We start from the raw sequence: 68,196 nt of genomic DNA on the forward strand, positions 1-68,196 counted from the left end.
TTGTGGTTGGGTCTGCCTTTTTACAGGTCCCATTCCGATTCATTCCTTGAACCATGAGTCAAATACTATCTTACAGTTCTACATTTCCAAATGTTTGGTGATTGTTTCTTTGTCCTGTTTTCAGTGCATGTGGTCAGAGAACATGATCAATGTAATATAGATTCTCGGATATCCCACTGAGATTTGGTTTGGTGGCTTTGCAGTGTGTCCCTTGCTGGTAAACATCCCACGTGTGCTTGAAAATTAGGAATTCTTCACTTTGGGTGTGCAGGGTTTTATGTCTACTGAATCTCGCTTGTAATTGTGTTGAGTTTTTGTGACCTTCATAATTCTAGGCCTGGCTTGTCTGTCATGAGAGATGTGCATCTCGGCCTCCTTCCGACTGCGGGGCTGATCGTTTGTTCTTGGACTTCTGCCAGTAGAGTCTGCGTTATAGACTTCCAGGCTGTGTGTTTGGTACGTGTAAGGGCAGTGTTATTAAAGCTCCCTGGCAAGTGGTCTCCCGATCTGCGGGGGCCCCTCTCCTCCCACCCATGCCGTTGGTCTTACGATGTCTTTCATCTGTGTCAAGGACGTCATCACAGCCCCCTGCTGGGGACCAGTTACTTCACACATCTCTTTCCTTACTGCTTCACTGAGGACACAGCTACAGTTCGTGTTCTCCATCCAATTTGATAAGGGATTTTTAAAAAAACTGGATGGTTTAATCTGTTGAACTTTATTATGATTGGGGTCCTGTTTGAGTTCTCCCCCATTTTATGTTTTCCCTTTACCAGACTTCGCTTTGCCTTTTTATCCCCTTTCTTGACTCCTGCGAGATCCACTTCGGACTCGGAAGCTCTCTGTGTCGTGTCAGTGGCTGACTTCCCTTTGTAAACCCAGTACTTGACTTAAGAGCAAAGGTGGAGGCCGCAGCGCCGGCCTCCTCTCAAACAACAAGGGTCTGGTGCTGCTTGGCTTTCCTGCACCTTACCCTCAGTACCTCAGCTCCACTGCTTCGTGCCTCACACGGCTAGGGCACTGTTCATAGTCTCAGTTACTTCTTGCCACACACCCTCCCCCTCCGTCGCACTCACCTCCCCCTGAAGCTCTAGGAGAGCCTTCGCACAGACGCGGGCTGGTGAACTCTGAGTCGCGTGCATTTGAAGGTGGCGTTGTTTCAGGCCTCACTGGATGGTGGTCTGACTGTGGGCTTGGGCACGCTGCCCGGCCCGCCTCCTTGTGCGAGCCCCCGGCACCCGCAGGGGAGCTGGACCGATGCCTGCCCCATAGCCAGTAGGACACGCAAAGCCGTTTCACATCCATGATCGGGTTAGAGATGATTGCGCCTTCCGTCTTGCTAGCAGACTCCCTGTTGCCTTCCTGGCCATCGGCCATCTGGGGGAGGCGCACAAGGCCAGGAGGTGAGGCGCCTCCACCTGACAGCCAGGGGGATGGAGACCACTGGGTGAGCCTGGAAGCGGGTGTCCCCAGCCGTGCCCTCGGATGACGCCACAGCCCCCGCCAGCGCCGGGACCGCAGCCATGGGAGAACCTGTCAGGCAGAGGACCCAGCTAAGCCACGGCGGGTTCTGACCCGCAGAAGCTGTGAGGTGCTGGACAGGTTTTGTTCTGAACTGGGCAGTTTTGCGGTAAATTTTTACACCACAATGGATGATGATGGTGTGTGTAATGTCTTACGTGAACAGTTCTTTCATCTTGAGACTTTGGAAGAACAGGGATACAATTATTGTTAGACTTGTATCATCATCACTGATCAGTCTGCTGTCATCACTACTTCTGAGGTAATCAGAGGGTCTTTTTCCTCTTAAATATGTGTCTTGTATTCTGTGGTTTCATTCTCAAACATAGGAGGTAGATTCGGGTTTTTTTCTGGCTCAAGACTCATAGTATTCCTGAATGTAAGTGTTCAAATCTTGCACGTGTGGGAAGTCCTCCGTCATTATATCTCACGATCTTTCTGAACGGAGCCGCTATGCTCTGCGCCTTCTATTCTGTCCCCTCATCCACACGCCGCACTGTGTCCTGGACGTTGCGAGCACGTCGGGCAAGTGCAGCAATCGGCTGCATCCACACCGCATTCGAACCCACGTATTGAGTCATTTTGGCCACCGCCACTCCCTTCTCCAAACACCCCAAATCCGCCCATTCTTCCCTTCCCTTGGAATCCCACCCTGTTCGTTCGCCTCTCCTCTCGTTCCTCCAGTCCTCTCACCATGTTAACCATGTGAACCGTGTTGACCACGGGGATTCACGGTCTCTTATCCCATGTTCTTTGCTGGGGGTCCTGCTGTTTGCATGTCTGCCGCTCCCCGTGGTGGCTCTTTCTTGGTGAGTTTTTACTTTCTGGTTGTGAGCTCATCTCTTCCTGGCAGGGATCATATGGGGCTGGACCAAGAGCTTCTCCCCACGGCAACTATATGTTTCTTCTGTCCTGGGCCCCATGGGCATCACTGGCTGGGGCCCAGGTTTGTATGCTAATTTGTCTGCTGCAGGGGTGAAAGGGCCTGGACCGTGGCAGCTCTAGAATTCAGGACCGACACTCTGTGAGGCTGCAGGCCCTGGTTACGGGTTCTCCACTGAGACATGTCCCAGCAGGCCGGGCACACAAGCAACCCTGTTGCCCCCATTCCGGCGGTCAAGGTCTCCTGCTCGTCCAGCCCTTGCCTGGTGTGGGCCCCAGAGGCCTCTCTCCTCCCTCATGAGGGTGCTGGAAGTCTCTGGGGCCTCTGCCCTCTGTGGTCCTCATGATAGTCCTGACTTCCTTGGGAGCTCAGCTGTAGCAGAAAAGGTTGCTGTTTCCATCCTGTACTTGCAAGTTCTGCAGGGACAGGGTCCGGACTTCTACCATCACAGGGGACAGCATCATGGAAGGCTGCGTCTGCTTTCCTTCTGGGATCATGTTCTGGTCCTGTTCCCAGAGTGTGTACCGTTCCCCTCGCTGTCAGTCTTCTGTGGCTACCATAACAAGCTGGGGGCACATTAGAGCAGAAGCTCCTGTCTCTCGGTTCTTGATGCCAGAAGTCCAAGATCGAGCTGTTGGCAAGGTGCTTCCATCTGAGGGCACCGTGAAGAATCTGTTCCCTGCCTCTCCCCTCACATCTGGGGCTTTGCTGGTGATCTTTGGTGCCTTTGGCTTGTTGATACGTCGATCTACACGTGACATTGTCTGTGTCTCTGTCCCAGTCTTTGAAGTAGGGCCCACCCAAATGACCTCATTTTAACCTGATCGTGTACAAAGACCCTCTTTCTAAATCAGGTCACATTCTAAGATACTGGGGCTCCAACATGTGAGTTTCAGGGGGACACAATTCAACCCATAACATCCTCTCTTACCCGAAGCTCCGGGAACAGCTCGTAAGCACCACGTCTTTGCTAACTCAGCAGTGTGACCCCTCTCGGGAGCAGATCTGGAGTGGCTGGGACCCTTTTCCCCTGAATATCTGAGGTCAGTATCATGCTTGCCAGGGGTGGGCCTGGGTCGGAGGAGCTTGTTGTGGGCAGGACCTCCATGCCTTCCTCAGCCCAACACGCTGGGGAAACAAGCAGCCCCCGTTGCTGTGACTTGTCCCATTGAGACGTAGCAAGCCTTCCAGACAGGTGACTTTGCGTTCTCGCTTGATGAAGGAGGAAGCCCGGGCTTGGAGTGGTAAAGCAGCAAGGCCTCGGGCACCTGCAGCCCTCCCTAACGCTGGGCAGGGGGGCTCGTGTCCTCTCCGTGTCCGGGCAGAAAACCCGCGCCTTGCAGGACTTAGGTCTGTGTGGAGCAGTTTCCATCTCTGTGGGCCAGATGCTGCAGGGATCTGTCCGCTGTTTCCAGAGCAGCCGGTGGCGGTTCTCTTACCCCACGGTTCCCTCCCGCGCACTGCATCGTCACATCAGCAGACTTTCCAGGCGGCTTTGCGGTGTGTTTGTACACGGGAGATAACGCTCAGGCTTTGGCAGTGGATGAGCACAAAGCCTTGGGTTGCACACCAGGGCCTGGGTGAGACGTGGCTGCCCCCCAGGCTCCTTGCCACCATGAGAAGTGCTGGCGAGAGGAGTAGATGCCCCCCTCTTCCCAGTTACAACTGGTGTGAATGCCTTGAATGGGCTTCTGCCTCCACACATGGCCACAGAGACACACAGATACTTACATGGAATTCAAGGCCATGAACACGGAGTACCATGAAGAATCATCCACATGTTAGTGGCTCTTTGTGGACGTGGTTTCCCCTAATACCAGACTGTCCCACGAGTCTGAGGCTGGTGCTACCAGATCAGAGCCCTGGGCCCTGGCTTCCCACCAAAGGGCTCCTCAACAGCTCCGGGGACAAACGTGTCCTTTGCAGGACAACAGGCACTGGGTACCTGCCATGTGCAGGCCCAGGACAGTCCTGGGCACAGCAGCAGGCAAGAAGGCCCAGACGCTTGTGCCCAGAAGGGGCGGGTGCAGAGGTGGAGGGAAGAGAGTCAGGCAGGGCCTGCACAAAGCTGGGCTACCTCTCTTCTGGGTGGGAATCATTGCAGATCTAGTAACAGTAACAGAAGGTAGCATGTGGGGACAGTGGGTTGGGGGCTGAGGCCACATAGAAGCCATGATAAGACTCTGACAAGGCCTGCACAGGGAGGCTGCGGAGAGTGGTGCTAGGGGAGGTACCAGAACTCTGGGCCACCTTCCTCTCTCTCACTTTCAGATGCACCTATGAACCCCCTGGCATTCTGCTTCAGCTACAAAAAGAAATTATGGGTGACCTGGACCAGAAAAACCTTTAATTCTGGCCTGGGATTGCCTGCTTCTAGGAATCCCCACCTGCAGGAGTCCAAAGTCCCACTCAAAGTTTGCTGGACAGCCCAATCCCGCTCAGCAAGTCCAAGCTGGAGCTGCGGAGGTCTCCCTGGCCGACCCATTTGCCCTCACGGTCCCTGTCGAGACTGCAGCCCCGCCCCAGCTGTGGAGGGTGCTGGGATCAGGACCACCAGTGCCCCAGACCCACATCACCCCTTCCACAGTCAGCAATAGAACCCCAGCCTCCGACCCTCTACCCACGGCAGGACTTTGAGTGTGCTGCTCCTTTTCTGAAATGTTCTTCTCCCAGATCTCTGCAGGGCTGCCCTTTCTGCCCTCAGGGCTCCACCCCTGCCCCCTGCACGACTCCACTCACCTGACACTCCCAGGTCTCCTCTCTTGCAGCCCCAAGACACAGAGCAGCCAGAGACCCTCAGGTGCACCGCGGCCATGGCCTCGTTGGTGGTGGAAGTGGAAAGCCAGCTTGCGTGCCTTCATGTCTGGAGAACCGTCAGAATCACCAGAAGCTGGGTCCCGAGGCCTCCTCCTCTCAATGCCTGTAAGAGAAACAGGGCTCCGGGGGGCCCCCAACGTGCCCTCATGAACCGCTAGTGACCCCCGAGTGAGTTTCCCGCTGCAGCTGATGGGATTTGGAGGCTTTGCTTCATGTCCACACGGACCATTGTTGTATAAATCATGCAGCTATCTGTGCAATGTTTCAGAGTACTTGGAATAACTCAAAGACAAAGGATCTTTTATTGTTTGTGGAGAGAAAAGTAAAATATTAAGTTCTGGCATTAGGGATATTCTGAAACTCCTTAAGAAAAGCAGCACGACTGCAAGGCAACCTGTCCGGTGGCCTGGCGGGGCGGGCCTGGCCTCTTTGCCGAAGGAGAAGCACATGCTGGTGGTCTCGGCTCGGGGCTATCTCCTGCAGTTAGCAAAGTTGGTTTGCTTCAACAGAAGGCGGAACTGAGTTACGAGGGCGTGGTTTGGATGCAAGCCCAGGTCTTGCTGGGGAGCAAAGGGGTGGGGTCCTTCCAGGTGGTGAGTTTTCCGGGGAGAGGGCAGCTTCACTTGGCAGGGACAGTTTCCTGGGCCAGGCAAGGTGGGCAGCATACTGTCCTAAATGTCAGGGTCCACCTGTGGGCTGTGGTGGAGACGGCCAGGGCAGAAATGAGCTTCCCTTGGGGCTTCTCATCTGCCCACCTCAGGCCCTTGTGTGCACGCCAGTCCTCTGATGGTAATTCAGGGTCTTCAGGGTCATGTGCAAAGGTGGGGAGGGAGTGGTGACAGGGAGTGGAGGACATCAGGGTGGCAGGCTCCCAGAGGCAGAAGCCTTTGGCCTTGGTGCCTTGGGCCAGTCCTGAGGAGTACACCAATTCTTCTCACATCTCCATTGAGCAAGTTCCCATCTCAAATACATGGTGGTAGGGGAGCAGAAACCCCTGCCTCCAGGGAGCTGGCAGTATGGCAGGGAGAAGAAAAGGTAACTTCTATACCAGGCATGAGAGTAAGGAGGGAAGAGCAGGGGAAGGCAGCAGAAATAGCATATGCAAAGTTCCTGTGGCCAGTGGGAAGAAGGGCCATGTGGTTAGAACCTGGTAGGCAGGGAGGGACTCCTGGCTGGAGGACGGAAGGGAGGTTAGAGGAAGGTTAGGTGGCCCAGACCTGGGGCTCTCTGTAATAAGAAGTTGGATTTCCTCTTTGGTTCATGAGAAGCCACAGAGGGATTTGAGCAGGGGATGACAGCATCTGGTTTACATTCTAGGGCCCCTTTCAGGGAAGAAGCCATGCCCGGTGGCCCTGGTCTGGGTGAGAGTGAGGCGGACGGGGTAGGCATCAAGGGGCACCACGGGTCTAAGCGCTGGAGGCGCCGTGACAGGAAGGGGGCGCCAGAGGAGCTGGTCCAGACCACGTCGGGGGCTCTGGTCCCCGACACTGTCAAATGAGGAACTGCTGCCTGAGAAATTGAGGGGGGTGTGGGTGAGACATGAGCCCAGGTCTGGGGTTTCGATCTTTTCGTTGTGACTCATGTTGTGCCTCTGTTTATAAACGTTCTCTGAAGCATTTGCTAAACGTGCACTTGCACCTTGTTTTCTCATCCCCCCCCCCACGTTCTAATTAATCCAGTTTGGGAGGCATTGTCTTGGGTGAGTATAAGTAAGAGTTTAAAAGCATTTGTTTTGCAAATAGATACCCAGCTCCCTGTCACCCTTGATTGAATCCACCCACACTTCCTCATTGATTATGAACTTTAAAAACGATAGCAGGATTGATAACAGGATTTCAGGGTTGTCCACTGTGTCCAGTGAGTTGTACCGATAGTTCAGTCCTAGCTACGCGGCTGTTGTGCGTGACTGATGTTTTTTCACCTAAAAGGACAGTTATGTTGCCTATCCTCACTGCCACCTGAGAACATTCCAGCTCCCAGGAACAGGGTCTCCCAGGGCTGGCCTCAGTCCCTTTTCCATCACCCCATCATGTCACCCTTGGGGCCTGGCTAGCCCCCACCCTAGGGGAACCCTCATGACCCTCCTGCGGGTGACTCTGGAACTAAACATAGGTTGCTTACGGGGAGGGGGGGGGTGGCGCTGGGAATCCCGCTTTAGCCACATCCGACCACCTCTGAGGGACCACCGGGCTCAGGGAAGTCCCTGCCAAGGCTTCTTGATGCTGACTTCTGGCCCCTGTGCTCTCTGCAGGATCAGGGGCCTTCCATCCAGGGCTGCACCTCCTCCTGGTCCCAGGAACCCAAGCATAAGGCCAGGTTTGCACAGAGAAACCCTCTGGGATCCCGGCCGCGGCCTCCTGAGACCCTGTGTGGGCCCAGAGCCCAAAGGCCGGCAGTTGTGCACCTGTAGTGCCTCCCCTTGCAGTGGCCCAGAAACATTTAAATGACCCCTGCCTGGGAGCTCTTGGAGGTGTGGGGTAGGTGTAAGTCACACACCGCTCCAGGGATGTGGGTGTGGGGCAGGTGCGGCCTCGCAGTTATGGCCCAGTGGGTGTGGAGCAGATGGGGCCTGGTGAATGCATGTGCATGGAAAGTGTGTAGATGGGTGCTTGTGTGGGTGTGCTGGTGTGAGGCAGGCACATGTGTAGAACAGGTGTGTGTGTGTGTATGTCTGAGCGCGGGCGGGGGGGGGGCAGGTCAGGTGGGGCCTGGTGGTTATAGGGCAGGTGCGTGGCAGGTGCGGGGGCAGGGCAGGTGAGTGTGCGTGGCAGGTGCATGTGCGGGTGCAGGGCAGGTGCGTGTGTGTCTCTCTGTGTGTGCAGGGCAGGTGCGTGTGTGTGTATGTGCACGCGGGTGCGGGCCAGGGGGGCCTGGTGTGTGCGGGGCACGATCGTGTGCGGACTCAGGCAGGTGTGGGCAGGCGCGGCAGGCGGGAGAGCCTCGCTGCCCGGGCGGGGCGGGCGGGCGCGGCCTGCAGCCGCCCGCGTCGTGCTGCGCGGCGCTCGCGCCTGGAAACAGGAGACTGCTGGGCCGGAAGCCCCGCCCGCGCGCGCGCCGCCTGTACCCGCCCGGTGGAGCGGCTGCTGGCGCGGCGCGGCGCGGCTCGGCACGGCGGCGCCCGGGCGCAGGCGAGCGGGCGGAGCAGCGGACGGCGCCCAGGCCGCCCCACGCGCCGGGCTCGCGGCGGAGCGCGCCGGACTCGTCGGGGCCCGCAGCCGCCCGCGCCTTTCAATGGGCAGCTCGCACTTGCTCAACAAGGGCCTGCCGCTCGGTAAGGCCGCGCGCGCGCATTTCCGGCCGCGGGGGCGGGGCGGCGGGCGGGGCGGGCGGGCGCGCGCGGGCCCCCGGCTTTGTGTGCGAGTGCGCGTGCGCGCCGGCATCCGCGCGCCGCCGGGGGCGGGGCCGGGGCGGGGCCGCGGGGCGCCGTGCGCGTGCGCGAGCCGCAGCGTGCAAGTGCGCGTGCGCCGGCGCCGCCGTCACGCCCGCCCCGCCCGCCCGCCGCCGCCGCCGCCGCCGCCGCCCGCGCAGGTGACACAAAGGGGCGCCGCACTCGGCCCCCTGACCCCCAGTCCAGGCCCCGCCACACCCGCGGCGCGCCCCGGCGTCCAGACCCGGCGGACCCGCGGCTCCCTCCCGGGCCCAGCGCCCTGCTTCCCGGCCCGCGTGCACCCTGCGGGGGCCGGGCCGGCCTCCCGGCGGTCGCGTGGGCTCGCCCCGCCTGGGCCTCGGGGCCCTTTGCCGGCGTCCCCGCTCCCCCGGGCCTCGGCGCGCCGGCATGCGGAGCCGCCGTGGGGGCCCGGCGTGGGCCGGGAGGACGCGGGCTGCGTGCGGGCCCGAGCCCCGCGTGCACGCCGGGCGCCTCCCGCACCGCTGCGCGTCGGACGGCCCCGCCCCGCCGCCTGCATCGCCCGTGTCTCCAGCATGTGTTCACTTAGCACGGCCGGCCGGTGGGGGGGGCCGCCGCGGCCGGCAGCCTGGGGCACACGCATCCGCAGCTTGGCCACCTGCGCGCTCCCTGAGCTCGCCCGTGGCCCCCGGTCTGCTGCTCACAGGGCCGCTGTCCCCCCGTGTTCTGAAGGTTGTCGGAAAGCAGGACCCTGGCTGCCAGGACCACACGGGAGCCTGCGGCCGTGGGGCAGCAGGCCAGCGGGGGCACTCCAGGGTGGGTGCTGGCCTGCTGGCCGGCTCCGAGCTCCGGTGTCGGGGGCCATCTTGCAGTTCCTGGTCCACGTCCAGCCGCCCGGGGTGCGGCAGGGGAGGGGCCAGCCTGGGTGGGCCCCCGGGCCGCTGCCCCTCTCCCCCCGCCCCCCCCCCCCCCGTGCCATCCTAGCCTGGGGGCCTGGGCTCCCTGAGGCCCGTGCCAGCGAGAAGCTTGCAGCCACACCTGAGCCTACGAGTTGGAGGCTAGATCTTTCTCTGGCTGGGTGCCCTGCCCAGCCCTCTGCCCGCTGATGAGAAATGAGGGCACCACCTCTGGGCATGCCCGGGAGGACAGCCTTTAGGCTGGCAGCATCTTGGAGAAGCCCGGAACCTGGCCAGCAGCCAGACCCCATTGTAGTGATCATTTTCCCCATGATCGTTTAGGACAGATTAACCTTCTGGTTGGGGGAGAGGGAAACAGTTTGCCATCCAGAGTGGGACGGGATCGGCTTGCTTCCGGTTGGTCTGAATCAAGTACTCAGCCCTGAAACCCTCACCAGCTCCCACCTCTTGAGGTGGCTGGAGACTCAGGGTTTAAATGGGGAGGTGTTCACATCCCCTGTCCCACCTTTATTCCCTTTTCCAGGACCCCCCCCCCCCCTTCAAGAGCAGCGACTTCATTTGTGTAAAAACATACACAGCAGTCAGAGTGCTCAACAGCGGCTGGCCTCCAGCAGTGTGGGCACCTGGAGCCGTGCACACCCACCTGGGGGTCATCGCAGGCCATCTGTCTTGAGTGGGGCGGCACCCCCAAGGTTCTTAGAGGACTGATCAAAGAGGGCCAAAACACAGACCCAAGCCCATCCCTGGGGTATCCCAGCCAAGCCCCTGACTAGGGTCTGTCAGGTGCAGATGGCAGTGTGAGGCCATGTGGGATCATGAGTGAGCATCTGACAAGTGTTGGGGACAAGACTAGGAGATGGGACTGGGGACAGGGCCGGGGCGGGGACAGGACTGGGGACAGGGCGGGGATGGGACTGGGGACAGGGTAAGGGGCCAGTGCTTTCTGGCTGTGTGCGTGCTCACCATCATTGTCCTGCTCTCCCTGGACGTCAGTCTGGCCATGCCTGCTCTCTGGGGTTTGCCTTCTCTCTGCCCTCCAGGGCTTTGCCAAAGCTGGCCATGGGGGTCATCTCTGGACCCGGGCTTTAGTCTCTTGCCCCTCCTTGCAGCCCCCAGTGGTGCCTGCCTTTCTTCTCACTTGGGTTTTGTCACTATCTTTGAGCACGTGGTTCAGTTTGGGCATCTCTACGGGGTCTTGTGAGGGACACGCACTTGGGGCTTCATCTGTGTGCCCTGTGCAAGCGGGTCCTGTCCAGCCTCCTTGGGGGTGTTTGGGCAGTTCCAGCCTCTTCTGGCTGGACGGGTTGCTGTCCCTGCTCCATCTGAGAAATGGACTCGTGGCTGGAGTGACCTGTCTAGCCCTGGACCCTCCTCTCCTGGCTGCGTTTGGGGTTTCCCTTCTAGCCTCTTTGCTTCAGCTTGAGGACACATGGGGTGGGGGCCTGGGGGCACAGAGCTGCTGAGGTCCTGCTAAGTGTTCTGTGACGGCCCCTTTCTTGGGGCTCAGCCCTGAGAGCCCCATGCATTGGGAGGCTGGAGCCACCCCTGTCTGTACATCTGTATATGGGGTTTGGCTGTGGGGTGAGCTGTCAGATGTTTACCGGGGGAACCCCAGGGCAGAGATGAACACCTCTCTGTAGGAGAAGGGCCCATGGGGTTCAGAGGTGAGTCTGGCATTGGTGCCCCACCAGCCCGGTGCAAGCTGAGATTGGTGGGGGCTTCCTTTGGGCCAGCAGGCCACGAGCAGATGGCTGGGCCCATGACATGGCCTTTCTCTGCCACCAGCCTCTCACCTGCCCCCAGAGCATCCTGTGCCCTTGGTGTGGCCCAGTCTAAGTGGCTGGAGCGCAGCTTGCTGCCGGCCGCCCACGGCTCCTGGGCGTGGGGGACCCAGTCAGAGGCTTTTTATTCTGTGCCAACTGCCCTTCTAGAAGACTCCTGGTTTCCCTGCACTGGTGGCAGGAAGGAGGACCCATGGCAAGCTCTGGGGGAGGGGGTTGTGTCTGGCCTTGGCACCGCCACCTGATGGGTACAGGGCAGTCCACGACACACTTGCCTCCAGTTCCCAAACGGGACTTCACATCCCACGTCACTACTGTGTCCAGAAGCTTAGCTGTGGATTGGCCCCCGGGCCTTGCATGGGCATGGGGCCCTCGCTTGCCGAGCCCCAGGATGTCCTAAGGGGGTGCGCCTCTGTTCTCCCGAGCCAGAGATCTCATGGACGTCTCGTCACGTGCCAGTGCCAGGGGGATGCTCTTCACACTGAGTTGTTTCTGCCTGTGTCACCCGCAGGGTGGGGGGAGGGTCCTTTCTGTCCCTGCAGCCTGGCTGTAGACTGGGGCTGGGAGGATGGTGACGCCCTGAGAGGACTGGAACTAGAAGAAATCCCAGTGGGTCTGGCGGGCGGGGATGCTTTCTGGACCCTCCCGCGGCGTGGGCTCTGGCCTGTCAGGAGGCCTGCTCGGTGCCCCCAGTGCCCTGGCCAGGCCGCCTGTCTTAGGCTGCGGTGCTGTGCGCTGGTCTTCCTGAGTCTGTGGCGTCTGTGTAGTGTAGTGAGGCCTGGCCTCAGAGGACGCGTCCCCACGTGGGGTCTGCCCACGGCAGCTGTTGAATGTCACACGCAGAAGGGCAGGAAGGTGACTTTCCTTCAGCCACAGGTTCTCGTGCGTGGGATTCTGATGCATCGCAGAGCTAGCAGGACACGTGTGCACGCATGTAACAGCACGAGAGGAGCGTGGGGGAGTCTCAGTGACAGCAGTCTTATTCACGTGTGGGGGAGCGAGCGCCTTTCTGGTTCACAATGAGTTCAGGGGACAGCACGGTGCGTGCTGCTGACGGGATCAGTCCTGCTGGAGTCGATGTGGCCACGGTGCCCACAGCTGTGTACCATCCGATGGAGCACCGGGCCTTCTCTGTGCAGCCTCAGCTCCCGCCAGGCCCAGGCCCTCAGCCAGCAGACCGTGCCCTGGGCGGCGTGGCCGGCCCCGTCTGGCACCTCCGGACCAGGGCAGACCGATGCCTTCCTGCCCCCCAGCTGACCGTGCTGGGGGCCGGGCCAGAGGAGGACACGGGGCGGGGCGGTGAGGTGCTCTCCAGGTGGTCAGCAGCCCCTTCTTGGGAGGAGGTGTTCGGGAGGGTGTGACCGAAGGTGGTAAGCCGAAGCACCGCAAGGGGCCGGGTGTGCCCTGCCTGTGGGAAGCCTGTTGTGGCTGAGGGCCTGGCTTCACGGAGGCCAAGGGAAAGGCTGGCAGGGGACAGCCAGCCATGCTGAGGGTCTCAAGGGGGTGACAGGCCCTGGGTCTTGTTTCTGAAGCCCCTGGCTGTGGTGGGGAGGGGCGCGCTGTCCTGCTGGGAGCACATAGGACTGTGGGGGCTGCTCTGATGTTTGGGAGGCTCCGGGCCATGGCTACTGAGTCTGGGGCATGAGCAGGTGGGAGATGGCCTAGTTTCTGAGTCTGGAGAAGCAGCACGGAGCACTTTGGGAACGAATTCTGGGTGTTGAGTGTGGGATGCTTGTCAGAGTTGTAAGGGGAGGCGTGACCAGCCAGGGACGCGGAATCCCGAGGTCAGGCATGGCTGGGTTCTCGGGCACCCCCTCCACCAGGGTTCCCGCTGGCCTAGGTGCCAGGGAGCTGCTATGATTGGTCTGGGGAGGGCTGAGTGCCTCGGGTGTCCCTGGAGTGTGCCAGCTGCACCCCCAATCCCTCCCAGGACTGGGGCGGGGGGTAGAACAGGAGGGACGGCCTCCTGGTTAGCTGGGTGGGGCTGGACCCAGGAGAGCTCTGCCCAGACCCCCGTAGGTGGGGCCCTGGGGGCTGCGGTCCCTTCCCTTGCTGCACTGTCTTTAAGATGAACTTTCAGACCAGCTTTAGACTCACGGAAAGTGGTGAAGGCAGCACAGAGGTGTCTGCGTGTGCGCGTCCCCTGCAGGCAGCTCCGCCGTGGTGGACAGCGCAGCTTAAGTCCTGCTGCCTCCTCCAGCTGCCACCTGACCGGCACCCGTCCGTCCGACCTGGAGCTGTGCACACACGTTTGGGACAGCAGCCCGTGCTGGCGTTCGTCCACGCCTTTGCGAGGGGCCCATGTATGTGGCGGCCAGCAGAGGTGTCTCCTGCAGCCCAGTGGGTCCTGCTGCTGCCCCGCACCCCCAGCTCCTGGCGAGGGCCTCCGGTGTCAGTAGCCGTGCTGACCACTGGGTCCCCTCCACCTTGCTGAGCTGCAGGGATGCAGGTGTGTGTGCTTGGTCACCACCCACGGCGGGCACCCAGCCCCCCCAGGGCCACCGCCTCCTGGCGCACAGCTCCTCATATGGGGAATGACGCGGATGTGTGTGTCGAGGTGGTCGTCAGAATCCACTCCCTCCCTCCATGCTTGCGGGGTCCCAAAGCCACGTGCCCCACGCCTGCGAGGTGTGGACGTGGCTGCCCACAAGCCTCTCGTCTGGTGACGCTGTTAACAGCTCACATGTCCGTCCAGAGTGGGACATCAGAGTAGGGCGGGAAGTGCCAGGGAGGAACCCAAGGGAGCCTGGGAGTGTTGAGTACCGCGGAGGGCGGGCAGCAGCAGCCTGCAGCCAGTGTGGGGTGTCCACCCCGTGTCCCACCCTCCCAGACCCCCGGCCAGTTTCTGAGCCCCTGCCCTGACGCTCAGCCCCATCCCTGCCTGAGGGGCTCTCGTACCTGCTGTCTGAGAGCAGGTGGCTCCCAGGAGCCTCGTGTTGGTCATCGTGGGCGGGCACCAGGGGGATATGGGGTGGAGCAGAGGGACAGGCGCCCCCGGGATGTGTTGGACAGGATCCTGCACGCCTCCCTGGGGTCCGCCCTTCAGCTGTGCCCCTGTAAATGTGGGGCCATGCCCCTGAGGGCAGAGGGCGAGCAGAAGCCCTGGCCTCGCGTAGGTGCCCAGCAGGCATGTTTGGGGAGCTTAGGGCAGTGCTGGTGGTTTCGTTTCTCTGGGGGCAGAGCGCCCCTCCTGATGGTCTCGCCGCGGTGGGCCTCTGAGCTGCCACGGCCGTGGTTCCGGCGGCCTGTGACAGTGCCTGCAGCACAGCGCGGCTTGGGGGCTCGTGAGCCCGCAGCCCGGTGCCTCGTGCAGCACCTGCCGCTCCCCGGCGGGAGGAGGGGCCGAACACAGCCGGCTCTTTGCTGGGACCACCCAGACCTCCTTCTACAGTTGAGACGTGGTCAGATAATATGCGTTTTGCAGGAACGTCTTTTTAGTTTTGCTTTTTTCAGTTTTTATTACGTTCTTTGTAATGAACGTCTTACTTTTTGTGATTTTATCTTTTATGGCAAAATTGTCTTACAGATAATTAGGCATGCGGTGCAAACGCTTGAGAAAAGATGCTTGCGGTGACAGAGGGCATGCGGCAGCTTACAGGTGGCCTGGTGGCCCTGGGACCCCCGACCCGCAGCCCTGTCCTCACCGCCCACCCTGCCTGCAGGAGCCTCCGTGTCTGCGTAGTGGCCGCCCCGTGTGTTCCCATCGTCCTTCGCCTGTGTCCGTGGGGCTCTCTGTGGTCATTCTGCGCCGTGAGGTCAGCTGAGGGGGCTTCTGTTTGGCATTTTCCAGGAACAAGGTGGAGTTTGGTGTTTGCACACTGTGGACGTCCCCCAGCACTAGCCCAGAAGCTGCTTGCAGTCACACGGTCTCATTCTGTCAAGCACAGTCGGGTGGGCGGTGGACTCCGTGTGTCACACCCTGCTCCTGGGCCTGGCTCAGCCTCCCCGGCCCTGGTAGATGCCGTCATGCTGTCTGTGGGGCCCCGGGCCAGGACGGACAAGAGACGGGTTCGTCTTTGTGTGTGTACAGCCTGGGCCTGAAGTCGCCATGTGTTTGCATGCTGGGTCCTGGGACCCTTGGCCTGACCCAGTCTGGTCTTTGACCCCCACGCCTGCTGGTGCTCCCCTGGGGGGCACACATCACTGCCCTGGTAAGGGAGCCTGGGACGCACCCTGGCCCTTTAGGCTGCTCGCGGGCTTCTGAACCTCGGTCAGCTGTTGGCAAAGCAAAGCTTCCTTTTGAAATCATTTCACAGAAAAGGTGAGCCGGGGGCACAGTGGAGCGCAGGGTGAGAGGCTCCGTGTGCCCGAGGGGTCTGGTTCTCCTTACTTCGGCTGCACAGAGCCCCGGGCCCTTGGCGTGGAGCGAGTGTGCAGAGAAAAAGAAGGCTGCCATCTGCACACCCACCACTAGCCTGTGCCTTCTGCCGAGGGCCACGCCAGCCACGGAGGGCCCAGCTGGGCACTCTGGCTGCTTTCAGGCACGCATGGTGCTTCCTTCTCTGGGTTGTAGAAGAAAAGAAAGCCTCATGACCGCGTGGTTGGCGTGACCCCTTCCTAACTCCCCGTCACCTGCACACACTGAGTATGATTCCGTGGGGCCCTCCAGGCGGGAGGGCAGATGGGCTCACTGCCCTCGGCTCCGTGGAGGTGACCACTGTGGTCTTGCCCAGCATGCTGCCGCTGCCGTTTGTGGCTGTGCTCGGAGTAAGTGTGGGGCCAGCGGTGGGAAGTAGAGGAGCCTGGAGACGCGGCGGGGTAATTGGATTTGGGTTGCAGTTCTTGCGGTTCTGTGGCGCTCCCTCCCGCCTCCGCCTCATCACAGCCACGGTGTACGAGTCCGCCTGCAGCTGGAGCCCCCTCCCTCCCTCGCCGTCTGCAGGCGCCCGGCACCATGGGTTCCTCTGGGTGCTCGCCGCTCGGCGGGTGCAGGAAGCCTGAGGAGGCCGGGCCAGCCGGACCCGAGGGCTTTATCCAGCTGCCGTTGGTAGACACCTGACCTGAGGCCTGCGTCCTTGGGGTGGCCTGCGTCCTTGGCGGCCAGCTTGCTGCCCCTGGCCCAGACGCCTCACGCCCGGTGCTGGCTCCGTGCTCATTTGTGAAGGTCAAGGTCGAGGGTGAGGCTTGTCTCCTGGCGGGGAGAGTGTCGGGCCAGCACAGCTGCGCCTCTGGCCTTCCGGGCCTTACCTGCCACCACCCTCTACACCTGTAGAGGCCGGCGGATAGTCACTGAGGGTCCCTGAAGGTTCTCTGGGGCGTCACCCTGTCACAGAGCAGCCCCTCCCTCTTTATGAGGTGTGAGCGACTTCTCGTTTCCTGATTCATCCGGTATGTTCTTTATGGAACAAAGTTAAATCAAAGGTGGGTCTGTGATCTGCAGTTTCCCACGTTTTGTATTTTCTTGAGCTGTGTGTTGTGAAGCTACACGTTTGTGATGAAGAGAAGTTCACGTGTGTCAGGAAAGTTCAGGCCCTGGGCCTCGAGCCCCTTCCTGGCGGCCGTGCTTGACCTCAGAGCAGCACTGGGGTGGACCTGGTTGGGGGGGGGGGTCTGACCTGGGTGGAGATGTCACGCTGCCGGGGGCCCACCAACCACCGCCCGTCTGCCCGTGAAGGACTCTTAGCTATGACTGGAGGGACAGGGAGAGAAGGGGCTCTGGTGCCCTCCACTGAGGGAGGGTCCACCCCCCCATGGAAGGGGCAGCTCAGCCCCCAGTGGCACAGGACGGTGCCAGTTTGGCCAGGCCCGAGCTGGCCGGCAGTCACTGGCCAGCAACCGGCTATGGTGAGCTGCGGCTGGGGGTGGGGAGCCGGACCCTGTCATGGGCCGTTTGGCCCAGCCCGGGCAAGGGCCTCAGGGCACAGGGTCTCACGGAACTAAGGAGGAGCCACGGCTCTGTGCGGACCCCAGGCCATCTGCCAGGCTCTGGTCCTTGGGACCCCTTCCTCCCACAGTGTGGCTTCAGCGCCCTCTGACCAGGGGCCCGGTGTGGAACCCACCATGGGGACGGGAGCCTGTGAGCCATCCACTTCCTGGCAGAGAGCCAGTCATGAGGGCCCAGTGTGGGTGCTTGAAACCCGCAGAGGGAATCGGGAGAAGCAGTCAGACTGTTCCCGGCATGGGCCTGAGACTCCCAGCATGCACAGCTGCCCTCCTGCACCCCTTTCACTGCACGTCCTGTCACGGGCCAGTCTGGGTCCTGCGTGGTTGAGCCCAGTCATCAAGGACTCAGCTGCCCGCGGGCTGGGTTCTAAAGCACATCCACACTCGGGTGGGGACAGAGGAGATCAGAAATCACGCCTGCAGAAACTGAAGTTGAGCACGGCCGTCTGACCTGGCCCAGGCTCACAGGTCAGGACAGCGGGACGCCTGCCCTTGGTGTGGACGTGGTGGTTGCAGCAGGGGTCTGCCCAGGTTCTGTGGGATGCGGGCCCGTCCTTGCTGGGACTCGTCTGCCCAGTTTCCCTGTGGCGGCAGTGGGGGCGGGGGGAGCGGGTGCATCCAGCCCCTACAGCCGTGCAGCTGCCCACCCATGTGGCTCTCCTGCTCAGTGCGGGGCCTCCTGAGGTGCACGCCACTGGCATTGTGGGTCAAGGTCAGTGTGATGCCTAGCCACGCCTCGGGGGCCAGCCCCAGTGTGGTGTCCTCATGCTGAGAGCAGGGTCAGGTGCTCAGGGTGGGCTCCTGAAATGCCCTCATCCTGTCGCTGACAGGTGTGTGTGACCCGTGCGCGTGCGTGTCCTCCGTGTCTCGTCAGGGGAGCTGTGCCTGAGTCGAGTGCCTCCCTGGGGTGTAGCCTGCAGGGACTGGCGGGGGCCTGTGTGTGGGTGTGGGAAAGTGGCATCTGTGTCCCATTCTGAATCCCCCCCCCCCGGTGGCTTCATCAGAAGTCCACTCAGCCTGTGCTGTTGGCAGCGTGAGATACAAGTTTGCAGAACTGGCCACGGACCAGCACCCGGGGCCCCGGCCTCACACTTTGTGGACACTGGAGGCACCCGGGTGGGGTTCCCGAGTACCTGGAGGGACGTTGGGGCCGGACCTTCAGAGGAAGCCTCCCACTGCATCTGCACCCCGGCCATGCCCCGCCATCCGCTGCTCTGCTGGGGTTGGCCCCTGCTGGCCGGCAGCTCCCAGCCTGGCCGCTGCAGGCGTGGGGTCAGGGATGCAGGGAGAAGCTTCGCCTTTGTGCCCCTTCTGGCGTCTGTGAGTTCTAGTTGGCCCTGGATGGTATTTTAACGTGTCTCTTGTGTTTAATTTTTAGTCAGACTTTGACCCCGGCGCAGGCTTCAGTGGTCGCCCAGGATCAGGAACCTAGGAGCTTTGGTTCGAGACAATTAAAGACGTGGGATGAGGATCCAGTGACAGGACGCGGTTCTGCCTGGAGATTCTGAAGATAAAACGCTTTGAAAAATCGAATTCATGGTCGTGGAAGCCGAGCCCATATTAAGAAATGTCAGGTTGGTAGGGGCTCTTGGAGTGTGAAGCAGCTCGAAGCCGGGCCCTCCGCGACTGCCCAGAAGAGCCGCGCCTGCTCCCACGCGGCGGTCCTTCCGTTCAGTCCAGGCAGCCGTGCACCGGGAAGGGGCCGGCAGACTCCCGGGTCTTCCCACGGCATGTGCGGCGGGTCAGGACGGGGACGCTCCCCGCGGTGCGCCGGCCTCGGTGAGGCCCGCCAGGCAGCGGAGCACGGGGCCTCCTTGGGGGTCCCGCGTGGAGACCTGAGGTCGCAGGTGGGCCAGGCCACAGGTCGATGCTGGGTCTGCTCTGGTCGTCCTCCCATGAACTCTGTGCTGGGCTAGGGTGTTACCACGGAAACCCCAGGCCTGATCCGGCGCCGGCTGTGTGGTCGGGAGGCCAGTGCATCCCTGGGGCAAGGGGGTCCTGGCGCCGCATCTCCCTGTGTGCTGCTCAACGGCTCACGGTGCGCTCTAGCGGGAGGTGCCCTCGCGCCTGGCGGGAGCTCCGGGCTACATGCTGGCTACATGCTACAACCTGCCTCACGGCCTTGGAAGCTGCGGAGGGCGGAGAGCTCCGCTCACGGGCGTCACATCAGTCTGTGGTTGTTGGGAACTAAAGCTGCGGGATGCCGAAAGTAGGCGTTTTCCAGTTCACTTGAACGTAACGACATTAGCGCATTCCGTGCAAGCAAATAACACTTTTGCATGAAATATCGCCATTCTCCAAGTAAAGTTGGAGACAGGAGGCGCTGTCCACACGCGTGCGCAGGAGACAGCGCGTGTCTGCCTGGCAGCGGATCACCCGTCACCCCGCAGGGGCGGGAAACACGCTGCTCGCCAAGGGACTGAGGGAAGCGACGGAGAAGGGGCTTTGGCCTCGCAGACCCCGCACCGAGCCGCCGGCTGGGGCTGCCGGGTCTTTACCGCTCACGTGGCAGTGGGTGCGCCCGTGGGGTGGCTACTAGTAGGCTCTGGGCCACAGGCAGCCAGTTGTCCCCACCCCGGTTCTCACCCTGTGCCAGAGTGCTGCCCACACGCTGGTCGGGTGGGTCTTTGTGAGGCTGTGGGTCTGGGTGGCGTGGACGCGGCCATGGGCGGCTCAGCAGCTGCCACTCTTGTCACCTGGGAGGCTGTCGTGTGTCCTCTTGGCCCAGGATGAGGCATAGTTAACCTTCCGTGTGGAAGGAGCTTTCAGTAATTCTTCATCTTCTCGTCCCGGGAAGGTCAGGGGTTCTGGCTCTGTCTGGTGTTTGAACCCTTCCCTGCCTCTGCACTGTTTCTTCCCTGCAAACCTTCGAATGAGAGGGTGCTGGGCACTGGAGGACGGTCCCGTCAGGGTTTCTGGGTGGCCACGCTGCAGCCATGGGCAGAAAAGGAATAGCGGGTGTTGTGGGTGTGTCGTGAAGCCAGTGACCACGGCCCCTCCGCGCGTGTCTGCAGCCCTGAGTCCTGTGGGGGTGATGCCGGTCGCCTGGGGTCCCGGTTCGCTCGGGGGTCGGTGAGCTGTAGCAAACACCACTTTGCTTTTCGCAGAGGTTTTTTTGCTCAGGTTTGACAAAATCCAGACGCGTGGACACTGAGGGTTCTCAGGGCCTGCCTGCATCAGGCCGGAGGTGGTGGGGGGTCAGGTGTAATGAGGTCTCCGCTCGGACCACCGCCGGAGTTGAGCATCCGCTCCTGTCTCTGCAGGCGTCCGACCCCCGATCATGAACGGGCCCATGCATCCCAGGCCCCTGGTGGCGCTGCTCGACGGCCGGGACTGTACGGTGGAGATGCCCATCCTGAAGGACGTGGCTACCGTGGCCTTCTGTGACGCGCAGTCCACACAGGAGATCCACGAGAAGGTAACTGGGGGGTGCTCGAGGGAGTGAGGAGGGCAGGCAGGTCTCTCAGGTGTGTGCCTCCGTGGCTCCCACGCCACCAAGACCTGCGGTATTGTCACCCCCCCGCCGGACGTGGACACAGGGCTATTCCGTGGCTGCTTGAGCCACTGCCATTGTAACCCAGTGTTCCCAGAACCTGGAGCCAGGGGCCGTGGATGTGGCTGACAGCAGTGGGGGCCGATGAGCTACACGATCCTGGTCCCACGTCGGTCACCCAGGTCGTCCCGGGCTGGTGGTCAAGCACTTAGGCCTGGGGCATCTGCTGTTCTGGAACGGTGCTGACCGGCCCTGGGTCTGGGTCTGGGTCCTGGCGACAGGATGCAGCTGTGCCCTCACTCTGCCCACCGTCCATCCTGTTAACTACCGCGTCAGGCCTTGAACGGGGATGCCTGTGACCCTGTGCCACTGTAGCCATGGGTGCCTGGCAGGAGCAACGGACGGTCCTACGGAGGGGAAGGTCCTGTCGGCCGAGCCTCAGGTCATCCCCAGCACTCGTTTCCTGCTGCGTGTCCATCACAGGACCGAGTCCATGGGCAGAGAGAGAAGACTGAGCTCGCGGCCTCACGAAGAGCTGAACTACGGGAGCGGCTTCGGGGAAAGTCTAGAAGACCCAGAGGGTCCCGACGCCGCGGGACAGGATGGGTCAGGAGGGTGGGGGTCCGGGGCTGCAACCGAGGGCCGGGTGCTGCTCACAGAAACCTCAGGACCCGGTGGGGTGGGGTGGGGGGGGCGCGGGAACACCGTGACGAGGTGTCGCAAGCCAGCAGGCGCCCCTCCTGGAGGAGGCACGTGCCATGACACACCCGCCAGTGGCACTCCTGGTGTTGTGCCAGAGAGGTGAAGCCCACGTGTCCGCCGAATCCTGCCGTTGAGCGTGGAGCAGCCGCGCTCCTGCTATGGGAAGCGGGAAGAACCTGGCGGCCTTTGGCGGTGGTAAGGGGGTGCCCAGGGTCTCCTGGGCCGTGGAAAGGGGCGACGGCCGCGTTGACGTGTGCAGCACGTGGCTAGCGCTCGGGGGCACGGTGCTGGGTGCGCTGGCTCATCTCTGCAGCGCGCTGTGCGCTTGGGCTCCTCTCGGTCACGAGGTCACGGGACGGAGACCGAGTTGCCGGGGTTCCACGGGAAGCGCGAGGCAAGGGGCTGCTCGAGGTGGCTCGGCTAGAGCCACCGCTGTGTGCACGGCACACGTGCAGGAATGGTGGACAGACTGGCTGCAGAGCTGGGGAGGGCAGCTCTTGCAACTTTCTGTGAATTTTAAAATTTTAGTTTCAAACTAAAAAGATATTTGAAAAAACCAACATGGAGCATGAAAGAGACGTACAGGTAGAAATGTCAAAAAATCATGAACGATATTGAAACAAGTTCTGTCAATAAATTTGAAAACTAAGATAAAACGGATGTTTTCCTTTAAGATTGTAACTTATCAAAACGTTCTCAAGTTAGCATGCAACCCAGATAAGCGAGTCAGACCCGCGGGGAGGGGCCGGGACAGCCTCAGCGCGGGCGACTCTGCCCCACGCCAGTGCCCGGACGGCGCCCTCGGGCCTCCACGGGAAGCCGCGGCCTCGCCTGTAGGGAGAATGGGTGAGTGCGTGGAAAAGCTGCTCTGAGTGTTGCTCTGGAGGGAGAGACAGCGTGAGGATGCGGCCAGTTAGAGCTCTCGCGAGACCTGATGGAGCATCACGTCGTGAGCCGGCGGCACGGAAAGGTGCCGTTCGAGAACTTGAAGGCGCTCCTGGAAATTAAACATGCGGGTGGAACATTTAAATTTTAATAGAAAACGTGGAAGACACAGTCAAGGGGAACCTGGGAGAAAGATGGAAGTGAGGAGAGCCTTGTGCACCCAGCAGCTCCACGCCTGGCGCGTCTGTGCAGCCGCGGGCCTCAGGGAGCACCCATGTCCTGGGGCAAACGCACTTCCTTTCCCAGGCCTTGCTGCCAGTGTGGCCAAGTGACTGAGTCCGACCAGGAAGAGCCAACAGGCTTTGTGCGCAGAGCCACCTTCTGTCTTTCTGCGGGAAACCAAACGTGATGGCTGGAGCCTGTGCAGCCACCTGGAATATAAGGGGAACTGTTTGGGAATGGCCGAGCAACAAGACTCTGGAGCCTGCTGGAGCTGACACAGGGCCCCGGGCCACCTATCTGCAGACTTCGGCGTGGAGGGAAACGACACATCAGCGTGGATCAGGGATTTCTGCCTCTTTGTAACTAGCGGTGCCGCAGGTGCTCAGTGTTAAAGAGGACAGACCGAGCCGTTCTCAGCACAGCGTGATGATGAAACCTTCCAGAGCTCCGCGGAGACTCTCGCTCTCCCAGCGTGAAGCCAGGACAAGTGTCAGGGCCACAGGACACTCTGCTGTGGAAGGAGCACATTCCCCCAGTGCGGGGGTGGGGGTTGTTACCTACAGAGACAAGGATCAGACCAGTCCCTTGCCAGCTGCTTGAAAGCTTCTGGGGAAAACAGCTTCCAACCGGCGCTGCGTGTCCGACCAAACGCAGGGGAAGGCGTGTGCTCTCTACTCTCCTAGAAGGCTCCCGGAAGACCGACAGCCACAAAGGAAGGGGCACTCATGAGAAGGGGCCCATGGGGCGGGAGGGTGCTGTCTGCTGGCCTGGAGCAGGGGGTCCCCTGGGGGCCCGTCTGGGAAAGCGGGACACCTGTAGCCGTGGGACAGTAAGGCAGCACTCTGGGGACACGCCAGGGAAGACCACAAGGAGACAGGAAAAGCATCCGTGAGGTGCCCAGTCCTGGGAGGGAGGTGCTCGAGCTGTGAGAAGTGAGGGGAGCGTCCAGGCAAGTGCAGAAACAGGCTTGGAAGCAAGCGAAGGGTGGTGGAGGGCAGCAAGAGGGCCACAGCGACTCTGGACAGAGAGTCAGGCTGTTCCAGTGCCCATGAGTGGATGGGACAGACGCCCCGGGGAAGGGGAGAGGATGTGGAAGTGAGCCCTGGCCCGGCCGCACGAGCACACGCGTCGCAGCAGAAGCATTGGGGGAGTTTGTGGAGGGGACGTGCTTCCTGCCTGAGGTCAGGACAGAAGTGAGGCACGTGGGCAGAAAACGGTGGTCTGATGAGGAGGCAATCAGAAACAAGTGGCAAAAGAAAGCACACGTGAGAGGTGGGTGGACGTTGGCGGTACCTGCAGCAGTCGGAGGCTTGATGGCGGATACTCAGACTTCCATTAACGGGAGACAGATCTCAGCAGAAGGTGGGTGACGTGCTTGGGCAAAATCAGAGTGACCACTGGGAAGCATAACACTGTCCCCCCCGAGGGGCTCCCGCACCCCAGGCCGCAGCCTGGCCCCTGCCGCACTGGGGGCTTGAGATGCCGCTCCTGCGCCGCGGTGGACATGGCCACGCTGCTTCGTTGGTGCTTTGGCATCCTCCGGCCTACACGGGTTGTTTGTCATGGGAAACGTCTGGGACCACAGAGAAGCGTGTTGGAGGCACCATGCCACACTTTCTGAGCTGAAGCCAACAAAATGACCCAGGAAGCAAGTAAAGTCTGCAGAAGTCACAGAAAGCTTGTGAATCGTGCCTCTGTCTGTGAGGGATGCGAGCACGGCCCCCACCTCTGGCACGGGGTGGTGGGCCTGGCTAGGGCCCACCAGCATGCGCTCTTCTGGCTTTCCTCTGCGTGCTGCCTGATGAGTTCCCCTCAGGCCTGCTGCCATGGGGAGCACCCAGGGGCCTGCGCTCTGAGTTCATTCTGCAAGGTGGGCCCCACGGGACCCTGTGCCGGGGTTAAGGACACAGGTCACAAGCCTGGTCACACAGCTGGTGGAGGGCGATGTGAGTGGGCTCTGCTGGTTTCCAGCTCTCAGAGACAGACTGGGCCCTGGGGATTCCTGCTGACTTCCTCCCTGGGAGGGCCGTGTGATACCTGGGGGTATTCCAGCCACTTGGCCGTCATGACCGGGAACGTGAGGAACCTGCAGGGAGAGTGGGCCTAGGGCCTGGATGGAGCAGTGCAGTGGGGTTTCCCCCTGCAGCTGAGCGGGGCCCCCCCCGGCCCAGGGTCAGCGGTGGGCGGCCTCGGAGCGGGCTGCGGTCCCTCTCTGAGAAGTCTTCTCTAGGTACCACATAATTAAAAATAGCTCAGCAGAAAAAGGACTAGGACATGGAAAAGTAATTTATCAAGAAATGTGTGTGGTGGGCAAGTCACCCTCAGAAACTCAAATTAAGGTGAAAATCACAGATGCCAGTTTGTGTCCATCACAGGTAGCGTTCTAAACTCTGGACTGCCCGGCCTTGTGCAGCTGGTGCTGGCGAGTAGTCCTACCGCCAGGGTGCAGTGGCGGTGGTTCCCAGAGCCTTACGGAGGGTTCTCCAACTGACCCGCTAGTTTCCACCCTAAGGACTCATCTCAAGGAGAGCATGGATTTTTACCGCGGCACAGCCAACAGCGGAAGCAGCCCAGACGCCCCAGCGGTAGGCAATGTCCAGACAAGTCGTGGATGGTCCGTGTTGGGGTGTGGCAGGGGACAGTGAAAGTCAGGGTTCGGACTTGTTTCCTGCTGTGGTTCAGCGCTCAAGATGTAAAGAAGGCTGCCGCCTGCTCACGTACCACCAGCCTGCGCTGGGAGGCTCCCCCTCCCTGCCTGGCCACAGCTGAGCCGCCTCTGCATCGTCATCTCAGGAAGAGGCCCGCACGTGTCCAGCTGCCCAGGCCAGAGACGCAGGCTCCCCTCCGGAGCTCTCCCCTCCACAGTCCCCCTATCCTTGAGTCCAGGGCTGCTGCTCCCAACGCTGCTTGGATGCGCCTTTCTGTTCCCAGTGCATGGCTATGTCTGCCCACTCTCCCCACACTGCTGTGGCCACCCGCCTCTCCAGTCCATGCAGCTCGGCACAGGGTGGCCAGAGGGCTCCTCCTGGGGTCTTGTCAGCCAAGGTCTGCGCTCTCCCCTCCATCCCAGGACCTGCCCTCCCCCCCATGCACTCTGGGTCCTCACCCCACCCACACCAGGTCCAGTCCAGTACCAGGAGTCCAGGGACTGAGATTCCTAGGATCTTCAGTGCAGGAACTGGAGCAGGGGCCAACAGCACCCGGCCATTCCCTTAATGTCCAGGCCCACCAGCACTCCCAGGACGAGGGACCCAGGCCCCTTCTGCCCTGCTATTCAGCTGTCTCTCCCTTGGCCCATTTTGTGTGGTCCCCTAAGGGTACATGCTCCTGGCCACATTGGCCATTGGAAGGGGAACGGAGGTCACGCCACCTCAGGGGGAGCTGTCCGTATTTTGGGTTGCCATCTGTCCGTAGAGACTCGGCTCTCGTAGAGAAGGGGATGAGAGGGGCAGCGAGCAGCCTCACTGTAGGCCCTGCGCCCCCCACGAGACACCTGTTCCAGGCCACCCACCACGTCAGCCGGGGGGAGGGTGTAGTCCCCGTCAGCTCACGCAGGGTGCCTGTGGGCCAGCACCCTGCACGCAGCCCGTCGGAGGCCTCCCTCGCCATCCAGCGACCCGGAGTCCGCACAGGAAGCTCAGTATGGAAGAGGTGGCAGACCCCGCCTTACAGGCTCCCCGTGGCCAGAGTACGTCTCCGAAGGGGGCGTGTGCTTGACCGTAAGGCCCGCTGTTGTGTCCTGCTAGGAAAGAATGAGGCCGGTCCCTGAACTAGGACAAGTCACGCATGACATCCTGGGCCCCCTGCCCTTGGGCGGGGAGACTGAACACTGCAGGACCTCGGCCAGTGCCTGGCTGTTGTCAGAGGTGTCCTGGGAGGATCATGGCAGCCCTTTAAGGCAGCGCTCTCGGCCCTGGGGTGCGGGCCTGCTTGACCTCCTGGACCTGGGACAAGACCCCCAGAAGCCAGGCGCACCCCCTTGCAGAACCAGGCATTCCCCCCCCCCCCCCAGCCTGGCTGTGAGACATACCTGGGGGCTTCGGTGGTCAGGAGACGCCAAGGTGGGGGTGCCGTGCATGCTAGGACCAATGCTGCTGCAGCAGCGTGGGGCGTGGTCTGCACGGGCCTCGCCCTGCGTGGGGTTTGGCGTGGTCTGCAACACCCCCCCCCCTCCGCTCCCGCCTGCGTGGGGCGTGGTTTACACCCGCCTGGCCCGGTGTTGGGCGTGGGGCATGGTCTGCACACACACACACACACACACACACCCACCCACACACACACACACACTCCTCCCCCAGCCCTGCGTGGGGCTTGGCGTGGTCAGCACGCAGCTGACCCGGCGTGGGGCGTGGTCTGCGTGGGTCCCGCCCGGGCCATCCTCTAAAGGGCTTGTCCTCAGCATGTACCCGCCCCACTGGTGGAGAGCTCCCGCTCCGGGTCCTGTGGGGCGGGGCCGTGGGTGGAGCCCCAACTTTGGGGAGGGTCGTTCCCGTGGGCGGTTTTGCAAACAGAGTAGCGCCTCAGCGCGTTCATCCAAACCCTGGGGGGGACAGGACACCGATCTGCTCATGGGGCTTCACGCACGACGACCCAGGCCACACAGAGACGCGTGGACACCGTCAGGGCAGGCGTCCAGGGCTGTCGTGGAGGGCGCGCCCGCGTGTGGGAGCCGCAGGGGAGCACGTGGGGAGGGGACCCGAGGCCGGCCCTTTCCGCGGCGCGTCGCCCTCGCGGGACGCCGTGTGCGCTTGAACTGGGGCTGTCACTGTCGGCAGCGTGTGTCCGCGTGGCCCTCGCGGGGTTGCGGGTCTGGGATGCCCTGCGTCTGTTTTACTGTCTGGTGCTCACAGGGAAGATGAGCCCACGACCTACCCCCCTGGGCGTTCCCTCCGGGGCGGGACCCCTCGGCTGCTGGGGGAGTCGGAGCCCAGAGCCGGCAGGGTCCCCCTGCAGTCAGGCCCGATGTCACAGCAGGCGCCCCGCCCTGGGAAGGCCACTGCCGCGCACGCGGGGGAGGAGTTCCGTCACCCCCGCCCCGGCTTGGGCGTCTGGGCCGGTTTGGGGCAGCAGGCGGCGGGCAGGCAGCCAGGCTCAGGGCCCCGCGGGGCTGGCCTCTGACCGGATGTGCCCTCTCCCCGGGCAGGTGCTGAATGAGGCGGTGGGGGCGCTGATGTACCACACCATCACGCTGACCAGGGAGGACCTGGAGAAGTTCAAAGCCCTCCGCATCATCGTGAGGATCGGCAGCGGTTTCGACAACATCGACATCAAGTCGGCTGGGGACTTAGGTAGGGCGCGCGGTTCTTCCCTTGGCGCCTCTGTCTTTGCTGGGCCCTGTCTCATCGCGTTGGGTCTCGGAGGTGGGTTTTGCTTTCACCAGGAGTTCCCTCGTAGCCCTTGCTCGGTGGGAGGTGACTTGTAAGCCCACTTCCGGGTGCGGGGCCCCCGCCAGTTCCCTGGTCAACGTGGCTCCCCCAGAAAGCCTTGCAGGAGCCGAGGCCTGGTGAGGCGAGCGCGTGGCCAGCGGGGCCCACAGCTGCGGGTGGTGCCCGCGGTGCCTGGTTTTGCCCGTCCTTTGCCCCAGGATGCAGCTGAAGGACCCGAGTCAGAACGGCCTGGCGTTTGTGCCTACCGGACACTCAGTCTGGTCTGCTGTGTGTGCGCCCACCTGCCCACCACCAGCTCACGTGGCGGAGCCCTCGGTCCTGCTCTCAGCCGTCCCTGGGCGGCATCCCCAGTAAGGCGCCTGCCCCAGTGTGGGACCACGGCCTGCGTGCTTTCTGCCCCCGGGGCTCCTGGGGGCCTTTGTCCCCGTGCACCAAGTCTGCCCTGTTTTGTGATGTCACAGGCTGGGGCTGTTTTCCTCCACCAGGGACAGACCTGGGCAGGTGGGGACTCAGAAGTCCCAGGACCTGGTCTGCCCTCTCCGCCAGCAGTTTTGTCCGAAAATCCAGGGGACGATGTAGCCTTGTCCTCCTGCTTCCCGCCTGCTCTTGTGGTGGGCTGAGTTTTTCTGGAGGGGAGTAGAGGATCCGCCCTGGGCCCTCTCATGGAGCCCTGTTGGTGTGTTGGGCATTGTCCTGGCATTTGGAATAGCTCAAGGAGCCACACGGCCGCGTCTGGCCAGCAGGTGCCCCCCACTTCAGCAGGGAGGTGACCAGTCCCCAGGCAGAGCAAAGAGATGGCAGGGCAGGACAGGACAGAACGAGGGTGGAAGGGCCAGGCTTGGGAGAGGCGCGTAGAAATGCAGAAGGTCTGTGTCCGCCTCTGGGCCACGAGGCCCTGGAGAGGCGTTGGCTCCCAGTGCTAACCAGCCCGTGTGTGCACAGGACTGGCCACCAAAGCTCAGCATAGAGGAGAAGCCTGGACCAGCTCATTCTCCAGGGCTGCTAAGGGGTTGTTGGGGCCACGGGAGCTGGGAGGACAGGGGGCCACCCTGTCCAAAGCCAGGTCCCAACTGGCCTGGGAGCCAAGGAAGGCAGGAGTGGGGGGGGCCTGTGTGGGTGTGAGTGGCTGTGGAGCGGCTCCGAATGCTGACCTGCACGTGTTCCTGGGGCAGACAGGGGTCAGCCCAGCCTGTGCAGAACCTCTCAGCCCCACGCAGGCCCTGGGTGGGGGGGACCCATCCAGCAGCACAGCCAAGCCCCGGCCTCACGGTCAGTGACCCCTTCCTGGAAGATCAGGTGGCCAGCGGTCCAGGAAGGGCAGACCAGGTATTAGCATTTGCCCAGGTAACCTCTCCTGCGTCCTGTCATGTCTACTTGCTGGACCTACAGGCTTCTCCTCCACGTGGCCTGGGGCGTTAGCTGCGTGTGTGTCGTGGGTCCAGCCTTTCATGGGGGTCACGCCGGGACTGGACTTGGTGACCACCCCGTGTGTCTTGCGTTTCCCAGGCATTGCTGTCTGCAACGTGCCGGCGGCGTCTGTCGAGGAGACCGCCGACTCCACCATGTGCCACATCCTCAACCTGTACCGCAGGACCACGTGGCTGCACCAGGCGCTGCGGGAGGGCACGCGGGTCCAGAGCGTCGAGCAGATCCGGGAAGTAGCATCCGGAGCCGCCAGGATCCGTGGGGAGACCTTGGGCATCATAGGGCTGGGTGAGTTCAGCTCTGTCCTCCCCCTCTCAGGGGCTCAGCAGACCATGAGGCCGGGGCTGGGCCGTGCTGCCGGACGGGTCCCCCCACCCAGGGCTGCATGGGGCTGAGGGCTCCGCACAGGCTGGGCTGACCCCTGTCTGCCCAGGAATGCTGGGTGTGCGTCACACACAGACGTGAGACCGGTGCCCCCGGTCCCGTGCCTCTGCGCACAGCCGTCCACGCTCACGGCACTCAGACACGCTCACCCTGCCTCCCCCCGCCCCCACCCCATGGCTGAGGGGACATGGCCTTCGGGTGAGGGCCCGGTGGCCCTTAGCCCTCACCGGCTATGTGGGCACTGTCCTGGGTCGGTCACATCCCCCTTTTCTGCCTTGTTTGTGGCCCATCTCTGTCTCTGAACCTGGGCTCCATCCACCTGCTTGGCCCGGGCTGGCCGGGGCGGGAGCTCCCTGCCGGCCCCCTTGTCATGCTGCTTCCCAAACTTCCCTTCGGTTAGGCCCTGTGCCCGCCCCTCCCCTAGGGGCTCCGCCGCAGAGGCAGCGCTTGGGCCGCGTGAGGGAGACCTGACGGGCACGCCTGCGTTAGTGTGAGACCCCTCTGGCCTCCACCCTCCGAGGTGCAGGGGCCTCTGCTCTGACATGGCAGCCCACACCCCTGCACTCCCTGGGGAGCGCCTCCAGCCCCCGCTCTCCTCTCTGAGTCCCTGTCCACCGCACAGCCGGGCGGGCGTCCTCGGGCCGACAGGGCTTCATGCCCCACGGTGTCATCCCTGGGCACACGAGGACGCCGGCCGTGCGGGGGCCGCTCGGTCCGTGGCCATGGTGACGCCGAGTCTCGCCCCGCCAGGTCGCGTGGGGCAGGCGGTGGCGCTCCGGGCCAAGGCCTTCGGTTTCAACGTGCTCTTCTATGACCCGTACCTGTCAGACGGCACCGAGCGGGCGCTGGGGCTGCAGCGGGTCAGCACTCTGCAGGACCTGCTGTTCCACAGCGACTGCGTGACGCTGCACTGCGGCCTCAACGAGCACAACCACCACCTCATCAACGACTTCACCGTCAAGCAGGTGCGCCCCTGGGCGGGGCCTGGGCCGGGGCGATGGGCGGGGCCTGGGGGTCCGGGGGGCCCGACTGGCCTGCCCCCACCTCCCGGGCTCAGCGGCTGGGGAGCCGTCCGCACGGACGGGCCCATGTTCTGAGTCGTGCGGAGGGTCCTGGCATCCCCACGACCACGGCAGACGCCGTGCCCCGGGTCTCAGGTTTCGCCATGTCGCCCCGGCTTCCGGGGGAGTGCTGACCGCTGCCGGGAGCATGGCACAGCCGCTGTGGGGCACCGCCCTGGGTCAGGCGCCAGGCCTTCGGATGGGTGTGTGTGGGCGTGCCCGGGTGCACACGCGCGGGCGTGGGTACGTGTGTGTGCATGGACTTACGGGTTGGGGTGTGCTTGCATACTGTCCGCCCCAGGGCCCTGCCGTCCCGTGGCGGACGAGGCACCCGGGGCTCCTCTCTGTCTGCCGTCTGGGTTTGGGCTGGGTTTGGGCTGGGTTTGGGGTGGGCACAGGTGTGGCCCCGGGGTGCTGGCCCCAAGACCAGGTGTGGACGGGAGAGCTGACCAAGGAGGAGCTGCCCTGAGCACAGCCGGCCGCCTGAGCCCCGCGGCGGGGCGACTGAGTTGGTCTCTAGGCATCTGTCACCTCAGTGCAGGCGGGAGCCCCTGTGACCACGAAGCCTGGAGGGGGGCGCCTTCAGGGCAGCTCTGAGGGCATTTAGCAAAAGGAAACGAAGCTCACGGGGCTCTCTGGCAGGGCCGCGGCACCAAAGACCCTGTCTCAGGGGCTTGTGTCTGTCTGTCACTGTGGGCCACACCATGCCCTAGACGCGCCGTATCCGTTCCAGGCACCCCCATGCGTTCTGGGGGCCGGCCAGGAGACCCCACGACCCAGCCTGCACCTCACTGCCAGGAGTGGGAGGAGGCAGGCTGTGTGTTGGCGCGTTCGCTCCGGCCAGGGGTCCTCAGGGTGGGGTGGGGTCGGAGCACACACACCCCCGAGCCCTTGTCCCACCTGGGTGGGGAGAGGCCAAGGACAGCGTCCCGCCGCTGCAGGCCCCTGTCTGCTCTGCGTCCCTGCTGGGCTTGGCCCCTGGGTGTCAGGGGCGGCAGATGAAGAGGTCACTGTGTTGACGCCCTCTCGGCACTGTGTTTGTGTCCCCCCAGATGCGACAAGGCGCCTTCCTGGTGAACACGGCCCGGGGCGGCTTGGTGGACGAGAAGGCCCTGGCCCAGGCCCTGAAGGAGGGGCGGATCCGGGGCGCTGCCCTCGACGTGCACGAGTCGGAGCCCTTCAGGTGCCTCCTGGCAGCGCCCTGGGTGATTCCTGGGCGCCGCCTCTCCCACACCGGGCCGTGCCCTCAGCTCACACCCCACATTGACCCCTAGCAGGCATGGGGCCGGGCCCGATGCCCACTGGCAGTGTCCAGGCCCCATCCCTGGGCTTCGTGTCCAGCCTGAGATCCTGCTCAGGCAGGCCTGCCCCCAGGGCCCAGCCAGGTCTCCGTGGGCAGGGGGTAGGGGGCTCGGACCTGCGCTTCATGTGGAGTGCCTATGTGGTCACATCTGTAGAGACCCTACATCCGAGAAGCCCATCTGGGGCAGCAGCCAGCCCCTGACGGTACGTCAGCCCTGTTGTCTGTGAGCCTGTCGCTGTGGGGACTAGCGCCCTCACCTGCAGGGAGGGCTGGGGCCGCGTACCGCCAGCTGAGACTCCTCCCTGCTGCTGTCAGGAGCCCAGGGCCAGGTTTGACCAGCCTAGGGTCTCCTGGTCTGGCGCGGGGGTGGGGTGTGGTTCCAGGCAGGGTCAGACACCCTCCACCCTACCCTGACCTGCTCTGTGCCATCTGTAGCTTTAGCCAGGGCCCGCTGAAGGACGCACCCAACCTGATCTGCACCCCCCACGCGGCCTGGTACAGCGAGCAGGCGTCCATCGAGATGCGGGAGGAGGCAGCCCGGGAAATCCGGAGAGCCATCACAGGTGAGGGTGGCTGGCGGGACCTGAGCCTCCTCCCGAGGCCGCGCTGCCGGGCGGCCAAGCTGGCGGGGGCCACACCGAGCCATCCCCCTGATGTGGAGGTCAGCCCCCGGCTCCCGCAGTGCTGCTCCCCACTTGGCCCTTGGTCCCGCTCGTGCGTCGCGCTCAGGATGCCTGCTGACGGTCACCTGTGGGGATTCACATGTGTGCTTCCTCACCCCACGTTTAAAAGCCTGGCTGTGCTTGTACACTGGGCTGGGCCTTTGCTGCTCCCCGAAATCCATCGGCCTGGCAGATGTGGGGGCCACTAGGGAGCTGAGGGCACTGCTCGGGCCTGGGGGGGGGGGTCTCTGAGCTGCAAGGTGACCACGTCCACACATAAGGGGAGGAGAGCAAGAGGGAGGGAGGCCCAGCTGCGGGGACCCCGCAGCTCGTGCCCGCCGCTGCTGTGCCCCACTGGGTTCCTGGGCGCAGCCGCGTGACATGGCACTGCCTTTCCTCTCTCTGCTGCACCTGCCAGGCCGCATCCCCGACAGCCTGAAGAACTGTGTCAACAAGGACCACCTGACCGCCGCCACCCACTGGGCTAGCATGGACCCAGCCGTCGTGCACCCTGAGCTCAACGGGGCCGCCTACAGGTGAGCGGGTAGGGGCGGGTGCACTTCGTGATGACTGCAGGCAGGGCAGGGTCCCGGGCGGGGGGCGGGGGGCGGCCAGGCCTGGAGGTGCATGCCCCGTGTGGGCCACACCAGACCTGAGGGTGAAGGGGGCCAAGCGAGGAGTTGGGGCCGGGTTGGGGTCCCGCCAGGCATGGCCTCTGGGAGCAGCTCCGAGCTGTCCTGGGCCTGAGCTGTGGCCACGGGAGGGACCCTGCCAGCCTCACAAGCCGTCTCCTCCCAGCAGGTACCCACCGGGCGTGGTGGGCGTGGCCCCCAGCGGCATCCCGACTGCCGTCGAAGGCATTGTCCCCAGCGCCATGTCCCTGTCCCACGGCCTGCCCCCCGTGTCCCACCCACCCCACGCCCCTTCTCCCGGCCAAACCGTCAAGCCCGAGGCAGATAGAGACCACGCGAGTGACCAGTTGTAGCCCGGGCGGAGCTCGACGGCCTCGGCGGGCGGGCGGCCGGCCGGCGCCCCCGGACAGGCGTGTGCAGAGGCGGCGCCTGTGGGTGGCCACGGCGCTCCAGAGACTGTCCAGGCGCCGGGCAGGCGGGAGGTGGCGCCGGCCTCCCCACGTCAGCTGTAGTTGCCCTGTCCCGAGGGCCAGCCGCTGTCCTGTGTCCTTTGCGTCCTCGTTAAGCAGAGTTAGTAGTTAATTCTATCATGAATGTTCTTGTCCGTGTGCCGTCTGTAGACCACCAAGGATTTGTTTGCTTAGCTGTCGGCAGAGAGGGCCCCGAGGGAGCGCGCGGCAGGTCGGCCTCAGACTGCATCCCTCGAGTGTCGGAGCGCGCCCCAAACGAGGCAGTTGGCAAACTTCTCAGGACAACGAATCCTTCCCGTTTTTCTTTCTACGCCACACAGTGCATTGTTTTTTCTACCTGCTTGTCTTATTTTTAGAATAATTTAGAAAAACAAAACAAAGGCTGTTTTTCCTAATTTTGGCATGAATCCCCTTGTTCCAAACGAAGACGGCATCGCAAAGTGGCTCCAAGAGAAGAGGAGTGCGCCTGGCCCACCGCGCGCTCCGGCCGCCGGCGTCTGTCCTGGGGACGTGAGGGCGCAGCGTCCCGGCCTGCGCGGGTGCCGTCCTGCTGATGTGGTAGGCTAGCAATATTTTGGTTAAAATCATGTTTGTGACTGTAACCATTTGTATGAATTATTTTAAAGAAATAAAAATCCCAGAAAGAGCCGGAAGGCCCAGTGTCTATTTTAGTGGCTTTGCCTGGTGGGGACTGTGGCGGGTCTCAGTCCTGGCTGCAGCGGGCAGCCCTGGGGAACCCCGGCAGGCAGTGGTCCTTGGAGGGGGCAGGGTCCAGGCTCGGAAGCTGCTGCTGAGGGGCAGTGGGCAGTGAGGGTGCAGGTGTGAGCGATGGCATTTGCCAGGACGAGGCCCCCCCCTCCCGAGTGCGCCTCCCTTGGGCCAGCCTGGGGCCTGACGAGAGCAGACGCTGCCCGCCCTGCAGATGGAAGGTCCGGAAGGTCCGGAAGGCTGCAGGGACCTGTGGCTCCACAGCTCACAGAAACACGCGAAGCAGGGTGGTCCTTTCCTCACAGTAGCTGGGGGTAAACAGGGCCATCGTCATCGCAGCCGGCAGTTTTCATGGGTTCCCCGGAAGGCTCGTCGGCGCCCTCGGGCCCCGCACCCACAGTCCAAGGTGCACCGGCGAGGCCTGGGCTTGCTCCTTAGCCTCCTGCTGGACAGGGCCCTGGAGGCAGGGACAGGGCGTCCCCGAGCAGGGTGTCCCCCTCCTGGCCTGAGCCACCGCTTGCTCCCAGAGCTCACCCTTCAGCCGTCTTTCCCACACGGTGGTTCCAGGGGAAACACGGTCGACAAGAGCCCGTTCGCGGGGGGCTTCTGGGGAAATGCCTTGGTTTTGGCCACACTTGATCAGGCGTTTGGTGGGACGGGATTCTGGGTTGGGAGCCGCCTTCTGCCCGCACACAACGCCCTTCCGTCGTCTTCGGGCCTCCGTCATCCAGAGCGGGTGTCCCGGTCGGGGCCCCGGACCCTCTGCTCCCCCGGCAGCGCGGGCACCTGCCGCGGGTGTCCTCCCAGAACTCAGCATACTTCCCGAGCCGGGGGCTCTGTGTCTCCACTCCATTCTCGGACGTTCTCAGCCTTTCTGTCTTCAGTTATTTGCCTTTACTCTGTTTCTCCCTGAGGGGCCCTGTGTGGCAGGGATGTGGTGGGGCGACCAACCGAGGGGAAATGCAGACTGAGCCCGCGCGAGCAGCACTAGCGAGCGTGTCCTCAGCAGCCGGACGAAGAACGACGGATAAAATCTGTGGTCGTCGACGGGAGGAGGTAACAAGACGGGAACTCATCAAGTGGGAAAGGACCACAAATTCAACAGTTGGTTCTTCGAAAAAATAATAGAGTTGATCCAAGTCTGCCAGACAGACGAAGACAGGGAGGCCGCCCCCAAGGTCACTGACACCGGCCACCTCGGAGGAATGAAAAGCCCTTGCCAAACCGACAGGAAACGTGTGGGGTCTGCGTAGCTCTACGACCTTAAAGAGATCGAACTTAGAAACACTTCCTCAACGGAATTACCGATCGAGACGGCTTCCATCATTCGTCTCCAAGAGTTGGAGATGAAGAAGTCTCCATCTTCCAGCGACGGAAGGGCGTTGTGTGCGGGCAGAAGGCAGCCCCCAACCCAGAATCCCGTCCCACCGAACGCCTGATCAAGTGTGGCCAAAACCAAGAAACAACTCATTTCACACAGACTTCAGAGGACAGGAAGGAGGATGCCCTCCCAACGCAGCTCATGAAATTGACTCGGACTCCGAATTCCTGAAAGAAAAAGCACTGTCTAGAATCGTCTCGAAGAGTGTTCCCAAATGGGGTGAACTTGCCCTGCAAAACGAACCCAGTTGGTGCAAGGGGCCGGCCGCCCGGGGCACCTCAGTGGGGTCGCGTCCCCCTGGGGGCAGGGCGGGCCGCCCGGGGCACCTTGGTGCTCTGCCGCGTCTGCTCTGGGACCCAGGTGTCATTCCCCAGCTGCGAGGAGTGTTGTCTGCTCATGGCTCACGCTGGGTCCATCTGGATGTGGTCCTCAGCTGGGGAGAGCCGCCTCTCCCCTGGGAAGCCCACCTGCTGACGTTGTGGTACGGAGATTGGCCATTTTGGCTCAGCTGCAGACAGTTCTGAAGGTCCGCCGGCTCTGATGGCCGGTGGACCCAGCTTCTCCCTCTGCAGCAATGCTCCCGGTGCCGGTAGGGTGCTGCCGAGACAGTCCGGGCACCCACTGTGCGCACATGCCTGTCTGATGTGCCTTTCCTGGGCAGGCGGACTCAGGCACGGCCACAGTCCCCCCGGGGCAAAGCAGATGCAGACCCACGGTGAAGGATGGAGCAGGCGTGTTGGCAGCGGCTTTCCCAAAGACGGTCAGAGACTGGAAACACCGTCTTGTGTTGCTCACGCGGAGGGGCCCGTTACAATGACACGCCCCACAGCATCGGAAACGAAGAGGCAAACCCACCAGCGGCAGGGAGGAAGGGAGTCTAGTCACCGGTCTCCAAAGTGAACCTCCCACCCCGTCCCCTTGCCGCTACCCCTGCCCGTGCTGACCTGGTGCCCTGGTCACAGAAAGGGGCTGCTCCCAGCCCAGGTGCCAGCCCCCAGAGTCCCCCACCTGGCTCCTGGCTCCCAAGTCCTGCGCAGGTCACCGGAGGAGTGGCCAGTGGCCTGTGGCCTTGGGGGCAACCCCATGGGTGGCCCCTGCCTCACTGTGCTTGAGATGGCTGCCCTTGGCCCCACCCAGAAGGTGGGTCCCACTTCCCTGCTGGATGCCGACTGGTCCGCCTCTGTCCCAGGGGCCATCCGTGAGGCCAGCTGCCTCCTGGAGCCCCCTTGGAAGGCTCCAGGGCCCAAACTAGGAGCCCGAGGTCCCCAGACCCCACGTTCCCCACTCCCCCCACCAAGTCCTGTGGATCCCTTCCACGGGCCCACCCAGTGTCTGCTCAGGGCTCCCACCCTCCCGACGGCCAGAGGAGCCTCTGCCCACCGGCCCCGGGAGCACACAGGCAGCCTAGACCACAGCGGGCAGCCAGTGGAGACTTTGGGAGAAAACAGCTGCCGGCTTTGCTGATGCCGGTGTGTGGGTGTGGCCGGAGGAGCTGGGAAGGTGACTCCCAGGGTCTGGGGGCTGCGGGGGACAGCTGTGGGAGATGCCACGCTCTGCTCTAGTCTTGGGCCCACCCAGCGGCCCTCAGAGCAGGGCCCAGCATGGGGCCGGGAGGCAGAGTGCGCAGGTCCCCACACTTTCTGGGCCTGTGCCTTGGTTTCCCCGTCTGTGCAACGGAGACGGCAGCCACAGCACAAGACAAGAGCATGAGGGAAAGGTTGGAAGGGAAGAGGCAAGCTGCCTACACTCGCCAGCAGGCGTCGGTGTAGAAAACCCCACATCAACCAACCACTGGACCAAACAGACTGGCAGCGCACGCACATCCCACGGGCCCACCCGGGGAGCAAACGGCTGACGCAGCAGGTGCCCCGAGGCGGTTCGCTCCTCGCTCAGTCCCGGTTCCCTGAGTGCAGGCTGTGACCGCCGGCCCCAGGCTCCAGGAGCAGCCCAGGAACTCGCGCAGAGGCTCCGGCCTCCACGGCGGACTCGGAGCCATCGGAGCCCCCACAAGGCTATGCTGTGGGTGGGGAAGCCTAACGGTAAAACACGCCTTCTCTCCACCAGCACAGAAGTTCCTTACAAGCCCAGCCAAGTTTCCACCTGTTTATTCTAACAACTTCCACCATCTCATCCCCAAATGTATCTGGAATCTCAGGGGTCTGGGAATTTGGGATTATAAGACTTGAGGGCACAGGTATCCCGGCTTTCCAGAAGTTCGAGTCCGCCCTTTTCTCTTATGAAAGACCCACATTAGTCTGGGGAAGGCTTCCTCACGGACGTGGAGAGTCCTCCAGATGGTTTTGGTTAGCAAGGCCAGGGGCTGATGCAGAACTTTTGTCAGCTGCGCGGCGGAACGCGAACCTTCGGCAAGTGGGCGGTACTTTGCGCCCACCCGAGTTTTCGCGGGATCGCTGTGCCTGCAGAGCCGCGGAGCCGAGACAGACGCGGGGTCCGCAGGGAAGAAAACGCGGCGCTGGTGTGCATGTGTGCACGTGCATGTGTGTGCGGCCATGCACACACGTGTGTGTGTAAACTTGGGACGTCATCCGGAACAGGGACGGACCCTTTCGTGGGTGAAACTGTGCAGCTCCTCGTGGCCGGCACAGGGAGGTCAGCTGCTCCCACGAGAGGACTGCAAAAGACAAGCCGTGCTGCAGAGAATTGGCTCATTTCCGGATCCCGGGGACAGGGCCACCCCTCTGGTGGTGAGCGGGGCTGGCCGAGGGTGGACGGGGCTCCGGGGTGGGGAAGGCAGGGGTCCCAGCAGGGATGCCAGCAGGGAGGGGTCAGCTGCCCTCAGCCCCCTGCCCTCTCTGACGGGGCTGGAAGGGGAGGTCTGGGTGCCGCTCCGGGGGCTCAGACAGTGGGTCGGTGCCCGGCAAGGGGTCTGTGAATGCCAGGTGGGCCTTAGGCAGGACATGGGGGGACACTGTCCTGGGTGGCCTGAGCAGGGACCGGGCAGGGAGGCAGCCTCCCTCCCTGTGACCTCTGCTGTCAGCCCGGCTGGCCCCCTTCTGCTCCTGCCTCCCCCGCCCTGCTCAGGCCTAGAGAGGCTCAGAGAGGGCAGGAAGGGGGGTGTCGGGCCCACATCTGCCGAAGCATCCGCTGCACCACCCCCAGCTGCTCTCAGCCAGCGCCAGCTGGGTTTGCAGAATTGATTTTTCAGCAAAAAGCGTCAGGGAGAAAAACTGAGACAAGGGCCAGCTGTACAGTTCTTCCAGGCTGCTGCCCTGGCGGCCAGCGCGCTCTGCGTAAAGAAAAGCGTCTGGTCCACTGGGCCAGGGGCTGGTGCCAAGCACTTGGAGGGGGGCCTCGGGTTCCCGTGACTAGCACCTCCCTTCATGCTACCCTGCAGACCTCTCCCCTTGGCACAGGGCATTCAGAGAAGCCGGGGTCACGAGCGTCGACTCCTTGCCACCACACCAGGCAGCCGTGGCCCAGCCAGTGGCCACCACCCTGGCCTAACTCTGAGCGCTCGCCGGACAGCGTGACCACCTGCTGCCCCTACGGTCCACCCCCCAGGAGCAGCCAGAGGGGTGCCACGGGCACAAACGACTCGGACTGATATTCAAGAGGCACAGGAAGATGGGGTGACATTACGAGACCCCCAGTGGCTGCTGTCGGCGGCCAGTGGATCCTCGTCTTACGCTTGGGAGCAGTGAGCTTCCGGGGTCCTCCTCTCCCCACGGGCAGCACTGGGTGTCTGTGCAGGATTCCAGTGTGGGGATGAGTCACTGCTCACTCCCCCAGGCCCTCCTCGTGCCTTCCCATTTTTGGTATTACAAACCGCAGTCCAGCCCATGGCCCGTCCTCGGGTGGTTGTCACGGATGAGCACATTTATCCTCGAGTGGAAGCGCTAATCCAAGACGTGGACATGTGCAGTCTGGGAAGATAGTCCCAAATCGTGTGCTGGATGGATTAACCAGTGTACACGCCCACAGCCACCCAGGCACCGCGAGATCAACCACACAAGTCGCGTCGGGTGGCAGGCGAGAAGTGGTGCCTCTATGTGATTTTATTTGCTTTTCTCCTAGTACTAGCAAGATTGCACACTGCCCATGTCTCCGTGTCCTACAAATTACCAGTTTCAAACTCTTTTCTATTTGGAAAATTATGACTGGCCTTTTTCTTATTGATTTGCAAGCACTCTTTATTTGTTAAGGAAAGTCAGCTTTTATCTATAACATGAGTTGTAAATACAGTTTCCTCATTTGCTGTTTATTTAACTGTTTACACATTTATTATCTCTCTCTGCCACTGGATGGCCAGCCCCAGAAGGGCAAGGAATGTCTGAGTGCCCAAGCATATTGTCCCCTTCACCCAGGAGCCTGCCCTGGGCTCTCAGCTAATTTTGTGCTTCCCAGGGCCTGAACAGCTCCATGGCAGCAAGGCCAACTCTGGGCTCAGGTCCAGCCCACATGCCCTCCCCCCATTTTGTACCACCTGGTGGTTCCAGTGTGTCCTCCCAAAACCCACATACACACAGCTCGCCCGCCCTGACCCCCCGCCCCGTGTGAAAGGGGAAGTTTCCTCCTCCCTCGTGGCTCTGCTCCAAGAGGTGGCTCCTCCCTCCCAGCTCCCCCTCCTCACCGGCCTCGGGCCCAGGGTCGACCATGCATCCAGTGCCCCAGCTCAATGGGAGCCAGACTGGAGCAGGTCCTGCCCCCTCCCACCCTCTTGCCCAGGCACAGGAAGGCCTCCATTATCTCGGGCTCCCCTGACAAGGACCCTGAGGCCTCAGGCCCCAGCTCTGGCAGGGCGGGGGGCCGGGGACCGAATCTTCCAGAAACAGAGTCCTGCTCCCAAGAAAGCCAGTGTCCACAAAGTGGCCTCAGCTGGGGACCTGGCCACCTCTGTCCTGCCAAGGCCATCTGGGGAGTCCGGGGAGCTGAGGGCTACTGCTCCCCTCCTGGGTCTTCCCAGCCAAGCCTGGCTCAGCACACGGACTGTTTTTTTCCTTAGCCATTTCCAGGATCCTCCATTTGCTGAAACACTCACCACTGTTATTGGAAGGCTGCCCCCAGCCCCGTGCATGGCTGCTGCTAATGGGCCTCCCCCTACCCAGCTGCCAGGCCCCCAGGGCAGCTACAGGGGTTGGTGCACTGAGCAGATGGCAATGGCCCTGGGGGCAGTGACTGCCCCCCTGCTCAATGGGGACATTGAGGCTGGAAGCCAGGAAACTTGTAGGGAGCAGGGGCAGAACCCTTGATCCCACCAACAGGAGGGAGGGCATCTCTCCCTCCTCAAGGGCTCCGGCGGGCCCCCACACGGGACCCCCTCTGCTTGCCCCCAGCCCCCACTCAGGCCAGGGCGGCTGCTGCAGCCTCCCTCCCCTGCCCCAGCAGCGGTTCCACACACCCACCCTCACCCCCTTACACACACCCGCGGTCGGGCTTGGGTGGGTTTGTGCGCCTGGAGTGGGGGGGCTGGCTCTTCCACCCCCTGACTGATACTCCCCCAGGCAAGGCTTGTTCCCCCTCGGGGAACCCCTCCCTTTAGTTCCCCCAGAGCTGGGCCAAGCCCTGGGTCGGGGGGTTCTTTTCCGAGGGCACCGTGAACTCTTGCTGGCCTTGTTGATGCCACTGGGGGTCCATCTCAAGGGAGACCCCTCTTGCTTGGGGATTCTGTTATCCCCAGGGCACCTTCTCCACGAGGAGGCTTGCTGGGTCCCCGTGTCCTGGCTGAGCCCACTGCCCTGTGTCGGGCAGACCCGTAGAGAGCGGCGTGGGGGCTTGCCTGGGGCTGGGGGTGTCTGCTGTGGGTCAGCCCCCGTGCTCTGCCCCCCACCCCCTTCCCTTCACAGCGGCTGTCACCTCCAGCCCTCTTGGGCGTATCTCTGCCCCTGAGGGTTCCCACGGCAGGGCCAGGGCTGGGGGCAGGTGGGGGCAGCTCTGTGTGGTCGCAGCTGCAGTCACTCTTGGTGGCAAAAGTGGATGGGCGAGTGGGGCCAGCAGTCAGTGGGGGTGGGGATGGCCACGTGACCCGTGGCCAGGGTGGCACACAAGCCAGGTGACCTTGCCTGCTGGCCTCCCCCTGCTGTGGCAGTGCCGTGGCAGCCCTGCGTGGACCCAGTAGTCAGACCAGGGATGCGGGAGCCTAGGTGGCATGGACACCCTGGGGGTCTGTAGTGGGGGCCCTCCGCGGGAGAGTGGGAGGGCAGTGCTGGTCCACCCTGTGCTAGGCTCTTTCTAGCTCCAGAGGCAGGGCTGGGCCGAACCCCAGCCCAAGACACCCTGCGAGGTGGCCCAAGCTGGGCTGCTGCCCATGGCTCATGTGGTGAGGCTCGGGGACACGGACTGAGGCATCCTCCTGCTCGGGGCCCTGTGCCAGCCCCGGGCAGGGCAGGGTCACCCTGGTGAGCCCTGGCCCGGGGGATGGAGGAGGAAGAATCCAGCGGGAGGAGCCATCACACCCAAAATGAGAACCGCATGCTGAGGCCTGGCCACTCCCCAGGCCTGGGCTAGTCCTCAGGGCAGGGCCTGGCCCCAGCTCCCTCTCTCTGCTCTTGCTCCCAGCCCTTCCCCGGCTGGGCTGTCCCTGGGAGAGCTCAAGGTAGGAGGTCAGGGACCAGGTCGCTTTCCACTGCCCTGCCCCACCACGGCCCAGAACCTCGGGGACCGCAAAACCGGCTGGTCACTGACCCCTGAGCCTCCCCACCCCCACCCCATCAAAGCCTGCGCAGCGTCAGAGCCAGGGGCCTGCTGGGTGGGGGGAGCCTGGGGGGTGTAGCGGTGGGGTGTCCGGTGAGTGAGGACAGGCGTGCCTAGGGTGGGGGCCTGGACAACACTGGCTAGTGTTCAGACCCTCTGTGGCCACCGCCCCCCTGGACACCATAGCGGCAGGGGCCGCTGGTAAATGTGTCAGGACACTCTCCGGGCAGGGCGAACCCACAGGCACCCAGTGCGGGCTGTCGGGGACAGGCGGTGCTGGACTGTGGCCTGGCAGCCCTGAGGGCACAGTAGGGGCCGGCCACGTCTCCTGCCTCAGCTGCTTCCCAGAAGAGATGGTGGAAGTCGTGTTCACAGCAGCAATCATGGGCCGTCCAGGCGCCATCCGTGCCTGCGTCCTGTCTCCACGGGACGGTCCTGCCTGAGCCTCACGTGGTGTCGCTGCAGCCTGAGCGAGTCTGAACGTGACGCGGGCCTGGGGGCGTCTCAGCTGGGTACGCTGACTGTACGGGTAACATTCGGCAGCAAACACGGACCAGTAACTAAGGAAATTCTGGAGGAAAAAGCAATAAGGAAAGTACGCTGAAGCTACGAACATCCTCGGGCTGCAAACAGTAGGCGCCACATGGCGCTGGTGTGTGCGTGTACCGGCCACGGTCATCAGAGGGCGCGATGCGGATCTCCGCGCACCAGGGACGGACGTCACGGGGTCCCCGTCCTACAGACTCGCACCTGCCAGGAGCGTCGAAGCCAGCTGTTGGCACAAACGCTCACGGCAGCCTTGTCCACATCAGCGCAAACATCGTCGACGGATGACCCATGAACACACGCGGTCTGCTCGAACGACGGAATAATGTGCAGCTGTGGGCGGGAACCAAGCTCCTGCATGTGCGTGAACATGGATGAAGCTTGAAAACATCACGTGAAGGAAAGAAGCAAACACACGGGCCACCTATTGCGTGACTCTGCTTACAGACACGTCTGGGGTGGGGAAATCCCCGGGCACAGAAGGCAGCCGAGTGGTGGCCAGGGGCTGGGAGGGGCCGCTAAGGGGACAGGACCTCTTTGGGAGTGATGGAATGTTCTGGAATTAGATAGACATGATGGTTGCACAGCCTCGTGAATAAACTAAAAACCACTGAATTAAACACTTTAAAATGTGTTAATGAGATACATGTGAGTTGTATCTCAATAAAGATTTTTCTTTTTAAGCCAATGCTCTTCCTCCATCTGTTCTTCCTCCAACCATGGCAGCTATGGTGAGATGGCGGCATGAGCCAAGGCCCTGCCCCGGTGACAGCTGCGGTGGAGAGCAATTTCCCCGGGAGTATAAGTTTCTCTCTGACCTCCCTCCCTTAGGGGACTCCGACCTCCCATGCAGCTTTGCAGGGCTGCCCCCCAAAACATTCTGTCCACACACACCCCTGGACTGCTGGGCACAGGCCCAGTCCAGTGGAGGACCCCACACCCCTGTCCAGGGGGTGAGCTCCGGGAGCTGCCCAGGCCTTTGCCGGGGCCCATGGAGGGGAAGCTTTGGGCTGGAAAGGGCCAACCCAGGGTGTCCAGTGGGGTAGTCGCAGACCCCTGGCTCATCCCAGCTAGAGTCGGCACAGCCCCTTGCCTGGCGGAGCCCCACCATCCGTGCATACAGCACATCCCAAGTGCAGTGGGGCTCGGGGAGCAGGGACTGGGTGGGGCCCAGCCAGATGGGGAAGGGAGGGGTGCCTTGGGCAGGTGCACCCACCAGCCCTCTGGGGGCAGATCTCACAGGGTGGGAGGGGGAGGGGGTGCAGGCTCAAACACAAAGGCTCAGTCCTGGGCTTGTGCAGAAGAAAATGAAGGACCAGGGAGGGACCAGGCCACACAGGGGCCTCTGAACCATCCAGAACCTTCCAGCCTGTAGATGTGACTATGGAACCAGCAGGAAGCTGAGATGCTTGGGCTGGGGAGGAAGCAGCACCCGGAGGCTCCGATCAGTGGACTGGGGTGGGGGTGGGGGTCCATCCACCAGCAAGGGCTCAAGGTGCATCCTGCCCTGGGGGTCTGAGGGTCCCCAGCGCAGTGTCCTCCACAGCAGGGGCCCGAAGGGGACACAGAGCCCCACGTCCTTGCTCCCTTCACCCCCACCCTTCCCCCGGCTCAAGCCCGAGGATGTGATGTCCATGCGGATGGAAGGGCCTGCGTGTCCAGCCTTGCCCTCTGCCTGCCCAGGCCCTAACCGCCTTCCCCACGGTCCGCAGCTGGAGCCGGTCTCGAGCAGGGGTGGCGATGGGAGGGGTGTCCGCACCTGGCCTGCAGTTGTGTGGCCTTGGGCTTCCTGCTGGGAAACAAGGGGCGGCTAGAGCCTGGCGGCCGGCACTGCCCTGATGGGGAACAGCTGTGAGCTGCGGGGCAGCCAGCGGAAACCACATTCCCCGAGCCGTTAGGTCATGGTTTACATTTTCGGCAGACGGAGGACATGCCGTGGGAGCTGGAAGATCCTGGCGCCGAGCCAGCCAGCCCACCCAGAAACTCGTCTTTAGGCGTTGGGGTCCCAGCCTCTGTGCCCTGGCTGCTGGTTCCGAGGCCCAGCCACCTCCTCACGGCGACGGCGGCCCCTCGTCCTCGCAGGGTCCTGCAACTCGTGGCCCCGGCCCCCCTGGCACCCCCTCTCCATGCACCCCAGCTCCCGGAGGCTGCTTATGACTCGAGCCGCCGTTTTCCCCCACGATGTTGACCTTCGGCTTTGTCCCTCAGGACCCTCACGTGCTCCCGAATCCAAGTGTGGACTCGGTTCCGGGGCGCTGCTGCCTACTGCCTGTGTCGACGGCACAGACCGGACTGGGGTGGGTTCTGCGATGTTCTGGTACCCGCAAACACCACTCCGCTGAGCATGTGTTTAGAGCAGGCACTTCTCACGGGTTAACTCCCTCCCCAGCACAACTCCCATCCAGCAGGTGAGGAAACTGAGGCACGGAGCGGCTAAGTCACCGCGCCCCAGCCACGCAGCTGGCAACTGGCGGGGCCAGGATCAGAACCAGGGTCCACCGGTCCTTTTTTCCTCGTAGGCCAGGCTCAAACCTTCCAGAGCAATTTTAAAGTGGCTTCATCCCATTTGAAAAGCTGGGATCCAACAGGGAGCGCCCGCGCCCACTGACTCGCGGCCCCAAACCTTCCCAGAGTTCGCTGTGTCTCTCCGTGCGCCCAGGGCCCGGCTGCTCCGCGCTGAGCTGCACGGTTCTGCTCCTGTCCATTCCCATCTTCCTTGCCTTTCTGTCGTCCTGACAACACCGCTGCTCCCCAGGCTCGTCCTGTCCGCGAGGGGGGCTCCCCTCCGCCATGCGCCACCGGGCAACAGCCCGCCACGTGGGGACCACGAGAACGCAAACGGGAAAGTGGGCCTTGGAAAAGGCGGCAGCCAAGTCCCCACGCTCCGCCCCGCCGGGGGCAGCCCAGCCTGGAGGCGTAGGCAGCGAGCGAGCGGCTCGCCGCCCTCCGAGGGGTCCAGCACCTTCAGCTCAGCCCCCAGATTCCTCCTGGGACCCAACAGCTCTTGCTCTCACGCTTAGGTGCTCACAGCTGAGAAGTGACAAGTTACTCGTTTTCATTTATTTTTCTTCCTGGGTTTTAAGTTTTTAAACCAGGGCATAGTTTCTTACAGTCTTATACTACTGCACACGCAAATAGGGTTATCCATGCTTTCTAACGTTTACATCATTTCTTTGATTTTCATATCACATTTGCTAGGACCTCCAAGAAAATGTGGCATTGCAACGTCATGCAAAGGGAACGGCAGTGGCAAGAATCACCACTCACACCACGCTGGTTGGAGGTTTTGTGTTTTCTAGGCACAATGGTCTTGGCCAGTGTGGTCTGTAAAGATCTTCATTCCTTTTTCTGTTTTATTCTATTATGAATCATGATTACTATTACCATTACTAGAGTAGCCTACACAGATTAATAATATTGTAATAGATTAATTATGGGTTGATAATCTGTATTAATAGTGATTGCTGAACTTCGTCACTTTCAGTATTTATCGCTTTGGTTCTTTGAATTTTCTGTGCCATTTTGTCAATGAATTTATTGAACTCGATCTCGGACACCCTTGGAAGCCTGGCCCAGACCCACCACATCACAGCGTATCATCCTGAAGACTCTCTGTTGGATTCTTTTGCTATTCCCCTATTTAGATTTTTTTCTCATCCTCAATTATGAGTGATATTTGTCTGTAGTCTCCTTTTTTTTACTACATCAGGTTTTTATATTAAATTATACTGTTTTTATGAGATGAATTACGGAGTTTTCCATCTTTTTATGTGTTTTGGAAAAGTCAGAATAACACGGGAATGACTTTTCCTCTGACTTAAGGTTAGAGCATACCCATCTGTGGACGTCTCTTCCCGATGCTTTCCTTCATTACTTCATTTTTAATCACCTTTCCACTGTCCTATATTTGTCTATCCATGTCTTCTCCTATATTTTAAGTTATTTTAATAATTGGTATTCACTAGAAAATTACCTGTTTGCTGTGAGTTTCCAGGCACCTGCCCCAGATTTGCAAGTCGTGCTGTTTCATCTCCTGGCCGGCCGCCCCGTCTCTCCTTCCAGCTCCTGCCTGCATGTGGGTTTCTAAATTTCAATATACACGAGTTCTAACCAGAGAGCGCCTCTCCTTAGCCAGGCTGTTAGCAGGGCTAGGGTTCTATTCTATATTCTATTAGAAAAACCACTTCATCTTCTTTCCTTTTTACTTGTTTTCTACTTAATTAATTTCTGGCTTTCCCTTCATAATCCCCTCTTTCTGCTTTTTAAGATGTATTTTATTGTTCTGATTCTAATTTCCTAAAATGGGCACAAAATCCCTCACTTTCATTCCTTCGAGCGCTGTGTTGAGCCTCTGGGCTGGGCTAAGTTGTGTTTACATTTTCACGGCTTTCCAAGACCTTGTGTGCTCAGATTCGATTTCCTGTTTTATCTGAGGGGTACCTAGGAATGTGTTTCTTAATTTCCCAGAGGTTAAAGTTGGGAGTATGTATGTGACTTTTGTTATTTATTTCAAATTTTGTTAGATTATAATAAGATCATTTTCACTGATCTACTTTTTCATTCAAAGGTTTTCTTCGCCTGCAAGTATGTAACGTCGCGGCCGTGTGGAAAGTCCTGTGTCTTCCCTGGAGGAAAGCGAAGATCACTGTCTCCATCCACGTCTGTTGTAACATCACTAGACTCAATAATGGAGAGATCCAGTGACAGTGCCCGGTCTGCATTCCTCAGTCCCTGTGGGGCCTTTCAGTTTGGCTTTACGTGTTTAGTTCCTATGTTGGGTGGTACATAGAGGTTGATGCCTCACGTCTCTGTCATTCCCAACATGCGCTCACTTACTCAGTGCGGAGATCAGCGTGCGCCAGGGTTCGCGCTCAGGCTCCTGTCCTCTTAGTGCTGTCTTGACATCGATCTTGCATCCTCTGTCCTGATTCACGGTCAGTTTTCCGGTATTCCCCTCGAATGGGGTACACGACGACATGTGGACTAACACTTCCCTGCTCACAGTAACGACTTCTGAGCTAGTATAAGATGCCTGGGGTGGAGTCCTTCTCCCTCCATGACCCATGGATGACATTTCAATGTCCTCTGCTTCCAACACTGCAGATGAGAACTCCAGGCCTGGCTAAGATTTTCTCTCTTGAAGGACCATGTTCTTTCTGTCAACAAGCGTGTTCGTTTCCCCACCCTGGCTGCCCCATCCACCCACAAGATTTCAGGGCATCATGGGTTTGTGAGGGTGAGGGAAAGGACAGGCAGAGGCTCCAGTGGGGTGCGTGGGTGACAGCGATGGGGATCGTGCACCTCTGTTGTGCTCTCAAGCCCCCCTTGGGTCTTGGTCGCTAATATTTTATTGGAACACAGCCAGGCACACTCGTGCTCATTTGCTCATGGCTGCTTCCACAGTCTAGCAGCAGAGAACGAGCTAGACAGAGGCCTCACAGTGCTTTAGAGACTGGCAGACCCTGAGCTACCGGGCCCCAAGAGGTGACCTCCCTGAGGTGGAATCCCCTGGCCTCTCTGACCCCAGGGCACTGGCCTCCCTCCCTTGCTGGGTACCAGAGAAGAGAAGGTGGAGGGCCTAGTCTGGGTGGAGGCTGGTGGGTTAGCTGGAGGGTGAGCAGCCTCCAGCCTCCATGAGCCTCCCAAGGGGCAAGGGCACCAAGAGCTCCCTTTAAGTTGTCTCTTCCACAGGACCCCATTCAGATCACCGCCACAAACGTGAGTTACCGCCTTCCACAATGGGAATGGAAGGCAGGCCGCCCCCGCCCCCCCCTTCCGGGCCCTGCTAAATCCAGGTGCTGCTTCCCCAGGATGGGCTGCCCCTCGGAGAGCGGACCCGGCCACTGAGCCAGAGCACTGACCACTTGTCTCCCTCCCAGAGCCACGGGGCCTGACCAGTGGCTGTGGCCACAACGTGTACAGCATCAGATGCTCTGATTGCCAACACCTCCCCTACGGAGGCAGGACTCCAGAGAAGGGAGAAGGGAGAGACGACGGGGTTGCCTTCGGAGAACCCACAGAAGCATGGCCTTGCTCATTTAGACGGCGATCTGGCCGTTGGAATAGCTACAACTCCAATTTGCATCCGCGGGGCCGGTGCCTGGCTGCGCATCTCCTCCAGGGTGGGAGCAGGGGGCTGACCTTGGGGACTCTTCACCAGGCCTTAGGTAGTGTCAACAGTAGGCACAACCCCTGACCTGGCCCCTGAGGACAGACACTCTCCTCCCATGGGATTCCTGCCCAAACCAGCTCCAGAAAGAGGATCAGCAGACACACAAAACATGGGATATGGCGTGACACTGGACCAGTGCCTGCAGACCCCACCAGCCCTGCTCCTTCTCTCGCTCTCAGAGGTTGGGGAGGGAAGGGAGGGCTGATCCATTCTTCAAATCATTGAGAACAAGGCTTTCTATGCTTTTGACATCTTTGGGAATCCCTAGGAGGCAGGGAATCAGACACCTCAGGAAGTACAGTTTGGCAGTGCCCAGCACCCGCAGGGCGTCCTGGCCTCTGCCTTGCCCAGCTCCCAGCTTATCCCAGCACCCGCAGGGTGTCCTGGCCTCTGCCCTGCCCAGCTCCCAGTCCACCCCAGCACCCGCAGGGCAGCCTGGCCTCGCCCCTCCTCAGCTCCCAGCTCACCCAGCACCCGCAGGGCATCCTGGCTTCGCCCCTGTCCAGCTCCCAGCTCACCTCCAGGTGGGCCTTCTGAACAGGAGGGTCCTGAAGCAGGGGCTGCAGCACGCACAAATCCAGGGTGCCTTCCCGAATTTGGGGTCCATGACCCCTCGTGAGCAGAGCCGCTGGAGGATTGTGGAGGTTCAGGACTCCCATGGGCAGCTCAGGGGTGCTGTGTACTCTAGGGGAGGGTGCAGATACCTGGGAGGGGTGAAGGCGCTGGGCTCCGGGTGCTGGTGAGAAGGAGCCCACCAGGTCGACCTGGCTGGGTGTGGTCTCTAGGGCACCCACCAGGGGGCATGGGCCCAGTCCAGCTGCCTCTGGGGGAGAAGCGGACCTGGGACAGTGTGGGGTCTTCCCTTACTGACAGGCCAGCCCAACTCCCAACATGACAGCCAGACCTAGGAATGAATGAAGAAGGATGAAGTGGTGGACAGCCCGGGGGCCCCCCACCTGCTGAGCAGAGTGGCGGTGGTGGTGAGCGTGGGGTGCCACTGGAATGGGACAGGCTGCTGTGGGGGCTGGCCCCGCCAGGCGGCCCCCAGGCTGTGCTTTTCCTTCCATTGGTTCTGGCCCCAGGCCAGGCAAGCCAGCTCTGACCCACATTTCCACTGGGCCCAGGCGGAAAGTAGGCCGCCAGCGGGGCTGGAGCCAGGGCGTCCAGCCGCAAGGCTACGGGGCCTCCAGTGCCTGCTCAGAATTTCCAGGCTGGGAAATAGTTCCCTGAAGTGGGGAGGAAGGCCTTCCCCTGGCCCTTGGGGGCTGCTGGCCTCCCTGGGCTGGGGGGCAGGCAGAGCCCTGCTGGGAGGAAGCTCCGTGTGTGTGTGTGTGTGTGTGTGTGTGTGTGTGTGTGTGTGTTCTGGTTCACTCGGCTCTGTTGGGAAGTCTGACCCTCGGCCTGCACCTCCAGGGCTCCCAGGGTGGGGGACAGCGTGGGTAGGGGACAGGGACAAAACCACTGGGCTGGGCGACACAGCCCCTCCCCACTGGGGCTGACTCCTTCGGCCCCTACGCCCCTGAAAGGGGCCCCTCCCTGGGACCCCTTCAATCCCCCCCCAACAGGGGCAAAGCTGGACCACCTTCCTCACCAGACGGATGTGCCTGGCCATGATGCCATGGCCCCCAGCAGGGGCCAGTCCCCCTTGCTGTGCACACCTCTGCTCACCACCAAGGCACCCCTGAACCCTAGGGGCATCCTTGGAAAGTGCTTCTCCTGTGGAAATAACCCCTGGCACCCTGAAGCCTGTCAGAGCGCGGCCTCCAGCCCTGTGAGGAGAGAGGGAAAACCCGCTGGGATGTGAACGCAGAAGTCCCCACATCTGAACCCACTCCCGGGATGCACAGCCAGCCTGGCCGCCAGCGAGGCCTGACTCAGAGCTTGGACGGAACTCCTTGCGAAGCACAGCAGCTTGGCAGGCCTGCGGGGTCATGAGGCAAGGGGTGATCTCAGTGCTCAGGCGTGTGGGGGCCGGAGGGCCATCTGGTGAGCCTGGTCCCATCCCACACCCTGCAGAGGGAGAAACTGAGGCCCTGAGGGGGTGTGGCCTGCACAGGGTCAGGACTCGGGGAGCCAGGGAAGGGCCGGCTCTGGGCTTCCCGGCCCAGCCTCACTCACAGCCCCGTGCGTCCCCCCAGAGCTGGGCATCTACTGTCCCATTGGAGCCCAGGAATGGGGACGCCCGTGGAGTGAGGCACACAGGCCCGGGGGAGGAGGCTAGCTGTCCTGGGGCCCCTGCACCCTCCATGCACTCTGACCCAAACCCCCACCGGGAACGTGTGCTGGGGAGGCTGGCCCACCGGACCCAGCACCCCCGCGGGCAGCACACGGAGCACACACTGTCTCACCCTGCGCGGCCCTGGTGGGGGGAGGTTCCTGCTGCCCGCCCCCCCATTTCAGAGCCTGTCCCTACGCCCAGCTCTGTTGGGTAGGGTCACCCCTGAGAAGAGCTTCTCCAGAGGGGTGTCGGGTGAGAGCAGCGATGACCCGCCTGCCCCCACTGCACGGTCGCCGGGGGGAGGGGACCCCTCGGCGCTGTGTGTCTGCTCTCCCCGCCAGGCCAGGGAGGCAGGCCCCACCCCACCCCACGCCCCACCGGAGGTGCTGGGACGGTGGCTGGGAGCACACACTCACAGGGACCGCACCGGGCTCCCTTGGCACGGGGTCCAGGCATGGGCTGTAGACAAATGGGGCATTTGAAGGGGACACGACGCCTCGGCCCCTGGGACTGGCGTGTGCGACTGGGACCTGGAGGCTCGCACAGCCCTGGACATGAGCGCCACCCCGTGCCCGCCCCTCGAGCTGCCGCAAAGACCGAGGGCAGCTCCCACATTCCCCAAATGTCCACACACCCTCCAGCCCCACGTCTTCCAGAGCCACACCACTCCCCTAGAGGGATGGGGTCTGTTCCCCTCCCCACGGACCTGGGTGGCCCCTGTGACTCACAATAGCCATGCCTCCCCCTCGGGGCTCTCGCGCTGGTCGCCGGCCCCGGAACCAGCCACCGTGTTGGGAGGAGTGCAGGCCACGCACAGGCCACGTGCCGCCGAGGTCCCAGCCCAGCGTGAACCCCTGGCACTGTGCCAAGGGGCCTCCAGCAACTGTGGCCACAGCCCTTCGGCCACCCAGGGGCACCAAGAGGAGCCAGGACGGCTGCCGACTGGGCCCCGCCAATGGTGCGGGTTCTGGGGCGGAACAGACGCTGTTGTGGTTCTGACGCTTGGGGTTTTGGGTGGTGGGTTATGTGACAAAAGGTAACTGGAGCCAACCCCACCGAGGGCCTGGCAGCAGATGCTCCTTCCGGGTCCTCTGGTGCTGAGCAGTCCTTGCAGCGCTGGGGTCCAAGTGCATACTGCAACCCAAGAAGGCTTCCTGCCCCGAGCCCAACTCCACGGGGCTGCGTGTCTTCCAGAACATTCTGAGCGGAGGTGTGAGAGCAGTCTGCCTTTCCCTGGGATTCTCACCCATGGGTCCACCGGTTCTTCACCCTCAGATTTGCCCGAGACGTTGTGGCCCTCAGTCACCGCTCCGCCAGTCCCCGGGTGCCGAGCGTCCTCGTACTCTGCAGACTCAGAACTTCAAGGAGCATTTTCTTCTACTGTGTCTCTGAAAACATGCCCGTGTGTTTTACCGTCCTCCTCGGGAAACACCGGCTCTGTAGGTTGTGAATTTCATTCCTTCTTTCCCATCCTCCTTCGGTGGGAGACCCCTCGCCCTGCCCCCGCGTCTCTGGGCACCCCAGCACAGTGCCCGGCCTGCAGCCTGCAGCTCGGGGGCTCGCAGGGCTTCTGTGGGCGAGCGAGTCCTGCGTCCCCTGCTGGTGCCTCTGAGGACCGTCTTCCTCCAGGCGCCTTCCCGAGAGGGCAGCCATGGGCTGGGGCCGCCAACCCTTCCCCCCAGGAGGGGCTGGGTCCCACCCTTCGGTCTTCTCATCATGAGACAGGCTAAAGCTGTCCACGGGGCAGCTGTGATCATCAAAACGGCCAATGCCGGGGACGTCGCTTAGGGGGGCATGGGCAAGCAGGAGGCCCAGCTGCATTGGCTGGACAGGACGGGCTGGACAGGGCGTGCGGAGGACCAGGCAGCGACAGAGGCTTCCTCCTCACTCACTCCCCACCTGCACTGTGCAGCCAGGGGCTTCCACTGCCCTCTGCCCCACGGGCCCCCGCACTGGGCCTGCTCCCTGCAGAGGCGTGGTGTGGGGCAGCCGAGCGCTCCCCGCCGCAGGGGGCCCTCAAAGGGACTGGCTTCTGTGTGCCGTGGTCACACGGATGGCAGGGCCCACACTGCACACAGCCCCCTCGGCACCGGGAAGCCGGGGTCCTCATGAGTCCCACCTGGAGAGCTGAGCTGTGGCTCCTGGGTCTGCTTGCTGCACTTGCTGGAGAGGTTAGGTTTCCCTGTTCCCTGGTCATCCCTCTTCCCCGCTCTCCCCAGGGGCAGCACATCCATGAAATTCCCGTTGGGCCCCTCCAGCGTTTGGGCACTGCCCAGCCTTTGGGACGGCCTGCCCTCCGTAGGGCTCCCTTCCCGCCATCTGGCGGGTCCTACCAGGGGCCTCTGGCAGGTGGCACTGTACGTGGTACCCCTGCCCCACTTCTCAGCCCTGCTGTTGTTCTGAGCTCATGCTGGAGAAGCCGTGCCCTACCCCATTTTCAGCAGGTGGGGGCTCGGGGGGCCTTGCCCCAGCCTGAGGGAGGCAGGTCAGACAGAGGGTGTGCCTGGGTGGGTGCAGGTGGAGGGGACCCAACTCTGGCCGGAGTCCCTGGGTCTTAAGCGGAGGTTCAGTCCGCGAGAACAGGTGCCACCGAGGCTAAGGTGGTCTGGAGAGGTACGGAACATTCTGGGGAGAGATGGGAGGCCTGCCTCTCCAGGGGTCCTGCTCCTCTCCTCCCCAGGGCTGGGGTCCTGCTGGCAGCCCTGCGGGACCACCCAGCGACAGACACAGCACAGAGCAGCTCACGGTGTCCCTGTAACGTCCACCACTGCTCTTTAGAGACCCGCACAACCTCAGGCCCTGGAGCCCGGATAAGGAAAGAGAAAGATCAGGTTGCCAGCCAGTGAACAGCAGGGCTGGGCTTTCAGGTGGGACCCCTGTCTCAGGTGGGACCTGTGTCTCCCAGAAGCTCCAGGACAGAGGCTGGAGCCAAATTTCTTCTTGTTGTTTCTAGTTCATTCCACCGTGGTGTGAGAACTGACACGCATTATTTCCCTCACTTTAAATTTATTGAGACTTGTCATTTGGTCAGTTGTGGAGAAGGTCAGAACAGGTGGAGTCTACATAGACAGAGGTGTAGTTTTGACGGGAGTTGAAGAGTTAAAATAACACAACGCAGCCGTCCTGGAAGTCAGGTCCTACCGGCACCCTTGCTTGGTTGCTTTGCTGCCTGTTAAGGGCCTGCCCTGGATTGATTCTGTAAACTCTGTATTTTTGCCACATGTGGCCACTAAGTCTCTGCTTCATTAGCTAGTGGCCAGGTAATGGCTGGACGGAGACCTCCTGAAAGACCTGCTGTCACGCGCGCCCCCTGTCGCGGGGCGCCGGGCCGTGGGCTCGCCGGAGGGAAGCTCGGGTCTTTCCTGAACACGAGCTGCCCTCGGAATTCGTGTGGCTTTCTAGATCCCCGCGAACACGTCGGTGTTTCCCATAGCTCCCTCGGACACCCCATCTCTCAGAATTTTCTTCTAAGATTTCGATTCGTCCCTTCGTCCCCACTGTCACCCACCACCTCAGGCAACTGCAAAGCTCGTCAACTGCCTGTAATTGTTTCCAGCCATCACCCCCGGGGAAAAGGCTTCTGTGTGGGGTCAGCTCTGAATCAGGTCAAATGCAGACAACTTTGCTTGGGGTCCTCCAGGAAACCAGAGTCGGTGACACTGGACGCTTCTCCAGGAGCGCTGTTCGAAAGGGCTCCATCGGGCTGACGGGCTGTTGGTGTGCAGCATGAGTGGGGGTGCCCATTTTTAGGCTACTGGAAGCTGAAGAGTGGGGGACAGACCAAGTGAAAACACCTCATGGTCTTGGCGAAGACATGGGGAAAGTGGAACCCGGTGCCCCATTGGTGGGAATGGGAGATGGTGCAGCCGCCGTGGGAAACTGTGGGGGGGGTCCTCAGAATAGTAAACGTGGAACCGTCGCACAGCCCAGCCATTCCCTTTCTGGGTATACTATACCCAAAAGAGCTGAAAGCGGGGTCTCAAAGGGATGTTCGCACACCCGTGTTCCCGTAGCGTCACGCACAGCGGCTGAAGCACGGGAGCCACCCGAGCATCCGTCGACTGCCCGTGTGGGTGCACACATCACGGGCTCGGCCTGAAGCAGGAAGGACGGTCTGACACCTGCCACCCCACAGCGAGCCTGGGGGACACTGTACTCAGCGAAAGGAGCCAGACGCAGAAGGACAAGGCCTGAAAGATGCCACTTGTATGAGCTACTTAGAGTAGCCCAAATCACAGAGACAGACGGGGCTGCCAGGGGCTGGGAGGAGCGGGAGCGGGGACTTACTACTGAATGGTCACCGAGGTTCAGATCCACAAGAGGAGTGAAGACCTGGGATGCGTGGTGGTGGCGGCCATTCAGCAATGTGAACGTGTTTAATCCCACTGAGCTGTGCACTTAAAAATGGTCAAGATGGTACAAAACAGAACACCTTATGGCTTGCTGTTCTTACCAAAGTTCAGCCAATTTTCGGGATTACAACAAAAAATAAGAAACACTCCAAAGTCTGCTAGAGCCTGCTTCATGTCCAGGTGCTCAGAAGGTCTGTGCTGGCCATTTTTGCCTGTTTTTCACCGCTTTTAAGAGGAAGAGCCTACCCAGGGGGGCTCACTCTGCCGTTTCTGCTGGGGTCCTGCCCTCTTCATGTGGGTGAGGACGCCAGGGCAAACCCTGGGAGCAGAGGCCCGTGTTCACGGGCGGCAGACCCTTGCCCAGAGCAGGGAAATCTATGTCCACACCAGATGGAAGCTGGTCTCCTCCCACACCTGCAGCTCAGCTGCCGTGGCCCTGCCCCCTCAACCCAGGTGTCGCTGGGACGCTGGCCCAGAGTCCTGGACTCACAGGCCCCCCTGCAAGTCAGGCCTGGTCACGGGTGTCTGCCTGCAGAGGGGAGCCCACTGGGCAAGGCCCCCACTGGGCGCGGGCTCCACAAGAGAGCAGGGCAGGCGCGGTGCTGTGGGTGTGGGGCTCGGCGGGCTAGCACCTGCCCCTTCTGGTGCCTTCCTGGGCCGCAGAGGCCGCAATGCTAACCCAGGACCCAGGATTCCCAGACCAGGTCGGGCTCCACATACCAGAAGTCCTCAGAGAAACCTGGATGCAGAACAGAGTTCAGTGGGTGCGAGGGGTGCAGGTGGGGCCGGGCAGGTGGGGCCGGCAGCTGGTCAGCGGCCGTCCTGCACACAGTCCTGGAAGTCGTTCTTGGAAGCTCAGCTCTGGAAGCCACACCCTGCTTACATTAGTCAGACTTGCTCTGCAGGAGCCCTGACTGAAAACAAAGCCATGACAAGACAGGGCAAGACGGGGCTCCTCTGGGCCAAGCGGTCAGGGGGTGTTCCCTGAGACTTACACACAGGGAGGTACAGGGAGCTGCCAGTGCAAAGGCCCTGGGGCGGAGCAGGCAGGAGCGTCTGCGCACAGGGAGGGGGTGCTGGGACAGCAGGGCGGGGAGAGCCCCTGAACTGCCGGGGTGTTGCTGGAATATTCAGCCCTGTGGGACAGGGTGTGTGTGCAGAGTCTGTGGTGTCTGGCAGGCCCGAGGCCCTTGGTAAATGTCTGGTGAGTGGGCAAATGAGCAGACAAACGTGTGCCTGTGTGACTGGAGGGATCCCCCTGGGGAGCCAGACAGCAGCGCCTGAGACAGCCCGTGCCCGGGTGGGGCTCCAGGCAGGCCCGCGCCACACCTGGAGAGGGCTCTGAAAGGACCCTTGTTACACCAGACCTCAAGAGCCCCTGGCACCCCGCGGGGGCATCCTGGGCTCTGGGACCCGGGGGCAGGGACACAGCCCGGGGGGCAGAGGACTTGGACTCGGAGCTGACCCAGCACTCCCCGCCTGCCAGGCCTATTCTCAGCAACCCACAAACCAGACTTCTGGAAATCCCACACAGCCCTCAAGGGCCAGTGTGAGCCCACAAGCCCCACCCCTCACAGCGGAGGGAAAGGGCTCCACAGCTGCCGGCCTCAGCAAGGAGGTGGGCCCGTCGGTGGCCCATCCTGTGCTCTGTGCTCTGTACGGACTGGAGCTGCAACAGGCACAGGAGCTGGGGGGTGGGGGTGTGTGTGCTGCGGCCATTTAGAGGGGAGGCGGAGAGGACTGCTCTGCCCCGGGGCACTGGGGGTCTACAGAGAACACAGGGGGTGCAGACAAGGAGCGTAGGGGTGCAGAGAGCATGGGGGTGTGGACAGGGAGGGTGGGGTGCAGACAGGATGGGGTGCAGACAGGATGGGGGTGCAGACTGGATAGGGGTGCAGACAGCATGGGGGTGCAGACAGGGAGGGTGGGGTGCAGACTGGATAGGGGTGCAGACAGCATGGGGGTGCAGACAGGGAGGGTGGGGTGCAGACTGGGAGGTGGGCGGTCCAGACAAGGAGGGTGGTGGTGTCGACAGGCAGGATAGGGGGTCCAGACAAGGATGGTGGGGGTATGGAGGCCTGACCAGCACCCACACTCCTGAGCCCCGTTGCCCTGAAACCAGCTGAGGAGTGACTGAGCAGGAAGTGTCTCCCAGGAAGGGGCCCTGGAATTAGAGTCAACCAGTTAACAAAGGAAGCACTTACCAAATAATAGAATCCAATCTACAGACCGTATCCTGTCTGCCCAGCCCCTCCCCCACATCAGGGGTAGGGCTTGGTGGTCAGGCTCACTTCGCCGGCCCCCCCCCCCCAGCCCCACACTGAGACCCCGGAGGTTCTCATCCAGGGTTAATGAATGGATAGCTTTCCCTCGGCGGGGTGGGTGGTGGGGGAGCTGTCTAAGTCGGCCAGGACCTTGGGTCTGGTCTCCTCAGAGCCACCTCACGGGATTCTGTGATGCCCGAACGGAGGCAGGACCTGGCCGAGCTGAGCGGACTCCCTACTGCCCGGGCTCCCCACCTGAGGCCCAACCGGGACCAGGGGCCACAGGTCGCCTATCCTAGCCTCCTCCTGTGCCCCTTCCCAGGTCCCATTGTGTCCTGAGAATCCCCTCAGGCATGACCTTGGGGGGCAGTCCGCCATCCAAGGAAGTGGGGCCCCTCCCAGGGGAGCCCAAGCAAGGAAGCGTGGACCCTGCCTGTGGGCTCCACGCCTGTGGCTCCACTGGTGGCACCCCCCCACCCAAGGGATCTTGCAGAGGATTTCCACATGGGTGTGGGGGTGCTGGGAACAGAGCCCCCTGTGAAGTGGGGCAAGTGGAGGCCGCAGCCAGCACTGGACAGCGCGTGAGCTAACGACAGCGGGAGAGCCGCTGCGACGCGGCCCGGGGCCGGGCTCCTGCTTTCTCTCCCCGGAAAAGGCCACTGCTTCTCAAGGAGAACAAGACACAGGTGCGCAGATGGCACCTGCCCTTCCTGCCGACATTCTCTCCCACAGGTGCAGGGCTTTTCCGGAGCCTGCAAGGCCAGTCCTCACCGGGCTGGGCTCCACACAGACGCCGCCCCGCAGGGCGCCTCCCGTCAGCCGCACGGGGTCACGTCTGGGGGCCGGCTGCCTGCCCACAAAGCCGGGCAGAGACAGATCTGAACAAATGGACCCAGGCCACTCTTTTTGAAAAACACAGTTGTTTTTCACGGAACACTATATATCTACGTGAACATATTTTCATTTGTGAGCGAGTTAATATGTTTCCGCTATGGTTTCGAATATGGTAAGTATTGACAGCTATAACCCACACACGAAAGCTCTTGGGGTTCTCAATGGTTTCTAAGAGTGTTGAGGGTCCTGAGACCAAAAGGTTTGAAAACCCCGAGCGAGGACGTGTGTTCAGCCTGAGGCCCCGCAGCAAGAGGCTGCAGGGCGCTCTCTGCCCTGTGAAGCAGCTGTTTGTTTTCTATCCTGTTGATTCCATTTATTCTGTCCCTCCCCCCCACCCCCCACCGCCTCTGGAATGTTAACAGTTCCAAAAATCGGAATGCTTTCTGTTTAAGCTTAAAAGCTCCCTGGGCAGTTCTGATAAGTAAGAGCTTGTCTTCAGTTCCCAGACCCCACGATTAGGGTGCTGGAAGTAATTCTCCCGACAGTGAGCAGCGACCAGCTCTGGTCCGTTAGCCCTGTCCCCTGCAGCCAGGCGTCCCTGGAGCTCTACCCCATGGGGAGCTCTGGGCCGCCTCCCTGCCCCAGGGAGCTTTTCCGGAGCTGGAGCTGGGACAACTCCACCGGCGTGGTTCTGGCTCCTCTCTGGAGCGACGGCCTCAGGATGCCCTGGCCAGCCCTGTGGACGGCGGCTCTGTGCACGCTGACACGCTGTGTGTGCCAAAACTCAGAGCCCCGAGGCCAGGGATGCCTGAACTGGGAGCCCCCACTTCTCAGCTCATCTCCAACACTTGGACTAACTTCAGGCCAGGACTGTGGCCCCTCGGGTCCCACCCTGCTCGGAGGGTGTAACGCACTGGCGGCCGGCGTTCCCCAGCCCAGCTCTCCTCCCAGCCGCGACTGTGGCCGCACCTCCTGGGAGACACTAAGACAGGCTTGTTGGGAAGGGGGAGCGGGAGGGAGAGGAGCCAGGGCGGGGAGGCGGGAGGAAAGACAAAGAAAGGGGTGCGGCAAGTGGCAGGCGCCCGAGGGAGGAGAGTGACCTCAGCGCCAGAGAAGCATCTGCTCGTCGTCAGAGCGAGGGCGGACGGCGCTGGAGGAGCCCCTTCTCTCCCTCTCCCTGTCCTAGCTTCGGCTCTCTGTACGGCGGTGGCCAGCCAGGGGGGCTGTCCTGGGCGTACATTGGAGCTCTGGGCTCCTGGGGGGGGACCATCCGCTGTCCACAGCCCAGCCACCAGCCCTCCCGCCGCTCCTGCTGGGTGAGTACGAGTGTGCACCCCTGTCCCCATCCGGAGGCGCTGGGCCTCCTGGCACTTTCCTGGGCCCGGCAGCCCACAGCACCCCAACAGGGAGGCCTGCGTTTGCTGGTGTCATCCCGGGCACAGCGAGCCCAAAGTGTACCCTCCAGGTTCCCGGGACTCAGGGATGCTGCCCCGCGCATGGCTGAGACCCAGCCAGAGCTCCGAATCTGCCGGGCTTGGGATCCAAGTGTAACCTGACGCGGCTTTGCTTTCAGGGACAGGACGGGAGTGCCCCTGAGCCTGATTGGGACTGAGAAGGGATGCGTGTGGGGGGCTGCCCTCAGGGAGGTCCCTGCCCCTCCCCTCCCCAGGGGCCAGCGGTGCCAGCTGGTGGAGCTCTCCCTCTGCTCCTAGGTCATGGGAGCCCCAAGTCACGCCACCACCTGGGGCAGGGCCCTGTGGGCCCTCCTCCTGACCGCACTTGGCTGCGAGGCCAGCCAGCCGCTGGGGGGAGAGTCTGTCTGCACGGCCCGGCCCCTGGCCAAGTACAGCATCACCTTCACGGGCAAGTGGAGCCAGACAGCCTTCCCCAAGCAGTACCCCCTGTTCCGGCCCCCCGCACAGTGGTCGTCCCTGCTGGGTAAGTGCAGCCCTGCGGCCCCAAGCCCTCCACCATACTTCCAGTGTGCAGGGTGGGCACGCTCAGGCGTCTGCGGAGCACGTCGGGCTGTGCTTGGGCGCTGCCCCGGGCGCGAGGGATGTGCGCTCCCCCGGGCGGCGGCTCACACGCCCGCCTCGCGCACAGGGGCCGCGCACAGCTCCGACTACAGCCTGTGGCGGAAGAACCAGTACGTCAGCGACGGGCTCCGGGACTTTGCCGAGCGGGGCGAGGCCTGGGCCCTGATGCGGGAGATGGAGGCGGCCGGCGAGAAGCTGCAGAGCGTGCACGAGGTGTTCTCGGCGCCCGCCGTGCCCAGCGGCACCGGGCAGACGTCCGCGGAGCTGGAGGCCCACTCGCGCCACTCGCTGGTGAGCCGAGGCAGCGGTGGGGGGAGGCGCTGGGCCGCCGGCTGCCCCGCTGAGCGCCGTCCTCCGCGCAGGTGTCCTTTGTGGTCCGCATCGTCCCCAGCCCAGACTGGTTTGTGGGCGTGGACAGTCTGGACCTGTGCGACGGGGACCGCTGGAGGGAGCAGGTGGCGGTGGACCTTTACCCCTACGACGCCGGCACCGACAGCGGCTTTACCTTCTCCTCCCCCAACTTCGCGACCATCCCGCAGGACACGGTGACGGAGGTGAGGGGTGTCGGAGGCGAGGGGCCACAGCGGCCTCGTCCCTGCCCGCAACACGCGGGTCTGCAGGCGGCTGCTCTTCAGGGAGGAGGGCCTAGGCCGCCCGCCACACCCTTCCTGCTGTTGCCCACTCGCGGGCCCCCGACAGCCTGCGCGGCCTGGGGGGGTTCTACACTGCCGGGCCCAGGCCGCGGTCCCCCCGCCCCCGGCTCCACCCCGCGACCCCACCCCACGCAAGCGCACGCACGCGGCTCGGAGTCGTCCACACCGCTGCTCTCTCCGCAGATAACCTCCTCCTCTCCCAGCCACCCCGCGAACTCCTTCTACTACCCACGGCTGAAGTCCCTGCCCCCCATCGCCAGAGTGACCCTGGTGCGACTCCGGCAGAACCCCAGGACCTTCCTTCTGCCCGCCCCAAGCCCTGCGGGCGCCGGCGGGGGCAATGAGATCGCGGACAGCCTCTCAGGTGAGCGCGTACCGGCCGCGACCACGACCACGACCACGACCACGACCAGGGCAGGCTCCCTGCCCGCAGCCCCCGCTCCTGGGGGGCCCTGACGGGCTGCTGGCTGCAGGGGTGGGAAGCGCGCTCAGGTCTGCCGGCCTCACAGGGACCCCTGACAGGGCAGCTGCCAGTACTGACCCCTACGATGAGGCCTTCTGTCTCACCCTTAGAATTACCCTAGATGGTGAGTGGCCGCCACATTCGAACACGAAATGACACTGGGGCCAGAAACTGACCCAAAGGGCTGGTCTTTGAAGTGTCAGTGATACCTCAACACCCGCCACTTCCCAAGTGCACGCGGGTCACCTGCTCCCCTGAGGGCCAGTGTCCAGGGAGCAGGCCCCAGCGTGTCCGTCCACCCCACCGATGCCCCCCAGGGACGCCTCACGTTGAGCCGAGGTGGCAGAGCTGGGAAAGGTGCTCCATTCAAAGCCCGGCTCCTGGGGATGATGCGCCCTCGCCGCGGCCTGCCGGGGCGGGCTCGGGGGCAGGGGGTGCAAGGGGGGAGTCAAGCCCGTGAGAGTCGTGTGAAAACAAGGGCTCGAGCGTTCAGCGGAGGGCGAGGTGGACTCTAGGTTCCGTGCTCAGCACCAGATGCCGAGGCTCCGGGGCTTCAGAACGCGCCATACAAGACGCTGGGGCGCTGGGGGTTCAGGGCACTTGGGGCAGGTCGCTGGGGCTTGGGGAGATTTGGGATTCGGCTGACCGATGAGGTAACTCTTGCACGTTTGCACTTCACCAGAAGTGAGTGGCGAACCAGACCCCTGTCAGTGGCGTCCCTGCGCGTGGCCCGTGTCACAGCTGACAGGCAGGACACCACTGAGCGGATCCCTCTGTGCCCCCATCCACCCCGGCAGAGGGGACGGTGGGGGACCGGCCGCGAGCGGGTGCGGGGGCGCTCCCACCACGGTCTGAAGCCCAGAGCCCCCTGCCAGCCCGGCTGCATCTCAGCAGCCAGACCCTGCCTCTGCCTCCAGGGCCCGCGGGCTCCCCACTCCCCGCTGCCAGAGCTCCCTCCCGGAGTCCCCACTCAGGAGATGGGGAGATGCGTGGGCTCAAAGGTGGAAATGTTCCCTCAAGGCGTCTCAGTGGGGTGTGGCAGGCCTGTGATTGGTGGTCTTGGGGGCTCTAACCCAGCCCTCCCTCCTGACGCCGACGTGTGGGGCTGGTCTTGGACAAGGACACGCACCTGTTCACAGGCCTCTCTTGTGCCTGGTCCAGTTCCAGAAACGCCGCTGGACTGCGAGGTCTCCCTGTGGTCGTCCTGGGGGCTGTGTGGAGGTCCGTGCGGGCAGCTGGGAGCCAAGAGCAGGACTCGCTACATCCGCGTGCAGCCGGCCAACCAGGGGGCACCCTGCCCCGAGCTTGAAGAGGAGGCTGAGTGCGTCCCCGACAACTGTGTCTGAGACCAGAGCCCCGCAGGCCCTCCACCCCGCGTGGGGGCCAAGCCCGGTGGTTCAGCTGGCCAAGCGGGGCTTTGTCCGCCACCTCTCTGAGCGCCAACGCTGACCCACCCCTCCGCACAGACACGCCTCCGGCTGCTGGAAGGAGCAGGAGGTGGGGAGAGGCCACTCTTCCAGCAGGCTTTTCTCTCGGGCACCCAGTCCTGGGACCCACTCCCGTGGGTGACTTCAGCCCTGAGCTTACAAGTCTCTGCGATACATCGTGCTCCACCCCACTTCCTGCCGGTCGGAGGTTGTCTTCACGTGCAGATGGCGTGCCCACAGCGCCCACCCCACGGGGCCACTGCAGGAGAGCCGCACAGCCCCAGGCCCAGGAGCCCCAGGCCACAGCGGATAGGAAATACCTCGGACCTGCTGTCCCCAGGGGAACTGGCGCCCACGCCCCTGCCTGCCCCGCAGGCCGAGGCTGCCCCAGGCAGGTCACACAGGTCAGGTGGATAAAGGAGAGCAGGCTCGGACACCTCACCTTGGCATTGTCACGTGACCCATCTCCCTGCACTTGAATAAAGACTGTTTCCTGATATTAGGGGCCCTCGTCTTGCATTTCCTGGCAGGGCGCTGGGAGAACCAGCCCCCCACCCCTGGAGTAGGGTCTCCCCTGCGTGGAGGGCATGCCCGAGAGTCCCAGAAGGGCACCCTGTGAATGGCGTGAAGGAGGTCTTCACAGCCACCGCACACACCCAGTGCGCAGGGCGGCTGTTGGCGGGATGAGCGGGCAGTCCCGAGGAGCGTGCGGCTGCCTGCGGCCGGTCCCTGCCCCCACCACTGACCGCCAAGCCTCATGGAGATGCCCTGGGGGCTCACTGTTCATCTGCCCAGGCCCTTGTCTGAGGTCAGGGGTCCCAACCTCGTCCACCAGCACGGATCCCATGTGGGGCCCTGAGCCCTGGGGCTGGGCTGGTCCCTCAGGGAACCACCAGGAGATGGGAAAAGGCTGCTCTCTGTTTTTTGGGACCTTTCCAGAGCATTCTTGCTCCTGCTTGGACACATGCAGAATCAGATCCAACAACTACCCCCTCCCCCGTCCTGTCCACTGTCCTCCCCCATCCATTGCCCTCCCCCCTCCACTGCCCTCCCTCTCCCTCGCACCACCCTCCCCCCAGCCATTGCCCTCCCCCCTCCTGTCCAATGCCCTCCCCCCTTCACTGCCCTCCACCCCCCCCCCGTCTATCGCCCTCCCCCCTCCTGTCCGCCACCCCATCAATGCTCCTGCTGTTCTTGGTCACTTCTGTAGAGACCCCTGTCACCTCTGCCTCTGTGTTTTCTCAAGGTCACATCTTCCCCCTGACAGGTGTCCCATCCACCCTCTGAGAGGCAGTGTTGGACCCCGCACGCTCAGACCCCCCGCTGATGAGCCATCCGCACCCCGTAGAAGCACTTGTGCGGGACGCTGCCCGGCCTTGCACACATCCAGGGCCACGCTGCACATTGTCTCCCCTCTCTTGTCCCCTACTTGGTCATTCTCAGCAGCCATTGTCTCCCCCTCCTATCTTGGGGGACGTTTCTCTTGGCCTCCCCTTCCCCATCAAGTCCTCCTGCTCCTGTGCCCACTTCCAGCCATGGGCCGAGGAAGGATTCTCCGCATCTCCTGTTCCCAGTGTCTCCCTCCTCACGGGATCCCCACTCTGCTGCCGTGGGCAGCTCCATGTGCAGTGCACCGCCATCCATGCCCCTTGCTCTTGGTCCTGTCCCTCCAGCGGCAGGAGGTTTGACACCCATCCCCCTCCCCCACGGCCCCACGGAGTCCTTTGGGACAGCGCCTCCCACACTGGATGGGCAATGCTTCTTCCTCATCTCTCTTTTTTTTAACGATTTTATTTATTTATTTGACAGAGAGAGAGATAGCCAGTGAGAGAGGGAACACAAGCAGGGGGAGTGGGAGAGGGAGAAGCAGGTTCCCCCCTGATCAGGGAGCCCGACGCGGGGCTCGAACCCAGGACCCTGGGATCGGGCCCTGGGCTGAAGGCAGACGCCCAACGGCTGAGCCACCCAGGTGCCCCTCCTTCCTCATCTCTTCTAATGGCTCTCCTCTACCCCCTGACCCCTCCCCGTGGCCCTCGTCTATACCCCAACCCGTGAGCTTGATCTCAGCCCCCTCCGTCCTCTACTGTTGCTCACCTCCTTGGACCCATTCCTCACTCCAGAAAAGATGCACATCCCATGTGGTTGCCTTGACCCTTGACCTAGGGGAGGAAGCAGTGAAAACAGCTGCTTGTGACCCCTTTTTCCCCCACGGGGAATAGATGCTTAGCCAATTGCTTGGGTGTGTCCGCTGAACAGACTGGGGGCATTCACTAAGGGGAGAGGCTCGCCGGAGAGATGTTCCCAGCAGATGCTCCCTGCGGGTCTCTGGACGCGTCATCTCGGGGCACAACTGACATACTTCATGATACCTCACTTTCCAGCCTGCAGGCCTCACCGAGAGCCCGGATGGACCTGGAGCACGCGAGGAGGTCCAGCCCCCTCTAGGCCACGCCTGAGCCTCCCACGTGCTTGCCTCCCTGCATCTCCCTGCAGTGGGCAACGCGCTGGGTAGACTTCTCGGAAGTCTTGCAAGCAGACTTTCTGGTCTGTCTGATCACGGACACAATCCGCCCGCGGGCAGTCGGCCCCCCACGAAGAGCCTGGGGTGAGGGGTGTGCACATGGTGACGGACGGCACATACCTGCTGAATGACTGATTGAAGAACTCAACCCGCTTTGACTTACGGGAGTCCGGGTCCTGAGCCCCCGCCAACACAGACCAAACGAGGCTCCTCCGGACACACGTCCTCTGTGTGTAACGGACTGACGAGGTGGTAGGACGCAGGCGGTTCCTCGGAGGCCGAGACAAGAAGCAGCGGGAGCCAGGCTCCTCCTGGGATGGCTCTGCTGGCCTTGGCACCTTTAGCCTGGGGTGTCTGAGGCCCGGAGCGGGGTAAGCAAACAGCAGCCCTTCAAGGGCACAGCCTCCTGCGTTTGGATCTGCAGAGAGAAGAAAACTACTCTCCCTGACAATTCCTAAACAGAAGCGCGTACTCACAGGCACGAGATCTGATGACAGCGGGGATCTGAAAACCTCTCATTGGAAGTTTTGCCTGAAGAGTCCTGAGCTGGTGGCACCCTGAGCACAAATCTTCCCCGGAGACCTCACTGTGCACCCGGGACTCAGAAACTGCCACGGTAGCGTGAACTTACAATCGAAGCTCACCGATCACACGAGGAAAACCAGCCTGACCCCTGAATCAGAGGAGACAACAAACTACAAAATCAGAACCAGAAAGCCATGGATGCAGTGGTCACGAGTAAGACGTGATGAACCGGTTGGCTGTGTTATCCAGACCTGCACTCAAAACTCCCAAGTACGGGCGCCTCAGGGCTCCGTCGGTGAAGCGTCGGCCTTCGGCTCAAGCTGTGATCCCAGAGTCCTGGGATCGAGTCTCGAGACGGGCTCCTTGCTCAGTGGGGAGCCTGCTTCTCCCTCTGCCTCTGCCTCCCGCTCCCCCTGCTGGTGCTTTCTCTGTCTCTCTCAAATAAATAGGTGAAATCTTTAAAAAAGAAAACCTCCAACGTGTACCACAGAACTGAGCACATAGCATGACTACAGGTTCAACCTGAAAAGCTGGATAAACACCCCAGTTAGTGCCGTTTACAGGGGATGGAGGGCCCTGTTAGAACACTAGACGGTGGGGTGGGGTGGGGCAGGGCGGGGAGGCTGTGCCAGAGTCCCCCTGCAGCGCCCAGCCCGCTTCCCTCCTTCTGGAGCATGGCATTGAGTGGGGCCGCAGGGGTGACGAGCGTCACTCTTCGGGGCCAGAACATTTACGGCCCCGAGATGCTCCAGACTCCAGAGCACAGGCCAACATGGAGGCGCATCTGCAGAAGCCACTCCAGGGGGCAACACACTGAGGACAGCCCCCTAGGGGGTGCACAGGACCCCCAGCCAACTTGGGAACAACCTTGGTTGTATTAAGGCACTGAGATTTGAGAGGGGCAGGTGATGAAAATAAACCAGTAAACAAAGCCTACATTAGATGTGCATGAGGCAATGGGACACCGCCCCGGGGCTGCTGCTGGGGCTGCTGCTGGGGCTGCTGCTGGGCCTGCTGCTGGGCTGCTGCTGGGCTGCTGCTGGGGCTGCTGCTGGGCCTGCTGCTGGGGCTGCTGCTGGGGCTGCTGCTGGGCTGCTGCTGGGGCTGCTGCTGGGGCTGCTGCTGGGCTGCTGCTGGGGCTGCTGCTGGGGCTGCTGCTGGGGCTGCTGGGCTGCTGCTGGGCTGCTGCTGGGGCTGCTGCTGGGCTGCTGCTGGGGCTGCTGCTGGGGCTGCTGCTGGGCTGCTGCTGGGGCTGCTGCTGGGCTGCTGCTGGGGCTGCTGCTGGGGCTGCTGCTGGGGCTGCTGCTGGGCTGCTGCTGGGGCTGCTGCTGGGGCTGCTGCTGGGCTGCTGCTGGGGCTGCTGGGGCTGCTGCTGGGCTGCTGCTGGGGCTGCTGCTGGGCCTGCTGCTGGGGCTGCTGCTGGGGCTGCTGCTGGGCTGCTGCTGGGGCTGCTGCTGGGGCTGCTGGGCTGCTGCTGGGCTGCTGCTGGGGCTGCTGCTGGGCTGCTGCTGGGGCTGCTGCTGGGGCTGCTGCTGGGCTGCTGCTGGGGCTGCTGCTGGGCTGCTGCTGGGGCTGCTGCTGGGGCTGCTGCTGGGGCTGCTGCTGGGCTGCTGCTGGGGCTGCTGCTGGGGCTGCTGCTGGGCTGCTGCTGGGGCTGCTGGGGCTGCTGCT

General features: G+C 62.4%; 2 protein-coding genes across 5 annotated transcripts; both read left to right on the plus strand.

Moving 5' to 3' along the window:
• Positions 1-8,266: 8,266 nt before the first annotated feature.
• On the plus strand, positions 8,267-34,421 carry CTBP1 (C-terminal binding protein 1). Of its 4 annotated transcripts, none has more exons than XM_045774780.2 (10): positions 8,267-8,492; positions 18,527-18,722; positions 20,412-20,566; positions 27,594-27,738; positions 29,344-29,550; positions 30,397-30,611; positions 31,760-31,890; positions 32,446-32,573; positions 33,091-33,208; positions 33,471-34,421. In XM_045774780.2, exons 2-10 carry the CDS (start codon positions 18,716-18,718, stop codon positions 33,655-33,657), a joined length of 1,293 nt encoding a protein of 430 aa, XP_045630736.1. In that variant the 5' UTR covers positions 8,267-8,492; positions 18,527-18,715; the 3' UTR covers positions 33,658-34,421. The 4 variants fall into 4 exon arrangements, with proteins under 4 accessions (XP_045630736.1, XP_045630734.1, XP_045630735.1 ...); XM_045774781.2 differs by lacking the exon at positions 8,267-8,492 and adding an exon at positions 8,710-8,749; XM_045774778.2 differs by lacking the exon at positions 18,527-18,722.
• Positions 34,422-59,941: 25,520 nt separating this feature from the next.
• On the plus strand, positions 59,942-63,976 carry SPON2 (spondin 2). The gene is made up of 6 exons (XM_045774838.2): positions 59,942-60,216; positions 60,613-60,838; positions 61,004-61,227; positions 61,299-61,490; positions 61,773-61,953; positions 63,214-63,976. Exons 2-6 carry the CDS (start codon positions 60,616-60,618, stop codon positions 63,396-63,398), a joined length of 1,005 nt encoding a protein of 334 aa, XP_045630794.1. The 5' UTR covers positions 59,942-60,216; positions 60,613-60,615; the 3' UTR covers positions 63,399-63,976.
• The last annotated feature ends 4,220 nt before the right edge of the window (positions 63,977-68,196 follow it).

This window comes from Ursus americanus, chromosome 8 (assembly GCF_024610735.1).
Source record: "Ursus americanus isolate L20-20 chromosome 8, mUrsAme1.1.p, whole genome shotgun sequence".
Lineage (NCBI taxonomy): Eukaryota > Metazoa > Chordata > Mammalia > Carnivora > Ursidae > Ursus > Ursus americanus.

Coding starts and splice junctions, on each gene's coding strand:
- SPON2 (XM_045774838.2), top strand. CDS start 60,616: ATGGGAGCCCCAAGTCACGCCACCACCTGGGGCAGGGCCCTGTGGGCC. Junction 61,228..61,298: donor CCCACTCGCGCCACTCGCTG/GTGAGCCGAGGC, acceptor TCCTCCGCGCAG/GTGTCCTTTGTGGTCCGCAT. Junction 61,954..63,213: donor GATCGCGGACAGCCTCTCAG/GTGAGCGCGTAC, acceptor TGCCTGGTCCAG/TTCCAGAAACGCCGCTGGAC.
- CTBP1 (XM_045774778.2), top strand. CDS start 8,453: ATGGGCAGCTCGCACTTGCTCAACAAGGGCCTGCCGCTCG. Junction 29,551..30,396: donor CTTGGGCATCATAGGGCTGG/GTGAGTTCAGCT, acceptor TCGCCCCGCCAG/GTCGCGTGGGGCAGGCGGTG. Junction 30,612..31,759: donor ACGACTTCACCGTCAAGCAG/GTGCGCCCCTGG, acceptor GTGTCCCCCCAG/ATGCGACAAGGCGCCTTCCT.